Source organism: Monodelphis domestica, chromosome 1, assembly GCF_027887165.1.
Source record: "Monodelphis domestica isolate mMonDom1 chromosome 1, mMonDom1.pri, whole genome shotgun sequence".
Taxonomy (NCBI): domain Eukaryota; kingdom Metazoa; phylum Chordata; class Mammalia; order Didelphimorphia; family Didelphidae; genus Monodelphis; species Monodelphis domestica.
Window position 1 is genome coordinate 475,865,615 of NC_077227.1, and position 72,089 is coordinate 475,937,703.

Genomic DNA, 72,089 nt, shown 5'->3' on the forward strand with positions numbered 1-72,089 from the left:
TCACTGGTTCCTGTCAAGAAAACTTAATTTCTCTGAAGACTTTAAGAACTATTGAGATACTGGACTCAAATCAATGAACAGTGCTCTCTCCTTTTCTACCTCTCTCTTGCCTATGAGAAAACCTTTTTCTTCAGTAATTAGATTATTTAGAAAAAGATTTAGGGTGACCTACAATCCCAGTAACCTCTTCCCCTTTACCCCCATCAACTATTAAATCAAATAAGCAGTCAAGAAAACAAATTCAATCTTATTTATTTACATCTAGAGAGTAAGCCCATTGGAAGACTCCATCTTGTGGCCAGTTTTCAAGAAGACACTAGGGAGAGGCTTGTGAGCACCCCAAACCAGTGTATATTCATATTGAGGTTCCTCATACCTCTCCTTGTAGAGAAGACTTCCCCACCACCCTTGAGGGTCGGCACGGCCACCAAGGGTCAAGACTTCACCAAGGGGAAATCTCCATTTTGTCTCCCTCAAGTAATTCAGGGACTCCAGGAGGGAGTAATGAGGGAAGCCATTTTCATCAACCCTTTCCTCACTGTCTTCAACCTTCATTTCTCCATCTAAGGAGTGTGAGTCCCTCAAAATTTCAAGTCTAACTGGACTGCTTATTATTCCCCATTCAAAATATTGCATCTTCACCTTCACATATTTGCAAAGATGGTCCTTTGGGTATAAAATACACTCTCTCCTCACTTCTACCTTGGAGAATCCCTAGCTTCCTTCAAAGTAAAATCCAGCAGTAATCTTCTATATGGGACCTTTAAGAAACTCAACTATTAATGCTCTCCCAAACTTGGCATTGCTTTGTATCATTTTATATATGTTTTGTTCTTACTTTTCAGTGTTCAGTATCCCCAAGAGACTGCAAACTCCCTCAGAACAAGGATATCAATCTTATTTGACATAGTACTTTGTAAGATTAAAATTAATGGCAGGGCTACACAAAATTTATATCCTGCCTACATCAACACATAATGTGAGGAGAGTGGAATGCTGGAAATTATAGTTCTGAGGTTCAGATTCCAATTACACAACTTGAATAGAAGAAAAAAGAGGAGAGGGTAGGTAAAATGTGTTTTTCAGTCTCTAATCAATACTGCATATTCCTGTGAAATGTTCTCCCTAAGACAGGAGACTGAACACATTACTCCTTTGCTCAACACTCTTCATTGGCTTCCTACTGCTGCTAGGACAAAATACAAACTTCTCAGGCTTTCATTTTAGGCCTACAATATTTCACATTCTAGTTCATATCTACCTTTTCTGATTTACTTCATATTAATACCCTTCTTACACTCTAAGTTTCAGCCAACAAGTTTCTTGGACTAGACACATAGTAGGCATTGAAAATTTGTTGTTGTTTGTTTTTGGTATAGAGTTTTGATCAGAGCACCCTGACCCAACTTTGAAGGAGTTGTTGAGAAATGCATCTGTGCCTGAGGCTTTGTTTCTAATCATTCCCTAGGCATGCTCTTAAATACCTCTGTGAGGGGGTTGAGAACATCTAGTAGACTTGAGTACTTCTTTCCTATTAAAACCTCACTAAGCATGACTAATGCAATTCAATTACTATCTGTGGATGATTCAGTTGGCTCAGGTTATTACAGATTAAAGTAACCCCCTGGTAGTGAACTTACCAAAGGGAACAATGATTCTTTCACAGGAATTTGATGGAAGGAGAGAAAAGTGACATAGCATGAAGAGGGGGCCTAGGCTCATCAAAATGGGGAGAAAGGATGTGCATTCAAATCCAGTGGTGCCCTATTAACTCCAGGGTCAAATATAAAATCTTCTGTTTTATTTTTAAAGCACTTCAGAAACTGACCCCTTTCTACCTTTCCAGTCTTCTTACATTTTATTTCCCTCCATGTGCTTTGTGATCAGCTACAATGACTTATTGGCTTCTCCTCAAACAAAATACTTCATTTCCTGGCTCTGTTCACATTGTTCCCAATGCCTCAAATGATCACTCTATATTCACTTTCTTCAAGATTCAGCTCAAATCTCACTTTTTTTTTTTTCTGGTTGCCCCAACCACACTCCTCTTCCTAAAGTTTTCCCCCTGGTATTAAATATCATTTACTTTCTTTTCCTTTGTTTTCTCTGTCCTCTCTCTTTTTACCTCTTTTTCTGTCTCTTCATCTCTCTGTCTCGAGACAGAGAGATGAAGAGACAGAAAAAGAGGTAAAAAAAAAATATATATATAATGGACATTTTTGTTTGAATGTTATCTTTCCTATTAGAATGTGAACTTCTTGGTCAAGGGGCTCTTTTTTCATTTGCTTGTTTTCCTTAGGCCTTAGAGAATTAATAAACATTAATATTCTATTATGTACAAGGCAGTATTCTAAGTGCTAGGTATACAAAAATGAAAGAAAAACCAAACCAAGCCAAACAAACACCTAATTCCTGCTGTCAAGGAGTTCACAGACTAATGGGGGAGACAACATAAAAGTTAGACACAGGAAAAATTGGTGATAATCTCAGAGAAGGTGTGAACATAAGCATGAAATAAAATCAAGAAATGCTCTTAGTAGAAGTTAGAATTTTAGCTGGAAGCTAGAGAAGCCAGGAAGTGAAGATGGAAAAGGAGGAAAAGAATTCCACACATGGAAACCAGTAGATGAAAATGACTGGAGTTGGGAGATAGGACCTCTTGTTCAAGGAATAGCAAGGAGGCCAATATCACTGTATTACAGCATAGATAGAGGGAAATATCATTTAAGAAGGTAGGAAGGAACCAGATTATGAAGAATTTTAAAAGTCAAACAGAGAGTGAATGAGAAAGTGAAGAGTTGAGGTTGTACCCTGGGTGGCCTTTAGAATACTGGTTTCCTGAAGAGCACTAGGTAAGTTAGGGAGAAGGGAATGTTTGGAAAGAAAGACAATGAGTTCAGTTTTAATTTGTTCAGTTTATCATGTCTAGGGAATATCTAGTACAAGATGTACAGGAGGAAATTGTAGTTGTGAGAATGAGAGAGAAAGGTCAGAAGAGAGGTGAAGGCTAAATAAATAGATCTGAAAAATGAACTACATAGATATGATAATCAAATCCATGGGAGCTGATGAAATCATTGAAACAAAAAAGAATAGTGGATGAATAAAAAGGGACCCAGGATGATGCTCATCATTAGGTGAAGAACCAGCAAAGGAGAGTGAGAAGAAGCACTCATTTGGGGAGAAATAGAAACAAGAGAGAAGTGCCATGAAAACCTAGGCAAAAAAGAGTATCAATGAAAAGAAAAATGGACTGTATGAAAGACTGGAAATATGAAGAAGGATAAGAAAATATCAAGAAGGCATATAGAATCCAATTAACAAATGCTTGTTTTGAAGTAAAGTTTCTATACCCCAACCTTCTGAGGGAGTATCAAGTGTCTGAAATGGGGATGTAGCCTGTGACCTTAAAGCTAGGGGAACAGCAAGGCTAGTATGGAGGATAAAACCTAGTGTTACCTCTGTTGCTGCCATAACTTATTTACATGATGTAAGTATGATGGGAAGGCAGTGAATCTATTTAGCAACCTCTAATTTGCTTTCCTTCTAAGGGAATTTCCAACCTTTAGGGTAATAGGCTCTCAGTTGTAATATCTAATCTGTTGCCAAGTTCTGTCAATTCTACTTTCATAACATTTCTAATATATGCCCCCTTCTCTGTTCTAAAACTATCACCATGATGCAAGCCCTCTTCACTTCATCCCTGGACTATTACAACAGTCTGCTAGTTGATCTTCCAGACTCAAGCCATTCAGTGAATGTTTTTTAACTTAACTTAAGCAACTGAGACAGGATTTGAACTCAAATATTCCTGAGTCAAATTCAGCATTCTATATACTATGCTACATACAACAGTATCACTTTTGAGTATTGACACCAGCATTGTAAATAAAATATTAACTAAGGTACTACATATTGCACCATATCAAAAAAATCATTATTATAAAGTATAGTTTTACTAATGATATCAGGAGAGCTCATCATTAGGAAAGCCATCAGTATAATTAATCATATTATGTTAAAATTAAAAATTTCTGGAGACTATATCTTAATTTATAATTATTTATTAAATAATAAAAAGTAAGCCAGAGGGAAAAAAGCAGCAGTCAAATGTGGCCAGACACTCCTTTCAGAGATTCTTCCCCAAGTTGGGTGTGCCAGCTTCATAAGCAAACCTCAGGTATGCTGATGCTCCTCTAGCCAAACCAAGCCCAACTGTGTGTGAGTGTGGGGACTCTTCTATCCAGCCCTGAGGCAACCTTGCCTGCACTGGCACTCTCCTAGCCACCTCCTCTGTTTTCAATACTGAGACAAAAGAGACTTATTTCCTTTTCCTAATCCAATTTATGCTCTATGTAACATTCCTTTCCTGATCCCCTCTAATTTAGTGAACTCCCACCTCAGTCCAGATAAGAGTCAGGTCTTCTAGACCCCAGGAGTCACTCCAGGGTCCTCAGAATGGCCACATAGCACAGTACAGCATCTCCCAGTATGGTTGAGCAGACTCTACACCTCAGAGATATACAGTTCAGAGATTCAAAAGTAAGATAATTTCTTTTAAATAAAAATTGTCTTGGGGTGCCAAAAAAGGGACAGACTATTGTTAAATTTCTACAATTATAACTAAAACAACAAAAATGAAATTATTGAATTTTATTGTTTGTTTTATATATTTATATTATTAGATTTTAGTAGGTGAAATTAATCACTAATATTAAAAACATTAATTGCATAAGAGTAAAAGGACTATTCATTAATTTTATGGGAAACGGTGTGACTAAAACCCTGTCTTTTTTTTTAATATATATTTTATTTGATCATTTCCAAGCATTATTCGTTAAAGACATAGATCATTTTCTTTTCCTCCCCCCCACCCCCCATAGCCGACGCGTAAGTCGGCATTAGATGTTTTCTTGATTTGAACCCATTGCTTTGTTGATAGTATTGGCATTAGAGTGTTCATTTAGAGTCTCTCCTCTGTCATGTCCCCTCAACCTCTGTATTCTGGCAGTTTCTTTTCCTCGGGGTTTCCACTCCCATAGTTTATTCTTTGCTTATGAATGGTGTATTTTTTCTCCTGGATCCCTGCAAGTTGTTCAGGGACATTACACCGCCACTAATGGAGACGTCCATTTCGTTCGATTATACCACAGTGTATTAGTCTCTGTGTACAATGTTCTCCTGGTTCTGCTCCTCTCGCTCTGCATCACTTCCTGGAGGTTGTTCCAGTCTCCATGGAACTCCTCCACTTTATTAGTCCTTTTAGCACAATAGTATTTCATCACCAACATATACAACAGTTTGTTCAGTCATTCCCCAATTGATGGGCATCCCCTCACTTTCCAGTTTTTGGCCACCACAAAGAGCACAGCTATGAATATATTTGTGCAAGTCTTTTTGTCCATTATCTCTTTGGGGTACAGACCCAGCAGTGCTATGGCTGGGTCAAAGGGCAGACATTCTTTTGTCGCCCTTTGGGCATAGTTCCAAATTGCCCTCCAGAATGGTTGGATCAGTTCACAACTCCACCAGCAATGAATTAATGTCCCTACTTTGCCACATCCCCTCCAGCATTCATTACTTTCCTTTGCTGTAATGTTAGCCAATCTGCTAGGTGTGAGGTGATACCTCAGAGTTGTTTTGATTTGCATCTCTCTGATTATAAGAGATTTAGAACACTTCTTCATGTGCTTGTTAATAGTTTTGATTTCTTTATCTGAGAACTGCCTATCCATGTCCCTTGCCCATTTATCAATTGGAGAATGGCTTGATTTTTTGTACAATTGATTTAGCTCTTTATAAATATGAGTAATTAAACCTTTGTCAGAGGTTTCTATGAAGATTTTTTCCCAATTTGTTGTTTCCCTTCTGATTTTAGTTACATTGGTTTTGTTTTTACAAAAGCTTTTTAGTTTGATGTAGTCAAAATTATTTATTTTACATTTTGTGATTCTTTCTATGTCTTGCTTGGTTTTAAAGCCTTTCCCTTCCCAAAGGTCTGACATGTATACTATTCTGTGTTTACCCAATTTACTTATGGTTTCCTTCTTTATGTTTAAGTCACTCACCCATTTTGAATTTATCTTGGTGTAGGGTGTGAGGTGTTGATCTATTCCTAGTCTCTCCCACACTGTCTTCCATTTTTCCCAGCAGTTTTTGTCAAATAGTGGATTTTTGTCCCAAAAGCTGGGATCTTTCGGTTTATTGTATACTGTCTTGCTGAGGTCGCTTTCCCCCAGTCTATTCCACTGATCTTCCTTTCTGTTTCTTAGCCAGTACCAAATTGTTTTGATGACTGCTGCTTTGTAATATAGTTTTAGGTCAGGGACTGCAAGGCCCCCATCATATGTGTTTTTTTTTTCATTATTTCCCTGGATATCCTTGATCTTTTGTTCTTCCAAATGAACTTTGTTATGGTTTTTTCTAAATCAGTGAAGAAGTATTTTGGTAGTACAATGGGTATGACACTAAATAGATAAATAAGTTTGGGTAGGATGGTCATTTTTATTATATTGGCTCGTCCTATCCATGAGCCGTTAATGTTTTTCCATTTGCTCAAGTCTACTTTTAGTTGTGTGGCGAGTGTTTTGTAGTTGTGTTCATATAGTTCCTGTGTTTGTCTTGGGAGGTAGATTCCTAGGTATTTTATTTTGTCTAAGGTGATTTTGAATGGGATTTCTCTTTCTAGTTCTTGCTGCTGAGCTGTGTTGGAGATATATAGAAAAGCTGATGATTTATGTGGGTTTATTTTGTATCCTGCAGCTTTGCTAAAGTTGTTGATTATTTCGATTAGCTTTTTGGTTGAATCTCTAGGATTCTTTAAGTAGACCATCATGTCATCCGCAAAGAGTGATAACTTGGTCTCCTCCTTGCCTATTTTGATGCCTTCAATTCCTTTATCTTCTCTAATTGCTACTGCTAGTGTTTCTAGTACAATGTCAAATAGTAGAGGTGATAATGGGCATCCTTGTTTCACTCCTGATCTTATTGGGAATGCATCTAGTTTATCCCCATTGCAGATGATATTAGCTGATGGTTTTAGATATATACTGTTTATTATTTTTAGGAATGAACCTTCTATTCCTATGCTTTCTAATGTTTTTAATAGTAATGGGTGTTGTATTTTATCAAATGCTTTTTCTGCATCTATTGAGATAATCATGTGGTTCTTGCTAGTTTGCTTGTTGATGTGGTCAATTATGTGGATGGTTTTCCTAATGTTGAACCAGCCCTGCATCCCTGGTATGAATCCTACTTGATCATGGTGAATGATCCTTCTGATCACTTGCTGGAGTCTTTTTGCTAATATCCTATTTAAGATTTTCTGCATCTATATTCATTAGTGTAAACCTCAAAATTTCTTAGACTTATAAATGTTGGAAATTTCACCATTGGGAAATTTCATACTTGAAAAATTCCCTATTGATAGTGGGTCTTGACTATTGGAATGTGAACCCCATTGGCATGGGAGGTTCCTTCTCCTCCCTTCTTAAGATTACTTTAGGACAGAAACCCTTTGCTGAACAATGGAAAGGACTTTGACCTATGCTTAAGCATAGAACAGGAATTTCTTTGAGTCATGATTGATTTTAGAATTGATACAATGGAGATACTTGGAATCAATCTCCACCCTATTCAGTCCTAACAGGATTGAGTAAGGGCTGCAGCCTAGATCAAAATTTAATTATTTCAATCTCTACCCTACTCAGGTTAACAGGATTTAGAAAGGGCTGTAGCAAAGGATCAAAGATTTAATTATTTGAAAATATGACCTTCAACAGACATGTGCAAAGCCAGAGACCTCTGGGCGGTCCTGGGTTAAGCTAGAGCCTCCATTGGCACAGGGAAATTGATGGACAGGTGATTGGTAGATGTGAGGACTGAGGGGAGGGAACTTGGAGGGTTGCCTTAAGGATAGGGGGGTCTGGAGACTGGAGGTGGGGGAGGAGTTTGTCGGAGTGGTGGCGGTGTGCTCTGAGAAGCTTGCGCTGAAGGAAGCTGAAGGTGGGGGCCCCGGAGACTGTTTCTCCATTTTTTGGTCACGTGAGTAATAGGGACTGATCTCCTTTCATTGCCCCAGCTATCTAAGGGCTTGGGCCTTTTGGCCCAGCCTAAACAGAGGGGGTATTTAAGCCCTATTCCCTTCTCTCCCCTTTCTCTCTTCCTCTCTCTCTATATCTCTAATTCCTTTCTTCCTCTTGTTTGTAATTAAAACTCCATAAAAGGTTGACTGCTGACTTGAGTTTTCATTGAGGAATTATATAGCTGAATTCCTTGGCGACCTTAAATTAATATATATCAGTCCTTTAAAAGTGATTTCCTTGTCACATTAGGGAGATTGGCCTATAGTTTTCTTTCTCTGTTTTTGACCTGCCTGGTTTTGGAATCAGTACCATGTTTGTGTCGTAAAAGGAGTTTGGTAGAACTCCCTCTTTGCTTATTATGTCAAATAGTTTGTATAGTATTGGGATTAACTGTTCTCTGAATGTTTGATAGAATTCACTGGTGAATCCATCAGGCCCTGGGGATTTTTTCTTAGGAAGTTCTTTGATGGCTTGTTGGATTTCAATTTCTGATATGGGATTATTTAAGAATTCTATTTCCTCTTCTGTTAGTCTAGGCAGTTTGTATTTTTGTATATATTCATCAATTTCTCCTAAATTGGTGTATTTATTGCCATATAATTGGGCAAAGTAATTTCTAATGATTGCCTTAATTTCATCTTCATCGGAGGTGCTGTCCCCCTTTTCATCTTTAATGCTGGGAATTTGCTTTTCTTCCTTCCTTTTTTTAATTAGATTAACCAGTACTTTGTCTATTTTGTTTGTTTTTTCAAAGTACCAGCTTCTTGTCTTATTTATTAAATCAATAGTTCTATCACTTTCAATTTTATTAATTTCTCCCTTAATTTTTAGGATTTCTAGTTTGGTTTTCTGCTGGGGGGTTTTAATTTGATCGCTTTTGAGTTTTTTCATTGGCATTTCCAATTGATTGATCTCTGCTCTCCCTTGTTTGTTAATATAAGCATTCAGGGATATGAATTTACCTCTGATTACTGCTTTGGCTGCATCCCAAAAGGTTTGAAAGGATGTTTCGCCATTGTCATTTTCCTCGACGAAATTATTAATTGTTTCTATGATTTCTTCTTTAACTAAACGGTTTTGGAGTATCATATTGTTTAATTTGCAATTGGTTTTAGATTTGCTTTTCCATGTACCATTACTAATCATTATTTTTATTGCCTTGTGATCTGAGAAGGCTGCATTCATTATTTCTGCTTTTCTGCATTTGTGTGCTATGTTTCTGTGACCTACTGTATGGTCAATTTTTGTGAATGTGCCATGTGGTGCTGAGAAGAAGGTGTATTCCTTTTTATCCCTATTTATTTTTCTCCATATGTCTATTAATTCTAATTTTTCTAAGATTTCATTCACTTCTTTTACCTCTTTCTTATTTATTTTTTGATTTGATTTATCTAAATTTGATAATGGTTGGTTTAAGTCTCCCACTAGTATGGTTTTATTGTCTATTTCTTCCTTCAATTCTCCTAGTTTCTCCATTAGAAATTTGGGTGCTATATTATTTGGTGCATACATGTTGATTAATGATATTTCCTCATTGTCTAGAGTCCCTTTTAACAAAATATAATTACCTTCCCTATCCCTTTTGATTAGGTCTATTTTTGCATTGGCTTTATCAGATATCATGATTACCACTCCTGCCTTCTTTCTATCAGTTGAGGCCCAGAAGGTCTTACTCCATCCTTTAATTCTGACCTTGTGGGTGTCAACCCGCCTCATGTGTGTTTCTTGAAGACAACATATGGTAGGGTTTTGGATTCTAATCCATTCTGCTATTCGTCTACGTTTTATGGGTGAGTTCATCCCATTCACATTCAAAGTTATGATTGTCATTTGTGGACTCCCGGGCATTTTGATAGCCTTCCCTAATTCTAACCTTTTCTTCTTCGGCTCTACCTCTTAGTCCAGTGATTTACTTTGAATCAGTCCCCCTTGTCCCCTCCCTTGATGTTTCCCTTTTTAGTCCCTCCCTTTTTGTTTCCTCCCCCTCCCTCCTCTCTTTCCCTCCCTTTTTGTTCTCCCTCTCCCCCTCCCCCCCTTGGTTTTCCTTTCTCACTACCCTTGTTGGGTAAGATAGAATTCAAGATCCCAATGGATCTGGATGTTTTTCCCTCTCAGAGTTGATTTCCCTGAGATTGAGGTTTAAGTAAGAAACCCCCCCCTCTCTTCCTCTCCTTCTTATTGGAGTTTTCTTCCCCTCCCCTTCCCATGTGAATCTTTGTGTGAGAACGATTATTCTATCTGGTCTTTCTTTACCCCCTATTTATGCATTACATTTTCCCCACATGTTAGTATACATAGATTGATATAAATGTAGTCCTTATAGAAGAGAGTTTGAGTAAAAGAAGAAGGTAACATTTTTCCCCTTTCCTTAATATTTACCTTTTCAGGTATTCCTTGCTCTTTGATTTTCGGTGTCAAACTTTCCACAGAGCTCTGGTCTTTTCTTTGCAAAAAGTTGGAAGTCTTCTATTTTGTTGAATGCCCATACTTTCACTTGGAAGTATATAGTCAGTTTTGCTGGGTAGCTGATTCTTTTTGGAGACCCAGCTCTCTTGCCTTTCTGAAGATCATGTTCCATGCCTTACGATCATTCAGAGTAGAACTTGCAAGGTCTTGTGTGACCCTGATTGGCATTCCTTTATATCTAAATTGTCTTTTTCTGGCTTCCTGTAGGATTTTTTCTTTTGTTTGATAGCTTTGGAATTTGGCAATTACATTCCTGGGAGTTGTCTTTTGGGGGTTTAGTGTAGAAGGTGTTCTGTGAGCTCTGTCAGTGGCTGTATTGCCCCCTTGTTCTAGAATCTCTGGGCAATTTTCTTTGATTATATCTTGTATCACCATGTCCAGTTTGGTGTTTATTTCTGGCTTTTCTGGGAGTCCAATTATTCTTAAATTATCTCTTCTCCCTCTATTTTCCAGATCTGTCATCTTGTCGGTGAGATATTTTATGTTCTCTTCTAATTTCTTGGTATTTTGGCTTTGCTTTATTAATTCTTGCTCTTTTATACGATTGTTGTCTTCCAGCTGCCTGATTCTGGCCTTTAAAGCCTGGTTTTTCTTTTCAGTTTCATCATACCAGTTTTGTAGATGTGTGAATTTCTTTTGCATTATTTCCAACTTTTCCTCCCAGAAGGCTTCCATCTTTTTGGTCATTTCTGATTCAAATTCTTCATAGGTTTGTGGAGAGTTTCCATTTCCTTTGGAAAGTTTTGGAGCATTTTCTTGTATATCATCTTCTATCTGCTCTGTATTTTGTATTTTGGCTCCATAGAATGTGTCCAAAGTCGCCCCTTTCTTCTTATTTTTCTTGGGATTTTGGGGCTTCTGTGCTTCTGTGGAGTTTGCCATCTCTGAATGGGGAGGATTAGCTTTTCTTATCTCTGTCTGGTGTTCAGAGGCTTTAGTCCTGGGCAGATTGTCGGTTCTATGAGCTTTCCCTGGGTTAAACTGCATATGCCTCACTGGAACTGGAATGGAAGGGTCAGACCACGAGGCCACACTCTCCCCTGGCTCTCTGGGTTGGGTTGCTTTCCAGAAGTTGCCTTCAGAATAGCTGGCCGTGAGGCTGTTTTGTCCGCCTGCGGGGGAATGGGCTGCAGCTTCCTGGAGCCCTGAGGGCAAGGACTTTCACTGAGACTTGGATATCAGGATCCAGCCCGTGAGGCTGTCTTGCCTGCCCTGAGGGTTGCTGTTGTTTCGATCCTGCTCTCTGCCTGGGGAACTCCGAGGGCAGTGACTTTCACTGGGACTCGGATAGAAGGCCCTGAGGGTTACTGTTCCGAGGACCCTGCTCTCTGAGCCGGGCCGGGCTGTGGCTTCCCGGAGCCTTGGACTCTGCGCTCCTACCCCTTAGGTCCGAGTGATCTCGGGTTCTGGCTTTTGAGTGGGGTGGTACCTTTTGATCTGGGTCCAGGTCCAGGAGGAGGGTTCCCAGGGTCTGTGCTGTTGATCGTTTTGAATTTCGGCGCCTTAGGAGCTTATAGTTTGAGATTGGTTGGGAAGGGTTTTCCGGAGATCTGAACTTTAGCTTTCTCTAAGCCGCCATCTTAACTGGAAGTTCAGAGTCACTAAAACCATTTCTAATAAGGGAATCTTGAATGTTTTCCTAAAAAGATCATAGGTCTTGTGCATTGTAGAAAAATAGATTACTTCACTCTCCAAATTTTCCCCAAAAATAATTAAAATAGTTCCTCTGAGTAAACTTGAACTTTCTAAGGGCAAAAATAGTTTAGAGTCAGGAAGAAATAATCATCCAACACAATGCAGCTTGGAAAAATGCTGGGAAGGCTCTCAGTGGTGGTCTGACATTGAATAAATAGATGGCAGGATTTAAAAGTAGCTGTATGGGTGCAGCTTCTGTTTCTGAATCTTCAACCAACTGACTGTGGGAAGGAATGGTGTGGACAGCTGACTGGGAGATTGTGGGGCCTAGGTACACTGACCAGACACCCTCTCAGGCTGTGACTGCAGAGGAAGAAGAGGAGCAAAAACACCCAAGTAAGTATACCTAAAGGGTGGTGATAATCCTAGGAGAACCAGGACAGAGAGGTAAAAATAAGGCTCATGGTTTCTGAAAAGAATTCAGAGAATAAGAGCATTGAAGGTGACAGTGTGACTGGTGACCCTATAATATAGAAATTAGAAGAACCAAAAGGTCAAAGAGCCCCAGAAAACTCAGAAAATAATAAGAACTAATAACTAAATAGCAAAAACAAACAAACAAAAAAAACTAAACCCAATATTCACATAAAGTTAACAATTCAAAAATAAGCCCCTAAAAATTTAAAAAAAAAAGTAAGCAAAAGAGAAAGAACTCAACCATATAGGATTACTTGGGAAATAAAGATCAAATTCAAAAGACTGTGAAATTAAAACACTCATTTCTGAAACTTCAAAGAAAGATATAAAATAGGAACAAGTCCCCAAACAGTTCTTATGTGAACAACTTTAAAAAACAATTGAGAAAGGTCAAAGAAAATATAGAAAAAAAATAAAAACATTGCAAGAAAATCAAGAAGACATTTTTAAGTCTCCAAAGAACCATGTCTTGATGAGCAAAATTTAGGCCAAATTCTCCAATGCTGTTTGTCCTTCACAGATCACATTCTAGAAACCAACTCAGAATGTATCTGTGGTCCTTAGGTATAGAATAGGAGCTTCATGTACTTCACCTGCTCAAGAAATCAGAAAGCAAGGTTCTATCCTGGTGATGGAACTTTTCTTTCAACAAATCTTAAACTAATCAAAAGGCATATGTAACTTATATCCAGTTAGAAGATTAGTCTATGCAGCTCCTTTTTTTTCCAGGTCAAAAACTACTCCAGACTCTCAGAGATTTGTCCTTAATACTAATTCAGGGTTATTAGAAAAGGTAAATGGGGGAAGGATAAAGTCCTTTGCAATGGAGAGGTGAAGAGTCTTGTCCAAAGTTAAGTGAGGAAGAGAATTGGATCTGAAAGTCAGATACCCTAACTTCTGTCTTGTCCAGTATACTTTTCATGATACAAGACTTGAGGAATGTCTCTAAAAAAAGTTCACAAAATAAGTCACAAAAAAATAGGCATGTGGGACTGGTAGTGTTGGTGAGGTTGTCATGAAGTTGCTGATTTATAATTTGTTTCTCTAAGTAAAGAACTTTTGAAAACTTCCTTAATCTCCTTCCCATCAATAATGCTTCAATTATTAAAACTCATGAGGGATATAGAAAAGAAGAAGAAAAGAAGTTTTGTTGATTCTTTGGATGGATTTTAATTAATAGTCATTGAAAAATCGGCAAGGCATGGTGCTTCCAAAAATAACATGCTTTTCCACTTCTCCCTTCACTCCTATTGCTCTGTTGTATAACCAACTGTGGTATTGTGCAAAGGAGATATCAGTTTTCAATCTCACATTGATCTCAAGATATAAAGAGAGGCAGATTTTAGAAAAGAATCACACATATTTTTCAGCAGCTTCATAAGGTGATTGACTAAAGAAAAGACCCTGTAAAAGTCTGTCAAGATGAAGATCCTTTTCCTCACCATAGCACTAAGCCTGTTCACCATCCTACAAGCTGGGCCCTCAATAACTTCTGAAAATATGTTTAAGGTGAGACTTCATTGGGAGAACTTAGAGATAGGAGGGAAGGATATATGTTAGCAAGAGGTTGTCATTTCAAAATTAGGACCCCACTAGGTTCTTTTCAGAAAAATATGGAGTTTTAATAACCCATTCTGCAAGAGATGGCAACTCAAACTATGGGGCTCTACTAGAAAATATTGAATTAACTCTATGGGGAAAGGCAGTGCAGGGAATAGATGTCTGATCAAGGATTTTACTCTTCTTTTGCTTTTTTTTTACTTTATTCACTTTGTCCAGAGCAAAGTGGAAATTGGGGGGTATTAACAGTCCAAATAAGTTATATTAGAAAGAGAAATTGGGTCTCAAAGGATTCAAAGTCACAGTCTGCAAGGATTTAGTTTGTGGGTTTAGTGCCAAATCTTTTTTTCAAATTGGGTCATATAATATTTAGGTGAATTTCATAGGTTTGAAAACTCAAGTCTAGCTCTTCCAAATGCCTTCTTGTTTGAATATTCTACCACCAAATACACCATGGCCCCTAATCAAATCAGGAATTAACTAAGAAAGTTTGTGAAGAGGAGAGAAGTCCCTCCTTTATTCCTCCTTCGAGTTCTGAATGCAAATTATATTTTTTTCAGGATAAATACTATATAAACTCTATTGTGTCAAGCATGGAATTGTTGGAGAATATCAATGTGACCATGTCACCCTTGACCTTCTCCCAATTTAAAGATGGTAACATGGAGGTCACACTTACCAGCAAGTAAGTAGCCAGAATAAAAACAAAGTCTTCTCAAAATTTTTATTCATTGTAATCCCTTTTCAGGCCCACAATTGGAGCCAAAAATCCTACATCCTCTTCTCACTTAACCTGACCACATTTCATAGTTATAAGTTTTCAAATATCAATATTAGTTTTATTTTACCCCCATTGGAGTAAAATGCTTACTTAGCACCAATTCGTTGACTTCTTGAGTCACTGTCTAACTGCAAAGTTCCCACATGGGCTCAGCCCCCTTCTAACTTTTCCTCATTTCCCTATTGATGCTTCCATCCCATGATATTCATGACATCTTAGATTATACATTTCAGTCTACTCATACCATCTATCTATCACCATTTCCTTTGGGGTGTGGGTTTTTAAATTAATAATCAATAACTAAATATTATATTTTATACATTTTTATTAATAATAACTAAAACAAAAGTACTGCCTGACTTCAGCCCAGTCGCAGGTCCAAGAGAGCATGGGAGGACTATACATCCACTTAAATACCAATAAGGTGATCTTGCCAACGTGGAAACACAGGAGAGATTATAGGGAATTTTGGGAAATACTAAGAACTTCTGGGGAATGAATTCAAAGGTTCAATATCTCCATTTATACAGGGGTGCCCTGTGATTTTGATTCCTTAGAGATCATGGTGTTCTATCATTCCTGCCTGACAGTCAAAAGATGGATGGGAAATCACCTAGTTCTTTATCAATGGAAATAATCAGACACAGATTGATCTGTTTCTGCTTCATTTTCCTTCACTAAGAAATGATTCAGGAGCGAGGGAACCAAACCACCTTTTTAGATTTTTGATGGCATTACTTCTTACCTCCAGTAAAACTATTCATATGCATTCTGTTTTTCAGGACTTCTGGCAAGTGTGAAGAAATGAAAGTAAAATTGAAGAAAACAGATGATCCCATGAAATTTAGTGTAGGTGAGTCAAACATGCCCCATTAAAGGGACTCTGTTTGATGAGAAATCACAACCTGATACTAGATCCCAGAGATTACCAAACCTGGAACCTCTCTGTATCCCCAGAACTGAAAGGCTGAGTTTGTCTGACAATACGTAGTGACTTGGGCAGTTTTTTCCATGACGTGTACTGGATTGACCAGTGGGTTTGTCTTTCTTCAGTGATGATTGACCATATAACTTGGCCCAAGTTGGTTTAGGGTAGCAAAGTAGGCTAGGCAGCTGCTCTCATGAACTGTATTAGAAAAAAGAAAAAAGAACACATACTTAGAATCTCTATCCTGGTTTGAAGCTCTGGGTCTGAAATTTCCACCATTAGATATTTCCTTAGGTAAAGGCATTGAGTAAAGACTATTGTAAGGAATCTTATGAGAATTCAGAAAATGTAAAAAGCTAAAGTGTACATTAATATGTGGATACCAAGAACATAGGGGTGCTACTCAGGGGAATGTGCAAAGGAGTACTGCCATAACACAAATGTATGCCTGGAAACCTAACATTAGAGGCACATGCATGGAAGGAGTGAAATATTCTAAGAATAAACTTAAATTATGTCAGATTTTTTTGTGAGAGCCAAGATGGATTGATCCATTTACACAATGGGCAGACTGGGTCATGAATCATATCCTAGAGCCCATGTTTGGTGCTCATTTACTCAATCAATCAATATTTATTCAAGTCTGGTAGGGAAAGAATTATGCTATTCAATAACTAAGGGGTAAAGTTCAAGTAAGTTATCATCCCCTTCAAAGGGTGTAAACACTTAATTGACCTTCAACCTGATTGTTGATTGTTTTGTATTAGGAACTCCCAGTGAAAAAACTTTCTGAGTCAATGTAGATCAGTATTTAGTTTCCAATTTATAACATATGAGAGTCACCCAGGACCCTGAGAGGTTAAAAGTGCTACTCTAGCTAACAGCCAAGTATGATTTTGAAATGGGACATAAAGTTGGATCTACCTTACTCCAAAGTTAGGACTCCATCTATTATACCACAGTTCCTCTATTACTGTGTGTAAATCTTTGAGCTTCTGTTAATCAATTTGTAACAAAAGGGGTAAGATTAGATGTTCTTAAGGTTCCTGAAAAACCAGTCATTGGATCCTGTGGTCTTATAACAAACAATATTAAAGTATAAGTCCATAAGCAAGGTGCAAAACAAAGTACTATAGGAGGTTGATGGGTAAATTTTCCTGCTGAGGACATTATACAACACTCTTTTAGCTTCCTAGCTCTCCTTGCTGCTTACCAGGAATAGTGAATCTAAAGCTGGTCTCAGATTCTTCCCAAAGACTATTTTCCAAGGGAATTAAAGATGCTAAAAGTATATCTCCTTATAACTTCTTACAGATGAGGGCAAACGTGATGTGTATATAACTAAGACATCTGTGCCAGATCATTGGATTATCATTTGTGAGGGTGAGCTCCATGGCAAACAAATCAGAGTGGCCAAACTTGTGGGTAAGTAGCATGTGATTCTGTGAATCCCAGCAAAAGAACAATGTCATTATGTAGGACAGCTGTTAGAACCTGCTCATCTGGATTCCCCCCAGAGATGGGGGCTGAGGGAATTACTTCCTGTCTTGGAAATTTTTTCCTCTCATCCTATCCATTTTGAAGTTGATACAAATCAAAGTCCAGGAAAGAGGCCACTAGATTCCATGAATTAGAATTTGCTGGCTGCCTGTTCAATAGTTAGTTAGATCTTATTAAGAAACTTTTTTAGTTGCAGATGCTGATTCATTTTCTCCTTAATGAGTCAGCACAGGGGAAATTCTGCTTCAAATAAAGGAGTTGGAGGAGGGAGAGAGAAAACCTGTATCTGCATCTTCATGCCTGACTCTTTTCCTCCATCATATTTGTTCAGATTTTAGAGTATTTGAATTCTTTCATTTTGTACAACTGTGGAAGACATATATGGATTTTTTTTCTGTAGAAATGATGGTCCAGACAGCATTTGAAGCAAGGAATTTGTTGGCAGGAGATAAAGAGAAATAAACTTTTCAACTCCCCTAAGTTTTTCCCTATTCTTTCTACTTTCAGTCTCACTTCCTAGGTGCAAAAACCAGCAACTTTTCATAAAAAAAAAGACAGCTATTAGAGTGACAAAAATCAGAGAAGGATCTAGTTACAGACAATAATTTATCTGTTCTGATCTCTTTCTGCAGGTCCAAACACATATGCAAACCCCTTAGCAATGAAAGAGTTTAAAGAGTTCATCAAAAAGGAAGGACTTGGTGATAAAAGAATCATCTCTCCCAGTCAAGAAGGTAACCAGAAGAGAATTTTGGCTGTGCCCTGCCCTGTATCTTCATCCCCTATCTTGAACCACCTTCCCTTCCCTGTCCATTCTGATTATTTCCTCCCCTTAGAAGCTGTTTTATCCTAACTTCTTAGTAAATATCTAATTGCTTAAACCATTGTCTAGTATGGGAGCTCTGTGGAAGGAGGTGCTTTTTGCAAATAAATGTATTTAAACATGTCTTTGTTTCTGCAGAGTCTTGCACTCCTGAGTAGGCTTAAGGTAAGTGATCTTTAAAAATTTCCCAAGCATCTTCCAGAATTTTCTAGAATTCTACATCTCACCTGGACATTAAGTGGCCCCTTGGCTCAGCTTACCCATAGCAAGGTGAACTTCCCAACCATGAATGAGGGATGGATGACAATTTTTTTAAACATCTTTCAAATAGTCTTCATCCTCCCCCTGGATTTCTGTGCAATGTTTGCATATACCTTTTTCCATACATCTTATACCCCAGCAGTGGGCCCTGCTAGCCCTTGGGAATATATCACTTCTACTACCTTATTCATTTCCAAGAACCCATCATTGATTTTACCTTTGGTATTTTCTAGGAGGAGATATTATCTTCAACCTCAGAATCAAGGATATCCAGGAAATCCCTGCCATCTCCTCAGATGATTAATAGCTCCCTCTGTTTGGTTCCTCTCCTCAGCCTCCTCCTTTGCTTTCTAATATTTTCTTCCAGTTATACATAAATGTATGAAACAATCACTTATGACTCAGACTCTTTTTTTTAAGGGTTTACTGGGGGCAAAGAAATGAGAAGTGGGAGACAGTTAGATAAAGTACACTTGCCTGGAAATCCAAGTATCTTGAATTTCCAAAGGTTGAGAGACTAATTAATGGTTTCTACAAGATGTGGTCAAAAGTTCCATATGTTTCAAAACAGCTAATTAAAAGGTGAAAATTAAGATAGTACATAGTTTTTAATTAGAGTAATAACTATAGCAACTGGGTTTATGTTCCAAAACATCAAAAGTGAACACTTGAATCCCTTAGTAGTGGATCATGTGCTTAGTTCTACAATAAATTTGCAAACATTAATTTTCAAAACAGTAAGTTAACAGAGGGTGAGAAAAAGAAAATTTTGTTTTTCTTCTCTTACTGCTATTGCTAGCATTTTGATTGCAACACTAAATAATATCAGTAATAATGGACATCCTTATTTAATTCCTGATGTTATAAGGAAGGCTTCTAATTTAATCTCCTTACAAATATTGTTTACTAATGATTTTAGGTATATATTTGTTATCATTCTAAGAAAAAATACATTTATAACTACAATTTCAAATATTTTAATAGGAATTGTTCCAGTATTTTGCAAAAGCTTTTGTTTCTATTTATATAATTATAATCTTTCTCACTTTTGTTGTTATCAATTATCTTAAGAAATTTCCTTATATTAAACCATCCCTACATAACTGGTAATAATTTTTTATTCATAATATATAAACTTTGGGTCACATTGTTACAGTATCGATTTTTGCTTCTATATTCATTAATGAAATTGGCCTATAGCTTTCTTTCTCTGTTTTTGATTTTCCTGGTTTAGTTATCAGCACCATATTTGTTTCATAAAAGAAGTCTAGCAGGACTCCTTTATCAGTTGTTCTAAATAATTAATTTTAATACTGGAATTAGATTATCTTTAAACGTTTGTTGAATTCACTTGTAAATCCTGATGCTTTTTCTTAACAAATTCATATCACAAGCCATAGTCTATTCAATTTCTTTTACTAAAATAAGTCTATCTAGATATTTTATTTCCTCCTCAATTAGTCTAGGCAATTTCCTAGGCAATATACTTCCATTTCTTTTCATTGCTAAATTTATTGGTATATTATTAGGCAAAATAATTCCTAATAATTGCTTTAATTTCATCTTTGTTCTTAAAAAAAAGCCCAAACCCTTACCTTCCATCTTGAAATCAATACTGTGTATAGATTCCAAGGCAGAAGAGTGGTAAGGGCTAGGCAATGGGGGTCAAGTGACTTGCCCAGGGTCACACAGCTGGGAAGTATCTGAGGCCAGATTTGAACCTAGGACCTTCCATCACTAGGCCTGGCTCTCAATCTACTGAGTTACCCAGCGGCCCTCTCATCTTTATTCTTTTTTTTTTAAAATATATTTTATTTGATCATTTCCAAGCATTATTCGTTAAAGACATAGATCATTTTCTTTTCCTCCCCCCCACCCCCCATAGCCTACGCGTAAATCCACTGGGCATTACATGTTTTCTTGATTTGAACCCATTGCTTTGTTGATAATATTTGCATTAGAGTGTTCATTTAGAGTCTCTCCTCTGTCATGTCCCCTCAACCTCTGTATTCAGGCAGTTGCTTTTCCTCAGTGTTTCCACTCCCATAGTTTGTCCTTTGCTTATGAATAGTGTTTTTTTCTCCTGGATCCCTGCAAATTGTTCAGGGACATTAAACCACCATTAATGGAGACGTCCATTTCGTTCGATTATACCACAGTGTATTAGTCTCTGTGTACAATGTTCTCCTGGTTCTGCTCCTCTCGCTCTGCATCACTTCCTGGAGGTTGTTCAAGTCTCCATGGAACTCCTCCACTTTATTATTCCTTTTAGCAAAATAGTACTCCATCACCAACATATACCACAGTTTGCTCAGCCATTCCCCAATTGATGGGCATTCCCTCGTTTTCCAGTTTTTGGCCACCACAAAGAGCGCAGCTATGAATATTTTTCTGCAAGTCTTTTTCCTTATTGTCTCTTTGGGGTACAGACCCAGCAGTGCTATGGCTGGGTCAAAGGGTAGATATTCTTTTGTCGCCCTTTGGGCATAGTTCCAAATTGCCCTCCAGAATGGTTGGATCAGTTCACAACTCCACCAGCAATGAATTAATGTCCCTACTTTGCCACATCCCCTCCAGCATTCATTACTTTCCTTTGCTGTTATGTTAGCCAATCTGCTAGGTGTGAGGTGATACCTCAGAGTTGTTTTAATTTGCATCTCTCTGATTATAAGAGATTTACAACACTTCTTCATGTGCTTGTTAATAGTTTTGATTTCTTTATCTGAGAACTGCCTATCCATTTCCCTTGCCCATTTATCAATTGGAGAATGGCTTGATTTTTTGTACAATTGATTTAGCTCTTTATAAATATGAGTAATTAAACCTTAGTCAGAGGTTTCTATGAAGATTTTTTCCCAATTTGTTGTTTCCTTTCTGATTTTAGTTACATTGGTTTTGTTTGTACAAAAGCTTTTTAGTTTGATGTAGTCAAAATTATTTATTTTACATTTTGTGATTCTTTCTATGTCTTGCTTGGTTTTAAAGTCTTTCCCCTCCCAAAGGTCTGACATGTATACTATTCTGTGTTTACCCAATTTTATTATGGTTTCCTTCTTAATGTTTAAGTCACTCACCCATTTTGAATTTATCTTGGTGTAGGGTGTGAGGTGTTGATCTATTCCTAGTCTCTCCCACACTGTCTTCCATTTTTCCCAGCAGTTTTTGTCAAATAGTGGATTTTTGTCCCAAAAGCTGGGATCTTTGGGTTTATCGTATACTGTCTTGCTGAGGTCGCTTTCCCCCAGTCTATTCCACTGATCTTCCTTTCTGTTTCTTAGCCAGTACCAAATTGTTTTGATGACTGCTGCTTTGTAATATAGTTTAAGGTCAGGGACTGCAAGGCCCCCATCATATGTGTTTTTTTTTTCATTATTTCCCTGGATATCCTTGATCTTTTGTTCTTCCAAATGAACTTTGTTATGGTTTTTTCTAAATCAGTGAAGAAGTATTTTGGGAGTTCCATGGGTATGGCACTAAATAGATAAATAAGTTTGGGTAGGATGGTCATTTTTATTATATTAGCTCGTCCTATCCATGAGCAGTTAATGTTTTTCCATTTGCTCAAGTCTAGTTTTAGTTGTGTGGCGAGTGTTTTGTAGTTGTGTTCATATAGTTCCTGTGTTTGTCTTGGGAGGTAGATTCCTAGGTATTTTATTTTGTCTAAGGTGATTTTGAATGGGATTTCTCTTTCTAGTTCTTGCTGCTGAGCTGTGTTGGAGATATATAGAAAAGCTGATGATTTATGTGGGTTTATTTTGTATCCTGCAACTTTGCTAAAGTTGTTGATTATTTCGATTAGCTTTTTGGTTGAATCTCTAGGATTCTTTAAGTAGACCATCATGTCATCCGCAAAGAGTGATAACTTGGTCTCCTCCTTGCCTATTTTGATGCCTTCAATTCCTTTATCTTCTCTAATTGCTACTGCTAGTGTTTCTAGTACAATGTCAAATAGTAGAGGTGATAATGGGCATCCTTGTTTCACTCCTGATCTTATTGGGAATGCATCTAGTTTATCCCCATTGCAGATGATATTAGCTGATGGTTTTAGATATATACTGTTTATTATTTTTAGGAATGAACCTTCTATTCCTATGCTTTCTAGTGTTTTTAATAGGAATGGGTGTTGTATTTTATCAAATGCTTTTTCTGCATCTATTGAGATAATCATGTGGTTCTTGCTAGTTTGCTTGTTGATGTGGTCAATTATGTGGATGGTTTTCCTAATGTTGAACCATTGAATTCATCCCTGGTATGAATCCTACTTGATCATGGTGAATGATCCTTCTGATCACTTGCTGGAGTCTTTTTGCTAGTATTCTATTTAAGATTTTTGCATCTATATTCATTAGGGAGATTGGCCTATAGTTTTCTTTCTCTGTTTTTGACCTGCCTGGTTTTGGAATCAGTACCATGTTTGTGTCGTAAAAGGAGTTTGGTAGAACTTCCTCTTTTCTTATTATGTCAAATAGTTTGTATAGTATTGGGATTAACTGTTCTCTGAATGTTTGATAGAATTCACAGGTGAATCCATCAGGCCCTGGGGATTTTTTCTTAGGAAGTTCTTTGATGGCTTTTTGGATTTCAATTTCTGATATGGGATTATTTAAGAATTCTATTTCCTCTTCTGTTAGTCTAGGCAGTTTGTATTTTTGTATATATTCATCCATTTCTCCTAAATTGGTGTATTTATTGCCATATAATTGGGCAAAGTAATTTCTAATGATTGCCTTAATTTCATCTTCATTGGAGGTGCTGTCCCCCTTTTCATCTTTAATGCTGTTAATTTGCTTTTCTTCCTTCCTTTTTTTAATTAGATTGACCAGTACTTTGTCTATTTTGTTTGTTTTTTCAAAGTACCAGCTTCTTGTCTTATTTATTAAATCAATAGTTATATCACTTTCAATTTTATTAATTTCTACCTTAATTTTTAGGATTTCTAGTTTGGTTTTCTGCTGGGGGGTTTTAATTTGATCGCTTTCGAGTTTTTTCATTTGCATTTCCAATTGATTGATCTCTGCTCTCCCTTGTTTGTTAATATAAGCATTCAGGGATATGAATTTACCTCTGATTACCGCTTTGGCTGCATCCCAAAAGGTTTGGAAGGATGTCTCGCCATTGTCATTTTCCTCGATGAAATTATTAATTGTTTCTATGATTTCTTCTTTAACTAAACGGTTTTGGAGTATCATATTGTTTAATTTGCAATTGGTTTTAGATTTGGTTTTCCATGTACCATTACTAATCATTATTTTTATTGCCTTGTGATCTGAGAAGGCTGCATTCATTATTTCTGCTTTTCTGCATTTGTGTGCTATGTTTCTGTGACCTACTGTATGGTCAATTTTTGTGAATGTGCCATGTGGTGCTGAGAAGGTGTATTCCTTTTTATCCCTATTTATTTTTCTCCATATGTCTATTAATTCTAATTTTTCTAAGATTTCATTCACTTCTTTTACCTCTTTCTTATTTATTTTTTGATTTGATTTATCTAAATTTGATAATGGTTGGTTTAAGTCTCCCACTAGTATGGTTTTATTGTCTATTTCTTCCTTCAATTCTCCTAGTTTCTCCATTAGAAATTTGGGTGCTATATTATTTGATGCATACATTTTGATTAATGATATTTCCTCATTGTCTAGAGCCCCTTTTAACAAAATATAATTACCTTCCCTATCCCTTTTGATCAGGTCTATTTTTGCATTGGCTTTATCAGATATCATGATTACCACTCCTGCCTTCTTTCTGTCAGTTGAGGCCCAGAAGGTCTTACTCCATCCTTTAATTCTGACCTTGTGGGTATCAACCCACCTCATGTGTGTTTCTTGAAGACAACATATGGTAGGGTTTTGGATTCTAATCCATTCTGCTATTTGTCTACGTTTTATGGGTGAGTTCATCCCATTCACGTTCAAAGTTATGATTGTCATTTGTGGACTCCCTGGCATTTTGATAGCCTTCCCTAATTCTAACCTTTTTCTTCTTCGGCTCTACCTTTTAGTCCAGTGATTTATTTTTAATCAGTCCCCCTTGTCCCCTCCCTTGATGTTTCCCTTTTTAGTCCCTCCCTTTTTGTTTCCTCCCCCTCCCCCCTCTCTTTCCCTCTCCCCCTCCCCAACTTGGTTTTCCCTTCTCCCTACCCTTGTTGGGTAAGATAGAATTCAAGATCCCAATGGATCTGGATGTTTTTCCCTCTCAGAGTTGATTTCCCTGAGATTGAGGTTTAAGTAAGAAAACCCCCCCTCTCTCTTCCTCTCCTTCTTATAGGAGTTTTCTTCCCCTCCCCCTCACATGTGAATCTTTGTGTGAGAAAGATTATTCTATTTGGTCTTTCTTTACCCCTTATTCATACATTACATTTCCCCCACATGTTAGTATACATAGATTGATATAAATGTAGTCCTTATAGAAGAGAGTTTGAGTAAAAGAAGAAGATAACATTTTTCCCCTTTCCTTAATATTTACCTTTTCAGGTATTCCTTGCTCTTTGATTTTCGGTGTCAAACTTTCCACAGAGCTCTGGTCTTTTCTTTGCAAAAAGTTGGAAGTCTTCTATTTTGTTGAATGCCCATACTTTCCCTTGGAAGTATATAGTCAGTTTTGCTGGGTAGTTGATTCTTGGTTGGAGACCCAGTTCTCTTGCCTTTCTGAAGATCATGTTCCATGCCTTACAATCATTCAGAGTAGAACTTGCAAGGTCTTGTGTGACCCTGATTGGCATTCCTTTATATCTAAATTGTCTTTTTCTGGCTTCCTGTAGGATTTTTTCTTTTGTTTGATAGCTTTGGAATTTGGCAATTACATTCCTGGGAGTTGTCTTTTGGGGGTTTAGTGTAGAAGGTGTTCTGTGAGCTCTGTCAGTGGCTGTATTGCCCCCTTGTTCTAGAATCTCTGGGCAATTTTCTTTGATTATATCTTGTATCACCATATCGAGTTTGGTGTTTATTTCTGGCTTTTCTGGGAGTCCAATTATTCTTAAATTATCTCTTCTCCCTCTATTTTCCAGATCTATCACCTTGTCGGTGAGATATTTTATGATCTCTTCTAATTTCTTGGTGTTTTGGCTTTGCTTTAAAGCCTGGTTTTCTTTTATAGTTTGGTCAAACTGGTTTTGTAGATGCGTGAATTTCTTTTGCATTATTTCCCACTTTTCCTCCCAGAAGGCTTCCATCTTTTTGGTCATTTTTGATTCAAATTCTTCATGGGTTTGTGGAGAGTTTCCATTTCCTTTGGAAGATTTTGGAGCATTTTCTTGTATATCATCTTCTATCTGCTCTGTATTTTGTATTTTGGCTCCATAGAATGTGTCCAAAGTCGCCCCTTTCTTCTTATTTTTTCTTGGGATTTTGGGGCTTCTGTGCTTCTGTGGAGTTTGCCATCTCTGAATGGGGAGGATTAGCTTTTCTTATCTCTGTCTGGTGTTCAGAGGCTTTAGTCCTGGGCAGATTGTCGGTTCTATGAGCTTTCCCTGAGTTAAACTGAATATGCCTCACTGGAACTGGAGTGGAAGGGTTGGACCAGGACGCCACACTCTCCCTGGGCTCTCTGGGTCGGGTTGCTTTCCGGAAGTTGCCTTCAGAATACCTGGCCGTGAGGCTGTTTCATTGGCTTGCGGGGGGGGGGGGGGGGGGGGGGGCTTTGGCTTCCCAGAGCTCCAGAGGGCAGGGACTTTCACTGAGACTTGGATATCAGGATCCAGCCCATGAGGCTGTCTTGCCCACCCTGAGGGTTGCTGTTGTTTCAGAGGACCCTGCTCTCTGAGCTGGGCGGGGCTGCGGCTTCCCGGAGCCTTGGACTCTGCGCTCCTACCCCTTAGGTCTGAGTGATCTCGGGTTCTGGCTTTTGAGGGGGGCCGTACCTTTTGATCCGGGTCCAGGTCTAGGAGGAGGGTTCCCAGGGTCTGTGCTGTTGATTGTTTTGAATTTCGGCGCCTTAGGAGCTTATAGTTTGAGATCGGTCGGGAAGGGTTTTCCGGAGATCTGAACTTTAGCTTTCTCTAAGCCGCCATCTTGACCGGAACTCTCTCTCATCTTTATTCTTGATAAATTCACTATTCTTACTTTTGTTGCTAATGACTTGGTTTTCTTCTCTCTTTTAAATCATATTAAGCAACAGTTTTTCATAAAAACAACTCAGTGTTATTTATTAATTCAATGGTTTTCCTAAGTTCAATTTTGTTAATCTCATCTCTAATTCTTAGGATTTCCAATTGTGTATTTAATTCATTATTTTAATGTGTTCTTTTTCTAGTTGTTTTTTTTTTACTATATACTCAATTCATTAATCTCTTCCTTATTTTATTGGTTTAAGACTTTAGAGATACACATGTTCCTCTAATCACTGCTTTTTTTCTGTATCGCATAGGTTTTGGTATGTTCTCTCATTATAATTTTTAAATTAGTATTTTTAAAAATATTTTTCCTTGATTACATATTTCTTGTTCTCTCCCTCACCTCTTCCTATTCCCTTCCTGAAGCTGACAAGCAATTCCACTAGGTTATACATGTATTGTCACTCAAAACCTATTTCCAAATTATTCATTTTTGTAATACTCTTTGTTAAATTTAAATGTGGTTGGGACTTTGAATAATATTTTTATTAGGTGGTCGCCAGGGATTTAATTTCTAAATTCCAAAATTAATTACTAAAGTAAAAGGAATTTATGGTAGTTTATTTACAATATTTACAATAGAAGGAAGATATTAAGGATAGATACAGAGAGAAAACTCTGGCTTCTTCTGATACCATTTAGAATCTCTAAGCCCCAGCCAGGGGAAGAGAATTTCAAGAAGATGGGCCTTATCTGAAGACTTCATGCCTCCAGAAAGGCGTGGTCACTAAGTCTCTTAGAATTTCTAAGTCCCAGGCAGGGGAAAAGAAAAGCAAGTCTACTAAGTCAGCCTTTCACTCACCAACTGTGACAGTCTAAAAGAAGTCTGGGTGTCTGCCTGCTAGTTGCTTCTCTGAGGCAGTGCTCAAATCTACAAATGACTGTCTGAATGTCTGAATCTGAATAAATGATCCTTTGCTCCAAGTTCAGGTGACTAACTGTCCTCTTTAGTCTTTTTTCCTCTATTTAAAGACCTTTTTCTCTTATGTCACCTCCTCTAAATTTTCACATCTACCAATCACAGCAGACGCTTTTCTCCAAGACTGCCCATTCTTTAGTTCTCACCTTCTCTGGTTAGATTATATCTTTTTGGGTTGCTTAAAACCTCTTTTTTTAAGTACACCTTTTGTAGTTACTTAACACCTTTTTGTGGTTAATTCACCTTTTGTAATTACTTAATGCCTTTTTGTAGTTAAAATCTAAAAATAGATTGTAGATTAAAATTCTAGTTTCACTATAAAATAAGAGCTAGGTACCTTCATTATTACAATCAGGAGATTACAATTTTTATCTTCACAATAAAGACAGTTAAGTATCTTCACTAAATCCAATCTTCACAATCCCCTCTGATGAGCATTGGGAGACTAGTCTCCCCATCGATCATTTTACATAATCATCTTGTAGTCCTAAAGCACTTCTAATTACAAATGTATACAATACTTTATTTTCTAAGAGGAAATTACAATAGTTAGAGATAAATAGAAAAGAGAAAAGCAAAACCAATGTTTTGTTAGGCACATTGACAAAAAGCCAAAATTAGGGGGCAGTTCCCTCTGGCATAAAAGTGTACATTTTACAGTAAATGTTCAATCCTCTTTTGTTCAATCGATTGCACCCAAAAGTTCATTCTGGATATTCTTGATGCAGTGTAGGTTTCTGTAAGCATCTTTTTTCAAAGAGTTCATTCTTCTGGGATCAAGGAGTTAGCAAACTTCTTTTCTTGAAATTCTTCTTAAACAAAATTTTAAATTTTTGATTTTTTTATAAAAAAGAATAAAAATACAATACAATCCCCCCCTGAAGAGGGTGTTTATAAATCAGATCAACTCAAAATGTTTGAGTTATGGGTGTATGAGTCAATTGTCAAAAGAAAAAATCAAAAACATAAAAGAAAAATAAATAAATGGAAGAAAAAATTAAACTTTGAGAGAGAAAAAAATTCAAAATTCAGAATCAAAATATCAAAAATTATGTATATAAAATTTCTGAATAAAAAAATAAATTTATAACAGGCCATTGCTATTAGAGTCCAATTAAAATAATTTTATTTTATCCCTCAAGTTTGTAGGACAGAATACAGTAATATTTCACTTACTCATTTGCAGCCAAGACTACAGGAAGTTGTCATACTATAAGAGATAAAAAAGAAACTAGAATTTTGTGTAAAAATGGAAGTGTCATTTTCTGGCCTCATATTTCATCATTTCTCAGGGATAGGGGAGCCAGACTAGCCAATTTTTAGGTACTTTTATAGAAAGTATTTTACAAGGAGTGTAGTTCAAGTCCTGCTTCTTAAAATATATCAAGCACTGCAACCTCAAGTTTCACACTATGTTCAAGTCCTTTTATATTGGTATAGAAGTTTATCAATCCCACATGGATTGGTTTCTTTTGACCTGTGTGCTAAAATCTTTTCACAGAGATTGCTTATTTTTATTCCACGTTCCCTAGGCCCTGACCTGTTCTGTTTTAATTCCCAGGACTGATTGCTAACCTGACACTATTTAATCCTCCCAAATTACTTTGTAATATGAAACAGGTCTTCTGAGTAGCTTCAGGGTGAACACTTTATGGCAGAGTTCAACCCTAGTAGGGTCAGGCCAGAATTGGCTTCTGGCCTTCCCCACATAGACAGTTTGCACAAACTAGCTGGTCAAAGGTCTTCTGAGTATACAGGTACTTTCAGTATGCAGGAGCACTTATAATTTTACAGTAAGGAAGGGTTTCTCCAGTCAGAAACAACAGATGTATAGATATTCAGTTCCAGGGTTTAGGAACCAAATCTCCTCAGCTTCAGAGAGAGAGGAAGTTTTAGCTCCAGACAGCCCAAGAGACAGGCAGTCTAAGAGCCCCTAGTAACTGCTGGTATTCACTTTTTAATCTGTTCTCTGTATTCCAGAACTCTTGTCCCTTCATTTCTAGCATGTTCTTGGGTCCAGCAAACCTCTCTCTTTGCAAAATCTCTATCACATGCAGCAAACCCATTCTCTTCATCCCTTACTACACTTTCTAAAGTCTCTTCAGAGGCAATCATCTTTCCCCTTTGTCCTAGAGCCAAAATAAAAAAAAAATCAGTTCTCCCAGGAATCTTGTCTCCCTTCAACTGTACTCACTCATATGTGTTCTCTCCTCTTCCTCCTCAGTCATGGCCTGCGAGGGTGTCTAATCAGTGCACATTGTGACAGAAGGTTTGCACATAAAAAAGTGCCAGACTGAAGAGTTTGTGGATATGCTTACCTCAATGGGGGAGGGGTCCCAGGAGGTCTGGGATATTGAGAAGACAGAAGATTCTGCCTGAGATTTCAGTTGGATAGCTCTCTCAACCTTGAGAAACCCAGGAGGAGAGGTCTGGCCAAGCCTTTCTCCTGGAGATATCCATCTTTTTCCTCTCCTAGTGACTGGACATTGTCTCTTCCCCCCTTCCCCCTCGCCCAAATCCCAAACTAAAGGAAGTTTGAAGAAGACATTTTGAGCCTTTGACAAAACTTTACCTCACAGCTCCTGGTACCCTGGGTCTGAACTGTGGCCAAGGGGTATAAAAATTAAATTAGTCTCTAGTAATAGAAATATTATATTTTTGAGGTTTATTAAGGATTATTAGAAGTCAAGGAATAAAGAAAATACAAACAAGAAAACCACATGCCTAGGGCTGATTAGACCATTCAAAACCCTCCCACTTAGCTTACTCACTACATCCTTGCAAATAGAAGAGTGCGAAGTAGGCATTGCTGCCAGTTAAATACCAATTGTGATCTCGCCAACATGGAGACTCAGGTGAGATTATAGGGAATTCTGGGAAATACCAAGGACTTCTGGGGATTGAAGTCTAGGGTTTAAAATCTCCATTTTACATTCCCCATCTGAGGCCAGAGGAAGACTAGTCTCTCCACTGGGTCTTGAAAACATACCAACTTTGAAATTACAATAATTTGGGGATAAGAGGAAAAGAGAACAAAACCAATAATTGTTAGACACATTGAGAAAAAGCCAGTTAGAGCGCAGTCCCCTTTGGCACCAAAGTATACATACAAACCCCACACAGTTCAGTTCACCACATCCCACAGTTCATTCTGGATCTTCTTGTGGGGTCTGTGGAGGCATCTTCATGGTGTCTTCTCTAAACAGTTTAGTTTCTGGATTCAGAGAGATAACATGTTTCCTAACCTAAAATTACTCTCTCAAGGAATTTAAACTTTGCAATTTAAAATAATAATAATAATATTTTTAATCCCCCCCCCCCCGGAAGAGAGTGATTGAAAAACACAGGGATCATTTAGGGATGCATGGATGAGTTATGAGGTATATGAATCAATTGGCAATAGAAATTTAAAAAACATCAGAAAAATCCAAATAAAAAAAGATAATGTCTGGGTGAAATATAAACTATCAAATTCTCATGTGTAAAAATTATAAGTAAAGGAAAAATAAATCTATAACAGGTCCTTGAATCAGGGCCCAATTAAAATTATTAAGCAATGATGCATTTACCCAGTCAGTAGCCAGAACTACAGAAAGTTGCCACATTATGAAAAACAGAATGGGGACTAGACAATAGGAGCCAGGTAGGTGCCAAATTTTGGTACTTGTCTGTAAGTATTTTCTTGAAGAGTGTGGATACAAGGAAGGCCTACGTCTTAATGTATGTTAACTGTTGCAACCTCGAGTCTCACATTAGATTCAAGTCCTTTGTATTGGCTTAGAATTTTCATCAACCCCATTGGAAATGGTTTCTTCTTTTTTGACCTGTGTGACCTGTGCACTCTTTTGGCACAATTCAGGTTTAGCTTTATGCTTCCTTGGCCTTATGCAATGGCTCTTTTGTATATCTTGTCCTGGAATCAGACAGAATCATTAAGCAAAGTCCCATAATTTTTTTAAACAATTGGTGGCATCATTTTTACAGTCTCAAGCTTTTGGAGCATGCATTGACATTATAGAAAATATATTTTAAACTTATATTACTGTAAATCAAAAAAGTTAAAGAAAATCTTAATACTGGTGATATGTGCTTCAAATATAAAAAAGGAGAGAGAAAATAAAAAAAACTGAAAAAGTATATTGCACATGCAAGCAAAATATAATAATAAAAGATTAAATAATAATAATAAAATAGTTTTTAATGTTAAAACAGTTTTTAAATTAAAAAATATAGTTTATAATCATTGATACACTGTGTCAGCGAAATGTAGAATACAAGGTTTCTCACCAAAATGAGATCCATTTCCTCTTCATTCCTGCCCATAATCCACTGTGAGTACAAGCAAATGAATTTCACAAGGTAAAAGTTTTTTTTATAAAGAACAGTAGTACAAATATGTAGGTATCAATATCCCCAAAATTCTCAATAGCCCAATTAATTATGATAGCAAACAAAAACCACTACCATTTTTTACATGAGTCTGCTATATGACATTTAAAGAAAATGGATACTTGTCACAAGTTTTTCAGGTGTAGCAATGTTTCAACCTCAGCAAACATATTTTTAAACAAAGTAAAACTTATTTGGGTCTAGAACATCATCAAGAAATCTACATATCATTAAAAAAATGTGGCAGAGGAGTCTAGGAAAAACCCAAACCTCTATACTGTTGATGTTGGGTAAAGTGAGCTGAAGAGTTATAAATGAGAGCTATGCTCCTCTTTTGGTAGTCAGGGGTACCATGCCCTGGGATTAACTTCCCAGTCCTTTTGATATGAGACTGTGATGTCCAATCCATTCACATTTTTATAAATGTGGTAGGTGGGGATTATAACTGTATTTCACTTCAGCTACTAAAATGGATCTTATCAGAGTTGTTGAAAAAAAATATAAAAATCATGTCTAAAAGACTCCTTAAAATCAATTTGAGATATTTAGCTGATTAAAATTTCCAAAGGTTGTTATACAACAACCTTTTTTTAACTAGTTTTTATAAAGTCCATTCATCCTCTATGTGACAATTTATAAAGTCAAAAATAGAAAAAAAAAGTTGTTTTTATATGGGCTTATTCAATAATATTTGCTCATTGTAGTTATAGGGGGAAAACAACAAAATATAACAGTAGTTAAAACCCAGTACATTAAAATGATTCAGTGTAACAGAATAGTATTGAATGCATTAATATATGAACCTAAAACCAACAAAATTAAATCTTAAACAAAACAATCAGCAAAATACAATAAAATACAGAGGTTTTAATAAGACATTGGAGTCTGAAATGCCTTAAAATATAACTGACAATCTCTTTAAAGTTCATTTTTTTAATCCATTTAGATGCCTATTGTCAAAAGGCAGAAGACTGGTAAGGGGTAGGTAATGGGGTCCATGTTACTTGCCCAGGGTCACACAGCCAGGAAGTGTCTGAGGCCAGATTAGAACCCAGGAACTCACATCTCTAGGTCTGGCAGTCAATCCACTGAGGCACTGAGCTGCTCCCCCATAGTGAGGGTGAGTTTTAAGAATCTCAAATTGGGCTAAAGAATTGCAGGGAGATGAATTTCTCCCCTGAATCTCAGGTGAGATAAACAGAATCAATACACTCAAAAGAAATTCCTTGAAGTACACCATGCTTGTAATCAACTTCCTGTTTGGAAAAGTCTCTTCCTCCCCCTTTTTGTCCCCCCCCCCATGGTTCCCTGCCACTGTGGAGGCTAATTGTAGCCTAAGGAAAAATCACCTCCATTTTTACCAGCTGGTTTGTGAGTCCTGAAGAAAATGGGGCAGCAACCAGCAGCCTGGGTCCTGGGGCTGGACTGGGGCAATCTGCCTCAGAGGCTGGAGATCAGCTGGGGCTGGGCTGGGTTGGGACTGGGAGAGCAATCTGGGTCTAGCAGGTCCAGAGTGGATGAATGCAGGCAGGAGCTGATAGCAGGCAAGCAGGCAAGCAGGCAAGCAGGCAAGAGGATTGAGCTGAGTCAAGAGGCTTTGCTGAAAAGCCTCGGAGAAACATTATCTAGACTATCTCATTAAAAAAAAATTGAGAAGTTCTCATCCAAATCTTATGGTTGCCAAAACTGTAATAATTAAATTGGTCTCTAGTAATAGAAATATTATACTTTATAAGGTTTATTAAGGATTATTAGAAATCAAGGAATAAAGAAAATACAAACAAGAAAACCACATGCCTAGGTCCAATTAGACCATTCAAAACACCCGCACTTAGCTTACTCACTACATCCTTGCAAATAGAAGAGGGTGATGTAGGCATTGCTGCCCATTAAATACCAATTATGATCTCTCCAACATGGAGTCTCAGGTAAAATTATAGGGAATTCTGGGAAATACCAAGGACTTCTGGGGATTGAAGTCTAGGGTTCAAATCTCCATTTTACAGGGGCCAAACCCAGGGTCAGTTAACCTGACTATCTCTCAGGGGGCTCAGGCTGCCAAAGCCCAAGTTTCCCCAAACTCGAGGAGGGAGGGAAAAGGGTAGTTAGAGAGATTTCCTTTCTCCATTTTCCTTTCCCATTCTTTCCCCTGCCAGCCATTTTCTTTGCATTACCCTAATTGAATTAATTTATATTAAAGTGGTTATCCTTTCCCAAATTTGAAGCAAATGTAAGTGGAACAGTTTAAAGGGGGAGAGACATCTTCCTGAGAAGAAATAATTTAGGCTCTAGTAGTGGAGAGAGACAAGAGCCAATCTGTGAGAGTAGTCATATGTGGGAAGTGAAGGCTGATGGGGAAAGATTCTTCAAATCCCCTCTTCTCTCTCTGAGCCAACCTTAAAACAGCAGCTGTCTCTCCTGGATCCTGTTTCTTTTACCACCCACAAACTGTCTCCATTACAACATAGATATGACAATCTTCTTCAAGTCAACTGCCAACTTCACCACAGTCAGTTAGTTGAAGGTTCTGAAGCTGAGGCTGTGGCCTACACAACTATTTCTAGACCCTACCATCTTTTATTTGGTTATCCCATTCTGTGAAATGAGATAACAAGCATGAATACCCCACTTACAAAAACTAGATTCAGAGGGCTAGAATAAAAGGAGGCAGTATTTTTATTTCTCTTTTCATGAAAAAGGACATTGCCAAAGAATTAAGCAAACACCTCCTATACTTATTGGAATCTCTGATTGAAAATCATTTTCTCCCACTTCCTCCTTTTCCTTTCACAGCCCCAGTTGGGGATGCTATGGCTTATAATCTTGTACCCAGAGGTTTCTACCTTAGAACAGAAAAATCAAAGGAAAAGTTATCTTCTATATTCCTTTAAGAGATAAAGGAGGAATTGAACTGCCAAATATCCTGGAATTGGGACACTCTGTTCCTTGTTATCATTCACTTTTCAAAGGGCTCATATCTGGGACTTTTAAATGAAACAGTCACCAAAAAGCAACAAAACTAGCATCTACATCCCCTTCTTTGGTGAGGAAAAAATTGGGTGTTAAATTATACTTTAAGAAATGGGATTCGGTCACTTCTGGGTAATCATGGCTGCAATCTAGACGCCACACGCTTCCTCTCCCCAGCACCGAACGAAATAGACTACATCAAAGGAGCATAAAAATCACCTTTGAAGGAACAAAAGGACTCCTCAGTACTCCCCAGTACCCCAAAGAGGCGAAGGTACATGGGATTTGAACATTTCCACACTATAATAAGAAGGAGGAAAAGCTTGCACAGAAATGTAAACTGAGCCACCCTTCCCCCCCCCACACCTCCCCCACCAAACCAGAGTGAGCTACTGGGGCACTCACTGGGACAGCGAGTGAGTGGGGAACATCTCTGTCGGGGGGGGGCACTCCAGGGTCCTTGGGATCTGGGGACTGCCAGGAAAAAACACAGGAGAATCCTGTGCCGAGCAAAGGGGGCCCAGGGAGCTGTAATCAGGGAGGTTGTGCTGAGCATCTGGGAGGAGCTAAACACCAGGGGCAGACCACATGCTGATTATCAGGGTGGAGCTGAACACCTGGGCACTTTGGCTGTGATCAGGGGCCCAGTACACTAAGAAACCTCAGAGCCTGGGAAGAACTAGTCTGAGGCAACCTAAATCCACAGAAAACCCGCCCATATCACCCAGACCCCAGACCAAAAAGGAAAGGGGAATAAAACCACCAAAGGGATGGCTCACATGGCCCAAAATCAAGCCTCAAGGAAGAAAGGGAAAAAGGTGACTATTGAAAACTTTTATGATGGAAGTTCCCAAGGAAAAGAGGAGAATGAGGATGAAATCCAAAAACAAATTAGAACATGCCTCCCAAAATGGAAATTATCAACAAGCTCTGGAAGATCTCAAACTGGAACTTACCCAAAAGATGGAAACCTGGAAAGAAAAATGGGAGAAAGAGATCAGCAGTCTGACAGATAAGACTGCTCAATTGGAAAAAGGGCATGAAGCATCCAATAGAAGGGCAGACAAAGCTGAAAAGCATAACCAGTCCCTAACGACCAGAATTAAGCAACTCAAAGAAAGTGAGATCATAAAACAGCAAGAATCAATAAAGCAAAGCCAAAAAATTAATGAATTAGAAGAAAACATAAAATATCTCACTGAAAAGGTCACAGACTTGGAAAACAGAGGAAGAAGAGACAACCTCCGAATTATCAGTCTCCAAGAAAAACCAGATATAAACAATAAACTCAATATTATTCTGCAGGAGATTATAAAAGAAAATTGTCCACACGTTCTGGAGCAAAGAGGCAAAATGGAAATAGAAAGGGTTCATAGAACACACTCTATACTAAATCCCCAAAAGACAACCCCTAGGAATGTAATAGCCAAATTCAAGAGCTTCCAAGAAAAGGAGAAAATCCTACAAGAAGACAAGAAGAGGAGCTTCAGATATAGGGGGCTCCCATAAGGATCACAAGTGACTTAGTGGATAATACACTAAGAGACTGCAAAGAATGGAACACGATATTTAGAAAGGCAAGAGAGCTGGGTTTCCAACCAAGAATCAACTACCCACCAAAACTGACTATATACTTCCAGGGGACAGTATGGGCATTCAAAAAATAGAAGATTTCCAAGCATTTGCTAAGAAAAGACCAGAACATAGTGGAAATTTTGATATCCAAGCACAGAAAGCAAGAGAAACATGAAAAGGTAAATATGAAGAAAGGGAAAAGGAGATAAATCTTATCTTTTTCTTTAAGTCAAACTCTCTTCTATAAGGACTACATTTACATCAAATTATATATATTAATATGTGGGAAAAATGTTTTGTGTAACTCTCAAAAATTGTATGCATCATAAGAGTAGTTAGAAGAAACATGCATAGGGAAAGATTGGGGCATTAAGAAGATTTGGGGAAAGCGGGAGCAAAGAAAGGAAAAGGGAGGGGGAGAACCATCAATCACACTAAGATTTGCTTCAAGAAATAGGGGGGACTTAATAGAATAATCTTTCCCATATAAAGATACACATGGGAAGGGGAGGGGAAGAACTCTCATATGAGGTGCAGAGGAAGAGAACGTGAAGTGGAATTACTTAAACCTTACTGTCAGTGAAATCAAATCTGAGAGGGAAGAACATCTAGATCCAGTGGGATCCTGAATTCTATCTTATCCAACAGGGCAAGAAAGAAAGGAAAATTAAGGAGGAGGAGGGGGGAGGAAGTATAAAAATGGAGGGAAGGAGAAGGGGGAGGGGGAGGGAGCATAAAAAGGGAGGGGCTAGAAAGGGAAGCATATCAAGGAAGGGGACTAGGGGGATTGACTAAGATAAATCACTGGTGCAAAAGGAGATAGCTAAAGAAGAAAGGTCAGAACTAGGGGAAGATATCAAAATGCCAGCGAATCCACAAATGACGATCATAACTTTGAATGTGAATGGGATGAACTCACCCATAAAACGTAGACAAATAGCATATTGGATTAGAACCCAAAACCCTACCATTTGTTGTCTTCAAGAAGCACATATGAGGCAGGTTGACACTCACAAGGTTAGAATTAAAGGTTGGAGTAAAACCTTTTGACCCTCAAGTTATAGAAAGAAGGCAGGAGTTGCAATCATGATATCTGACAAAGCCAAAGCACAAATAGACCTGATCAAAAGGGAAAGGGAAGGTAAATATATTCTGTTAAAAGGGAGTATAGACAATGAGGAAATATCACTAATCAACATGTATGCACCAAATGGTATAGCATCCAAATTTTTAATAGAGAAACTAGGAGAATTGAAGGAGGAAATAGACAGTAAAACCATATTAGTGGGAGACTTGAACCAACCACTATCAAATTTAGATAAATCAAACCAAAAAATAAACAAGAAAGAGGTAAAAGATGTGAATGAAATCTTAGAAAAATTAGAGTTAATAGATATTTGGAGAAAAATAAATAGGGACAAAAAGGAATATACCTTCTTTTCAGCACCACATGGCACATTCACAAAAATAGATCATACACTAGGTCACAGAAACATGGCACTCAAATGCAGAAAAGCAGAAATATTAACTGCAGCCTTTTCAGATCACAAGGCAATAAAAATATTGATCGGTAAAAGTACATAGAGAGCCAAATCAAAAATTAATTGGAAATTAAATAATATGATACTCCAAAATCAGTTAGTTAGAGAAAAAATCATAGAAACAATTAATAATTTTGTTGAGGAAAATGACAAAGGTGAGACATCCTTTCAAACCTTATGGGATGAAGCCAAGGCAGTACTTAGAGGAAAATTCATATCCCTGAGTGCATATATTAACAAATTAGAGAGGACAGAGATCAAGGAATTGGAAATGCAAATCAAAAACTTGAGAACAAACAAATTAAAAACTCCCAGAAGGAAACCAAACTAGAGATCCTAAAAATTAAGGTAGAAATTAATAAAATCGAAAGTGACAGAACTATTGAGCTAATAAACAAGACTAGAAGCTGGTACTTTGAAAAAACAGACAAAATAGACAAAGTACTGGTCAATCTAATTAAAAAAATGAAAGAAGAAAGGCAAATTAACAGAATCAAGGATGAAAAGGGGATCACACCTCCAATGAAGAGGAAATTAAGGCAATCATTAAAAACTACTTTGCCCAACTATATGGCAATAAATATAACAACCTAGGTGATATGGATGAATATTTACACAAATATAAATTGCCTAGACTAACAGAAGAAGAAATAGATTCCTTAAATAATCCCATATCAGAAAAAGAAATCCAACAGGCCATCAAAGAACTTCCTAAGAAAAAATCCTCAGGGCCTGATGGATTCACCAGTGAATTCTATCAAACATTCAAAGAACAGCTAACTCCAATACTATACAAACTACTTGACATAATAAGCAAAGAGGGAGTTCTACCAAACTACTTTTATGACACAAACATGGTACTAATTCCAAAGCCAGGCAGGCCAAAAACAGAGAAAGAAAATTATAGACCAATCTCCCTAATGAATATAGATGCAAAAATCTGAAATAGGATACTAGCAAAAAGACTCCAGCAAGTGATCAGAAGGGTCATCCACCATGATCAAGTAGGATTTATACCAGGGATGCAGGGCTGGTTCAACATTAGGAAAACTATCCACATAATTGACCACATCAACAAGCAAACCAACAAGAGCCACATGATTATCTCAATAGATGCAGAAAAAGCCTTTGACAAAATATAACACCCATTCCTACTAAAAACACTAGAAAGCATAGGAATAGAATGGTCATTCCTAAAAATAATAAACAGTTTCTATCTAAAACCATCAAATAATATCATCTACAATGGGGATAAACTAAATCAATTCCCATTAAGATCAGGAGTGAAACAAGGATGACCATTATCACCTCTATTATTTGACATTGTATTAGAAACACTAGCAGTAGCAATTAGAGAAGAAAAAGAAATTGACGGCATTAAAATAGGCAAGGAGGAGACCAAATTATCGCTCTTTGCAGATGACATGATGGTCTACTTAAAGAATCCTAGAGATTCAACCAAAAAGCTAATCAAAATAATCAACAACTTTAGCAAAGTTGCAGGATACAAAATAAACCAACACAAGTCATCAGCATTTCTATATAATTCCAACAACAATAATGCTCAGCAGCAAGAACTAGAAAGTGAAATCCAATTCAAAATTACCTTAGACAAAATAAAATACTTAGGAATCTATCTCCCGAGACAAACACAGGAACTATATGAACACAACTACAAAACACTTTCCACACAACTAAAACTAGACTTGAACAATTGGAAGAACATTAACTGCTCATGGGTAGGACGAGCCAATATAATAAAAATGACCATCCTACCCAAACTCATCTATCTATTTAGTGCCATACCCATGGAACTTCCAAAAAATTTTTTTACTGATTTAGAAAAAACCGTCATTTGGAAGAACAGAAGATCAAGGATATCTAGGGAAATAATGAAAAAAAAATACAAAGGAAGGGGGCCTTGCAGTCCCAGATCTCAGACTATATTATAAAGCAGCGGTCACCAAAACAATCTGTTACTGGCTAAGAGACAGAAAGGAGGATCAGTGGTATAGACTTGGGGCAAGCAACCTCAGAAAGACAGTATATGACAAACCCAAAGATCCCAGATTTTGGGACAAAAATCCACTATTTCATAAAAACTGCTGGGAAAATTGGAGGACAGTGTGGGAAAGATTAGGTTTAGATCAACACCTCACACCCTACACCAAGATAAATTCAAAATGGGTGAATGACTTGAACATAAAGAAGGAAAGTATAAGAAAATTAGGCGAACACAGAATAGCATACATGTCAGACCTTTGGGAAGGGAAAGACTTCAAAACCAAGCAAGACTTAGAAAGAATTACAAAATGCAAAATAAATAATCTGGAATACATCAAATTAAAAAGTTTTTGTACAAACAAAACCAATGTAACCAAAATCAGAAGGGTAGCAATAAATTGGGAAACAATCTTCAAAAAAACCCTTGACAAAGGTTTAATTACTCAAATTTACAAAGAACTAAATCAATTGTACAAAAAATCAAGCCATTCTCCAATTGATAAATGGGTAAGGGACATGAACAGGCAGTTCTCAGCCAAAGAAATCAAAACTATTAATAAGCATATGAAAAAGTGCTCTACATCTCTTATAATCAGAGAGATGCAAATCAAAACAACTCTGAGGTATCACCTCACACTTAGCAGATTGGCTAACATGACAGCTATGGAAAGTAATGAATGCTGGAGGGGATGTGGCAAAGTTGGGACACTAATTCATTGCTGTTGGAGTTGTGAATTGATCCAGCCATTCTGGAGGGCAATTTGGAACTATGCCCAAAGGGCGATAAAAGACTCTCTGCCCTTTGATCCAGCTATAGCACTGCTGGGTTTGTACCCCCAAAGAGATAATAAGGAAAAAGACTTGTACAAGAATATTCATAGCTGCACTCTTTGTGGTGGCCAAAAATTGGAAAACGAGGGGATGCCCATCAATTGGGGAATGGTTGAACAAATTGTGGTATATGTTGGTGATGGAATACTATTGTGCTAAAAGGAATAATAAAGTAGAGGAATTCCAGGGAGACTGGAACAACCTCCAGGAAGTGATGCAGAGTGAAAGGAGCAGAATCAGGAAAACATTGTACACAGAGACTGATACATTATGGTACAATAATCGAAGGTGAAGGACTTCTCCATTAGTGGCAATGCAATGTCCCTGAACAATCTGCAGGGATCTAAAAAATACTATCCACAAGCAGAGGATAAACTGTGGGAGTAAAGACACCAATGAAAAGTAACTGCTTGACTACAGGGGTTGAGGGGATATGACTGAGGAGAGACTCTAAATGAACACTCTAATGCAAATACCAACAACAGGGAAATGGGTTCGAGTCAAGAACACATGTGATAACCAGTGGAATTGTGTGTTGGCTATGGGAGAGGGAAACGTGGTGGGGTGGGGGGAGGGGAGGAAAAGAAAATGATCTTTGTTTCTATTGAATAATGTTTGGAAATGACCAAATAAAATAACGTTTAAAATTAAAAAAAAAAAAGAAATGGGATTCAAGCCAACACTTGTGTGGAGAGATCCCTTTGAGAATAATTTAGAATCAACTAGAAACCTCGAGACATTATGAGGAACTACCTGAGGAGTGAAAATAAGGAAGGGCAAAAGAAAACACACCCTCTACAAGCTAATTTTGAAAATCAATAGGAGGATTGTTGAGAATGGTATGATTTTTTAAAAAATAAGGGATTAGAAAGGATTGCACTGAAATAAAAAGGAAGAGAAAGGCATAATGGGATAATTTATATCACCTAAAGAAGCATAAAAATACTGTCACAGTGGAGAAAAGGATAAGGGTGATGGGCACTACTTAAACCTTACCCTAATTGGAACTGGCTTAGAGAGGGAACAACAAGATTTATTTGGGTATAAAATCCTACATTAGCCTGTAGAGAAGGAGATGAATAAGAAGGGAGGGATGGAGAAGGGAGTAATATAAATGAGAAGGAACTTAAGGGATGATTAAAAGGAAAACACTTGTGTGGAGGGACAGAGTAAAAGGAGAAGGTACAGGATCAAAAGAGGGTAATAAGATGGAAGGGAATACACAGATGGTAATCATTACTGTGAATGTAAATAGTATAAACTCACCCATAAGATGGAAATGGATAAGAAGAGAGGATTAAAAAACAGAACCTTTTATATGTTGTTTACATGAAATACAATTGAGTCAGGTAGACAGACACAAAGTAAAGTTAAGAAGATGGAACAGAATTTATTGGGCTTCAATGGAGGTAAAAAAGGAGTAACAATCATGATCTCAGATAAAGCTAAAGCAAAACTAGAACAAATTAAAAATGATAAGGAGCTGTGAAGTGTGGATCAAACTTTCTTTGTCTATCAATCACCAACTTTTAATTTAATCAACCAAAAACTGAACACACCCCTACTTAACACTTTGTTAGCCATCAAGTAAGATAATTCACAAGTCACTTACTTAGAGAGCTCCATCCTGTTAACTCAATTAGTCAGAAACTTGTGAATCCTTTAATAAGAATTGATACCTTCAGTGGATGAGAGGTGTGAATCTCATAGACACTGCCCCCCAGGGCAGTGCTAGGCAATTTGGAAGCTGTGATTGGCCCCTGTGAAGAGGGGAAGGGACAAAAAGGACGATAAAGGTCCTGATTTTCTTTGGCTAGAAGTCATCTTTGGTAGTTGTCTTCTGTTTGTAGGATCTTGGACTATGACTGCAGCTTTGAGCTACTACTTCGACTTGGGAACTTGGCTCTTGGACTGGATCTTGAGTGAGTAAATAGCCTTTCTTTCCTGGCTTCTGGAGATATTAGTTCTGAAGATGCCTTCCCCTCTTAGAGGAGACAGTGTAGGTGGAACACCAGGTCCTTCTCTTGAGGGTTAAGCTCTGCCAGGCTAAGCACTGGAGCAATATTTAATGTGATAGGTTAGACATCTTCTCTACCATCTTTTTGCATTTCTCTACTTTTATTCTTTCCACATCTCTCCAAATAAAGCTGCTAAAAGTCATTTTGGCTTGAACTATAATATTTTTAAATTGGTGACCACAATATTAATTTAGAATTCTCACATATTTAGTCAAATCATAAATTTAATTCCTCAAGGAAGGAAATTGCATCTTGATAAAAGGTACTATATATAATGAAGAATTATGAATACTCAATACATATGCACCAAGTGGTAAAGCCTCCAAATTTTAAAAAGAAAAACTAAATGAGCCTAAGAAGGAAATAGACAGCAAAACTATACTAGTGGTGAACCTCAACCTCCCCCTACCAGAAACAGAAAAATCTAACCAAAAAATAAATAATAAAGAAGTCCTTAGTGAATGAAATTTTAGAAAAGTTAGATTTATTAGATAAGGGAAGAAAATTGAATCAGGATAAAAAGGAATACACATTCTCTTCAGCAGCACGTGGTACATACCCAGAACTCGACAATATACTAGGGCATAAAACTTTACCAACAAATGCAGAAAAGTAGAAATAATAAATGCAAACTTTCCAGATCTTAGTGCAACAAAATTATAATCTATAAAGGTTCACAGAAAGACAAATTAAAAATTAATTGGAAACTAATAATCAAATTATAAAAAAGAGCATGTCAAAGATTAAATTATAGAAACAATCATTGATATCATTAAAGAGAATGACAATTAGGAGACAATATACCAAACTTAATGGGATACAGCTAAAGCAATACTTAGGAGGAAAAGTGTTCTAAATCTCTTATAATCAGAGAGATGCAAATCAAAATAACTCTGAGATATCACCTCATACCTAGCAGATTGGCTAACATGACAGCAAAGGAAAGTAATGAATGCTAGAGGGGATGTGGCAAAGTTGGGACATTAATTCATTGCTAGTGGAGTTGTGAATTGATCCAACCATTCTGGATGGCAATTTGGAACTATGCCCAAACGGCACTAAGTGACTACTTGACCTTTAATCCAGCCATACCACTGCTGGGTGTATAACCCAAAGAGATCATAAGGAAAAAAGACTTGCAGAAAAATAATTATATCCTAGCTCTTTGTGGTGGCAAAAAAAATTGGAAAATTAGGGGATGCCCTCAGATTGGGGAATGGCTTAACAAATTGTGGTATATGTTGGTGATGGAATACTATTGTGTTCAAAGAAATAATGAACTCGATCAATTCCATGTGAACTGGAACGACCTCCAGGAATTGATGCAGAGTGAAAAAAGCAGAACCAGAAGAAAATTATACACAGAGGCTGATACACTGTGGTATAATCAAATGTAATGGACTTCTCTTTTAGCAGCAATGCAATAATCCAGGACAATTATGAGGGAATTATGAAAAAGAACACATTCAGAAGAATTGCAGGTGTAGAAACACAGAAGAAAAACAACTGCTCAATCACATGTGTCAATGGGGATGTGATTGGGGATATAGACTCTAAGTGATCACCCTAGTGTAAATATCAATAATATGGAAATAGATGTTGATCAATGACACATGTAAAACCCAGTGGAATTCTGAGTTGGTTTGGGGAGTGGGTGGGGGGTGAGGAGGGAAAGAACATGAATCTTGTAACCATGGAAAAATATTCTGAATTATTTAATTAAACAAAATTTTCCAAATTAAAAATAATAATAAAATAGAACATTGGTTAATTTTATTTTTAAAAGTAAAGAAGAAAATCAAATTATCAGTGTCAAGAATGAAAATAATTCATTCGCCACCAATGTAGAGGAAATTAAAGCAGTCTTAAGGAGCTATTTTGCCCAATTATTTGACAATAAATCTGACATTCTAGGTAAAATGGATGAATATTTACAAAAACATAAATTGCCCAGATTAACAAAAGAGGAATATTAAAGGGAGGTATTATGGGAAATGTCGATGTAGGGCATGAACCTTTCTCATCCTTCTAATATTCTCCCACAAACAACCAAATATAACTCCACAGAAGCAAAGCTAAAAGGAGCAAAAATAAACAGGAGCCTGGAGTTAAGTTGAATAGCCTGGGAAAGCTAGGAAGGAAGGTTTCTGACTTCCCTGGCCACTGCTATAGACTCCAGGGGCAGGTACAAAGCAAACATAGTGGAATCAACAAGGTAATCCCTGAGGACAGGATTGGCAACCACGCCTTGTTTGCTGAGCCCTAAAGCCTGTATCCACAGGGACACTACTGAAATCCTCAGGCAGAGGGCACCTATGCCTGTTGTAGTCTTGACCCCAGAGACCCCCACTTGTCCACAGTTTTGTATTGTAGTACTACTGGCAGAACTGCTATGAGTTCTAGTTAGATCACCTGAAATCAATCACAGACTGTGGCTTGAGCAGGAGACCCAGTATTACATCAGACCCTGGACTATAACAACACACAAAAATCCTAAAACTTGAAGTAACATACCCCAGCACAATAGGAATCCTGGGAATAAAGAAGCCAATAATTAAATTGATTGACCTAGCCACTAAAATTTTAAAAATAAATAAATAAAAATGAGAAAACAAAAGAGAAAGAATCCAAATTGATAGCTAATATGGGAACAGAGAAGACCTCTCCTCTAACTCACAGGATAGTGAAGTAAAAACCCCCTACTCCAAAAACAGCAAAGAAATACAATAGATTCCCCAAAGGAGTTTTTGTAAGAACTTTAAAAAGACCTCAAGTTCCAAATGAGAGTTTTTGAGGAAAAATTAGAAAAAAAAAGAACAATGCAAAAAAGTAATTAAAAGGGATCCAGAACATCCCAGAAAAAAATAATCTATTAAGGACTAGAATTGAATCAGGGGGATGTAACAATTTCCTAAGACAACAAGAAATAAAGCAAAATCAAGGGAATTAAATATTATAAGAGTATATGAAACATCTCATCATAAAATCAAATGACCTGGAAAATACATCCAAGAGAGACAGAGCAGAATACTTGCACTCCAATAAAATTATAATAAAAAAAAAGAGATTAGAATATTAGGCACCATACTCCAAGAAATCATCAAGGAAAACTGCCCAGAAATATTAGAATCAAAAGATAAAATAGAAATTGAAAGAATGTATCAATCACCACCTCAAAGAGATCCAAAGATTAAAATTCACAAGAGCATCATTGCTAAGTTCCATACCTCTCAAGGAGAAAAATACTATAAGCAACAAACAGGTAAGGGAAAACAATTAATTTAAATACTGTGGAACTACCTCCAATATAACACAAGTCTTAGCAGTCATAACATTAAAAGAAGGCAGGACATGGAACACAGCATTTGGTAAAGCATAAGAACTGGGTATAATCAAGAATAACATTTCCAGCAAAGATGAACATAATTATAAAAGGTAAAAATCAGATCTTCAATGAACTGAAGGAATTTCGACTATTCCTGAAGAAAATCCCAGAACTCCATAGAAAATTTGATCTATAAAAAATATGCAATGGTAATTAAAGACTAATCATAAGTAACCCCAAAGGTCAAATTGTGCAATTTGCAATGGGAAAATGCCATCTATTGCCCCTGTGATTGGCATCATTGCTTGGGTATTTTGAAGAGGTTTGTATAGATGGTAGTCTTGAGGTCAAGGTGAATATAATATAATTAGCCAAAATGGTAAGAGAGTAAACCAGGAGGAGGTAGAGTGAAATGGCTATCTTATCTGGAGGAAGAATGAGTGAAGGAACTGAGATGCATAAAGGGAGAGGGGTGGAAGGCTGGTTGTACCAGAACCCTACTCTCATCTGACCTGGTTAAAAAAAGAACAACATACACAAATAGAAGGGTAACAATTTTCTTAATGTCCAGAGAAACAGGAGGCAAGGGGGACAGGATAAAAAAGGGAACAGGGAGAGTAGTATGTATCAAGAGGTAGGATGTGAAGGTGGAAGAATTGGCAGAGATTCTTTGAACAAGATAGAGGAGGGATTTTTGCAATCAAACTCATATCAAGAAGTAAAAGGGCGTGGATAAGGAAGGGATTTTTAGAAAAGTATATAGAATAAGAATTAAAAGATAAGGAGGAAGGGAGAAGGAAAGACTTTTGTAAAGGTGGACCAATTTGGAAGTTGGAGGGCAAGGAGAGAGGATAAGGGAGGATTTTGATAAAGGGATATTATTTGAAAAGATATTGGTCAAAGGAAATTGGACATTTGAGGAGGAATATGGAAGAAAGGAAGAGAGAGACAAACACTGAGGAGAAACAGAATAGCTGGAAATGCAAAGGCAATATCTATAACAACGAATAATGGAATGAATTCACATATGTGAAAAAAATGGATAGTACAAAGGATAAAAAAAACCAAGACCTGATAATGTCATTTTTATAAAAACACTGAAAATGAGATACATACATATAATGATGGTGAGTGTTTGGAGCAGAATATACTCTGCCTCAACTGATCCAGAAAAGGCAGAGGTAATAGTTATGATCTCTGTCAGAGTTGGGGCTAAAATTAATGTAATTGGAAGGGATGAATAAAGTAATTTTATTATAGGTTGGGGAGGATAATGGATACTATGGATAATGAAGCACTATGAATATTTGACCTATGTTATAAAGGCTTAGTTTTGCAAAAAGCAAGAAGCAAAGAGATTCCACAGGACAATGACAGAGCCAACATTGCAGAGCTCTCAGGAGATGAGGAACTGAACACAGAGGCAGTAGTTGATAATTGGTGGACTCTGGAGGAGTGAGAGGCTGCTTTTTCTCTAGCGGTCAGGATAACCCAGAGGGTAGCTATCTGGTATTTCTGGAGTGGACCCGGTGAGCCAGTGGTTCCTTCTTTCTTTGCCTGTCCTGATATTCTGCCTGTTTCTACTGCTGCTGCTACAGAGAAGTGGATTTCTGCTATTGCTGGTGATATCTTATTGGAACTGCTGTTTGAATCACAGAAAGGACTCCTGTATTGTGAGATTTCTTTGGTCCCTTTGACCTTGCCCTTCCCAATCCTTCCTTAACTTTAATTAATTAGTTAGTTTAGAATAATTATAGAAAATTTAGGATTTTAATATCTTTTGTGGTTTAGAAGTAAGTTGTATCCTGATTCCCTTCCCTTCCCTCCTCCCTTTAGTTAAATAAACCTTTTATTATATATGTATATATATATATATATAGTTAGTTAGTTTGAACCCTTCTTTTAACCCACAATATAACACTTATGTGCAGCAAATGTTATAGTATCCATATTTTAAAGGAAAATTAAACAAGATACTTATGGAAATAGATAACAAAATAATAATAGCAGGAGACATTAATTTTCTCCTCTCAGAACTAATATATATGTGTGTGTGTGTGTGTGTGTGTGTGTGTGTATGAAAGAATTTAAGGAGATGAATAGAATCTCAGATAATTTAATATGATAACTCTCTAGGGAGCATACACATACCTGCATGAGGTTAGTAGTATATCTAAGCCTGAGAATATACAGAATCCAAACACAATTTCTGGTGGGACAACAAGTCTTTGGAGAGCATACATTTTCTGCAAAAGTCATACTTTAACACTCATCATACTATTGAGGTAATCCTGCATTCCTGAGGGGTTGTGGTATTGGTACAAAAATTCCACTAGGTATGTACAAGCTAGAAAAACTTAGTTTTGAAAAAATTATGGTCCTGACAACAGATTTTTGTCTATTGCCCTAGAACCAATCAAGCTAAATATGATCCTTGTGATGTAGATTAACTAAGAAGCATATGGTTGAAAGTGATCAAATTAAATGCTGATAGGAACATGGAGAAACAGGTTTAATATGACATTGCTAGAGCAGCTATGAATTTTTTGTTAATCAAAATGAGAACACACACAGAGAGCTGTAAAGTTATCCATGCTCATTGACCTAGGGATTCCATTACTAAGATTAGACCCTAAGAGCTTTTTTTGAAAGGGTAAAAAGCTGCACATGTATGAATATCTTCATGGCTTCATGGAAGCGTTGTTTGTAATGACAAAGTAACTAGAAATAACATAGATGAAATGAATGGAGAAAGTGACTGAATACATTATGATATTTGAGTGTAATGGATTGTATTATATTACTAGAAATGACAAATATTGAAAAGATAAGAAAAATAAGGGAAATATATGAAGAGTTGAAAAGAGAAATAAGAATAATGTATTCTCTGATTACATTAAAAAACAATGGCCACAAAATCAAGAGAAAAAAATATCCAAGTATAACAAATCCAAAGGGTACTCAAAAGCAGAGAATATTTATATTAGCATACTTGTATAATTTACATTTTTTTTAGAAATTGTAAACAATGTGGAATTTGGGAATTTGCTCATAATTTTTATGTATTTATTTAGTTAAATGTTTTTATTGGTTTTAGGGTGGTTTTTAAGTATATAATAAAAAAGAAAAATTTTTAAAAAGAAAATTAATGTTTGCAAAATTATTGCAAAACTTAGCCCATTTCCCACTGTCAGTGCTCTAAGGGAGTCAGTCACACGTTCACTTTTGGTGTTCTAGAACATAAAGCCAGTCACATAGTTACTATTTTACTTGTAACTTTGGACTGTCCTAATTTTTACTTTTCAACCAGCTATTTTGAAATCTATGGAACTTTTGGCCACATTCTATAGAAACCATAAGGTTCTCAACCTTTGGAAATGCAAGGTTCCTGTACTTCCAAACAAGTTTACTGGCTTGAATTGTCACCTACTTCTTATTCCTTTGATCCCAATAAAACGTCAAAAGAAAGAGACTGAGACAGAGATAATTGCTTCATACATTTATGTAGCACTGGAAGAAAATATTAGAAAGTACAGAAAAGGTTGAGAAGCGGAATCATATATAAGGTCTTGTTGATCATATGAAGAGATGACATCCCAGTCATTGATTCTGAGTTTGAAAGTAATTGTCTTCTCCTAGAAAAGATCAAAGAGAAAGTCAATGATAGGTCTTTGGAATTGCATAAGGAAACAGAAGTGACAGATTCCCATGAGGTAGCAGGGCCCACTCCCAGGATACAAAAGGTAAAGAAAAGAGACTCTCAGCACTAGCACAGAAATCCAAGGAGAGGCTATACCTTTTCTGAAATATGCTTAAAAAATTTGGGGGAGGGGGAGAGAAAGGGAAGGCCATCCATTTGTGTAACATGGTTTGGAAGCACTCCTTCCTATGGATAAAATGATTCTTCCTTGGCTGAACCATGTAGATTTTTAAAGCTACTATAGCTAAGATATAGCATTCTAGATTATTCTAGAAGATATTCTAGAAATCTTCAAAGATTACTTACCTTAAGCATGTTCTGGTGTGCAGGGCTCTGCAGAAACAAAGACACATGTGAATACCAAAATTTGTTGCCAAAAGTTTTTCCTACCACAGAGCTCCCAAGTTAGACAATGGTTTAAACAATAAATATGGTCTGCTAAGAAGTTTGTATAAAATAACTTCAAAGAGGAGGAATCAATTAGAATAGACAGGAAATAGAAGGGGTTCAAGATAGGAGATGAAAACCCAAGGCAGGGCACAGACAAAATTCCCTTCTGTTTACCTTCATGTCTAGGAATTACCATTCTTCCATGCCCAAGTCTTTCCTTTTCAATTAATGTCTGAAACTCAGTCATAACTTCAGGCTTGATGTCTGTGTTTGGACCTGCAGAAAAAGATCAGAATGGACAAATTATTATTCCTGACTAGATCCTTTTCTGATCCTTGCCTTTACAATGGTTGCCCTCTATAGTGCAAAGTTCCTGGTTTTTGTACCCAGTAGATTAAATTGATAATATGAAGACAGAACAGAAAAGAAATTAGAGGAGTTGAAAGGGTTAGCTCTCTTTATCTTCTGCAAACAAATCCCATGCCTCAGTGCTCTCCAAATCATTATCTCTACAGAAAAAGTCCATATAAACCTGTCACACATACACTATGCAAAATAGTCCTAGTACCCTGTAAAATTTCCACAAATATAGTGGAGGAAGAGAGTAAGGCATAAAGAAACATATGCATATTTGCCTTCTCCCTCCTTCAACTGCTTTGTTCAAAGCAGAATTTCCCCTGTGCTGATTCATTAAGAACAATCAGAGTCAGTACCTGCAACTAGAAAAGTGATTTCTTAATAAGACCTAAATTGCCATCAAATAGGCAGGCAACAAAATCTGAGGTAAATCATAAAATCCACTGGCCTCTTTCCTAGACTTTGATTTTTATCACATTCAAAATGTTATATAGCTACTACTTTACATATAACTTTGGACCATCCTAATTTTTCAACCAGCTATTTTGGAATATATGGAACTTTTCATCACATTATATAGAAACCATAAGGTTTCTCAGCCTTTGGAAATACATAGTCCCTGGACTTCCAGACAAGTGTACCTAATCAAATTGCCATCCATTTCTTATTCCTTTGATCCCAATAAAACGTAAAAAAAAAATAAAAAACGGAGCCAGAAATATTTGCCTCATACATTTATGTAGCACTGGAAGAAAATATTAGAAAGTATAGAAAAAGATTGAGGAAAGGAGCCAGATAGAGGAACCTCCCCAAACAGGGAGGAATCCCCCCACATTCCCTCTCTGGGGGAATCCAGGTGAGTAGCTTCCAAAAGCCATCCCACATATTGACATTGTTCTCTTGCTGGGATTCACAGAATCACATGTTACTTACCCATAAGTTTGGCCACTCTGGTTGGCTTGCCATGAAACTTGCCCTCACAAATGATCATCCAATAATTTTCCTCAGACATCTTGTTTATATGCACATGGACTTTGCCCTGATCTGTGAGATCTGTGAGAAATTGTAGGAACATAAACCTTAACATTCTTAATCCTCTTAGAGAAAGCTTTTGGGAAGAGTCTGAGACAAGCTTTAGATTCACTATTCCTGGTAAGCAGCCAGAAGAGCCAGGAAGCTTCAAGAGAACTGTTTGATCTCCTCAGCAGGAAAATTTCCCCTTCATTCTCATATAGTACTTTGTTTTGCAACTAGCTATGAATTTATTCTATATATATATATAATATATATATATATATAATATTATTTATTATAAGATCACAGGATACAATTACTTTGAATTGTCTGGGACCCTAGGAACATCTAGTCTAACCCCTTATGTTGCAAATGTGAAAACAAAAGCTCAAAGAGGTTCATTAATTTTTACACTCAGAGAGGAAGTTTGGCATAATAGATGGAGTCCTAACAATCATGTAAGGTGGATCTGAATTCATGTCCAACCTCAAAATTGTATTTGCTGTCACTCAGAGCAACTCTCTTAACCTTTCAAGGCCCTGGGAAACTCTCTGAGACATATAACTTGGAAAGCAGATAGTGATTTGCATTGATATGGAGAGTTTACTCAGTGGAAGCTCCCAATATTATCATGGTCATAGGTCAGGTCCAAGGTCACATAAATGTTTGTGTCTTCAGTAGGGGTCATATCTTCCTTTAAGCCTTACTCATTGAACAGAATGATTCTCTCTATGCTGGAGCTGACTGAATGAACAAGATTAGTGCCAAGGCTCTAGGACAGTGATGACAAACCTTTTAGAAATCAAGTTCCCAAACTACAACCTTCATTCCGCATGTGAGCCCCCCACCTTACCCCAGACAGGGGAGGGAGGAATCACAGATGGATGGGCAATGTGAGAAATGTCCTAGGGCATGCATGGAGAGGGAAAGGGAACAGACCCCTCTGGTACACACTGGCACACATGCTATAGGTTCACCAACATGTCTCTAAGAGATGATTCATGACCCTCTCTACCTACTATATAAATGGGTCAATCCATCACCATCCTCAATAGAACTTTGAGGCAATTTAAATTTATTCTTAGCATTTCTACCATCCTCCATGTGACTTTAATTTTAGGGTCCCAGGCAATATGTGTGCTGTGATAACCCAACTTTGCACATCCCCCTGAGCAGCACTCCCTACATTCTTCTTATCAGCATGTTAAGATATATTTTTGTTTTCCCAATGCAAATCATAAGAGTCTATTTTATCACCCTGAGCCAACTTGGGCCCAGTGATATAGTTAGTCAAGTCTTCAGGAAGACAATTCTACTAGTCAATCTACTCTGTGTCGTGAAAAAAATACTGCCAAGCACACTCAGCTTTGGACTCTAGGGGTATAGAGAGGTTCCAGTTCAAATCATCTCTGAGACCTGGTCTAAGGCTGTGATTCCTTAGAGTCTCTTTAATGAGGCATATTTGACTGACCTGCAGTGAATTTGTTGGGATCATCTGTTTTCTTCAATTCTATTTTCTCCTCTTTGCATTTTCCATCCTTTCTGGAAAATAGAATGCATAGGAAAAGTTTTACTGGAGATAAGAATTAATAACACCAAAAATCTTAAAAGGTGGCTTGATTCCCTTGGTCCTGACCCAATTCTCCACTAAGGTCAGCATCCCAGTCTTAGCCCTGATTATTTTCACTCATAAATAGTTAAAAAGCATTGACAAAGAAATGAGAAAAGTTAGAGGAGGCCTAAGCCCATATGGGAGCTAGAAATTAGACAGTGACTCAGAAGGTCAACCAATGGGTGCTTAGTACTGGGTAAAAATAAATCTAATCTTCATATATGAAAACTTATAACTACTAAATGTGCTCAGGTTAGATAAGAAGAGAATATAAAAAAAACTATTAGCTCTGGTTATGGGCCAGATATAAGGACTATAAATGAATAAATAAACTGATAAGACTCATTGATACAGGCTACTTACTTGGTGGTAAATGTGACATCTATATTACCATCTGTATGTTTGGAGAACACAACAGGTGAGATGCTTCTTTTATATTCATTCTTAGGTAAGTCATTGTTTGACACAAGTTTGAGTATCCAGAACATTCCCTAGAGAGAATAATAATTTATAAGCGGGACTTGAGGAAAGAGAAATGAGGGAGGGAGGTCTCTTGCCTGCACAAACATTCTCAGCTATGTCCTTCTGTATTTAACAACTTCTTTGATCATAATCCCAAACCTGCAGCAGAGGCCATGATGGACTTGGTGGTAGTATATTAAGATGAGAAGTTATTAGAAAGAGATCAATAGCTTCAGATGAAATAGCCTTGAGATCCTAAACCCATAAAGGTGCCCCAAAAGTTACACAATCCAATTAAAACAGAGATTTGTTATTGAACCCACAAACTAAATCCCTACAGAAAGTTACTTTGAATTCTTGAGACCTAATTCCACTTTGGAATATAACTTGTTGGGTATATTCATAAGCAAAGATAAAATAGACTGGATAATATCCTCCATTTCCACTTCACTCTGGACAGAATGAAGGCAAAAGCAAGAGGAAAGTAAAATACTTCATCTGATATCTAATCCATGCACTGATTCCCCCCCCCCCAAAATAGATTCAATATTTTCTAGTTGAGTCTATAGCTTCAACGTTTCTATCCCTTGTAGAATGGGATCTTACAACACCAGGTCCCACTGCAAAGAACCAATTGGGATCCTAATTTTGAAACAGCAGCATATTGTTAGCATATAATCCTCGATCCAATCTATAGATACTCCCAATGAAGTCTCACCTCAAGTTTTTCTTCAGAAGATGTCGACTCCTCGGCTTGGAGGATGGCAAACAGGCTTAATGCTATGGTTAGGAAAAGAATCTTCATTGTAACAAACTTTTACAGGGCCTTCCCTTCAGTCAATCACCCAATGAAGCTGGTTAAAAATGCCTGTGCTCATCTCCCAAAATCTGCCTCTCTATATATCTTGAGATCAGTGTGACACTGAAAACTGATCTCTTTTGCACAATGTCCCAATTAGTCACACCATGGGCAATGGGGGTTAAGGGATAAGTGAAATAGCATATTATTATTTTTGGAAGCACCATACCTTGCTGATTTTTCAATGACTATTCATTAAAATCCATCCAAAGAATCAACAACTTTTTTTTTTTACTGTCTGCATCATCCATGAGATTTTAACTATTGATGTTTATTGATATGGAGATTATCATAAAAAAAGGATATTTTCAAAGATTTTTAATGTAACAAAGAAAAAATCAGTGACTTCATTCCAACCCTATCCAACTTGTAAGACTAAGAAAGTCTTATTTTAAAATTGGCATTCCATTTGTATTTTAAAGCAAGTTAGTCCAGAAGAATGATCCCTGTTAGCTCTCTCCTTTCTTTCTATCTACATATATATTGTCCAACATATATATACATTGTTACCTTTTTTTGAAATAGCTACCAGATTGGAAGATAGATCAGCAGATTTGTGTACACACAGATAAAGTTACATATCAGGTGGTTTCAATATTCATTGAATAGTTTAGTCCAAAGAATAGTCAGTAAAGACTCAGTGTTATTGTGGAGGTGAATGCTTATCACTTTGTCACAGCTTAGAATGAAGCTAATATGTGGAATAAATCATGATACCAAATGATCCAAACAGGCTAGAATGATAGCACTATGTAAGGAGATAAAACATAATTGAGGACACATGTAAAGCTCCACATTGGGATTTGTAGCTTCACAAGACAAGATAAGAAATGTTCTACAACAGTTCACATGAAAAAATATTCAGTGATTCTAAGAGTTTCTAGTTTGACACAAGTCAATATTGTGACATGTCTTAAGAAAATGGCACAATTCTATGTCTTCTTTGTAAGAGACATCATTTCAAGAAAAAGAGCTGAGAGATTTATGTTCTGCCATACTCTGTGTTCAGATCTCATCTGGAGTAGGAGGTTCAATTCTGGGTGCTTCATAACAATGATAGGAAGAAGAAGATTGCTGGAATGGTGAAGAGACCCCAAACCATGACATACAAGGATCAGTTAAAAGAAATCACCATGTTTAGCCCACAGAAAAGACTAATGAGGAATTGAGAGCTGTCTTCTTGTAGCTGAAAGGATTTTGTGTACAAGAAGGATTAGACAATTTGTGCTTATAATTATGCCAAATTTTGTCAAAAGATATCCCTCCAGATTTCTATGTGAACTGGAAAGATGTCCAGGAATTGATGCAGAGCAAAATGAGCAGACTCAGGGGAATATTATATCCAGGGACTGATACACTGTGGCACAATTGAACATAATGGACTTTCCTACTAGCAGTATGCAATTATCCAGGACAATCCAGAAGAATTTATGAGAAAGAATGCTATCCCCATCTGGAGAAAGAACTATGGGAGCAGAAACACAGAAGAAAAGCATGTGCTCAATTACATGGTTCAATGGTGTATAATTAGAATCTGCTCCCCAGAACTCTAAATCTCAGCATCCTACTTTCCTTCTCATGTTACCTCCTTATGTTTTAGAGATAAAGTTTGTGTGTTTTCCCCTCTCTCTTTTCCCATGAATGTGGTGGGGAAAACTTTTCTTTACTCAGGCATTTACTTTTGTCTTTTTATTTCTTCTACTTCAAGTGATTCTTAATAAATCTTATAAAATATAATACTTGAAGTTATTGGATATTAATTTAAATCTTACACTGAGGATATGATTCGGATTTTGATGTTAAATGATCACTAATCACAAATATGAATAACACATAAATAGGTTTTGAACAATGATTGATGTATATATAACCCAGTGGAATTGCTTATTCAGCTCTGGGAGGTGAGATAGAAGAAGGGTGGTAAAATCATGAATCATGTAACCATGGAAAAATATTCTAAATATTTTTTTAATTTAACAAAAAGAAAGATGTCCCTCCAGGTCCCAAACCAAGGAAAACACCTTGTCTGTCGATCTCTTGAGCATATAAAGGACAGAATTTAGGATAATTGAGTAATAGTATGTCGGGGAAGAAGATTCTGACTGGACTTGAGGGAAAACTTTCTAACAATTAATACTTTCCAATAATACAGTTGGGATGCCTGAGGAGACAGTGGATGCTCTCTCATTCAGGGACTTAATGAAAAGATTGAATCAAACTAGTTAGAAGTCTTGTCTTGGAAAGTTCTCTTCAAGTATGAATTGGATTAAGTGTTCTTTAAGTCCCTTGCAACTCTCATGTTCTATTATTTTTTAATAGACCATTACCCAAAGGGTGAATTCCAAGTCATTTAAGCTAACATCCTATTATCTGTACCCATTTTTAAATCTTTGTTTCTTGCTGTCCCCTCCCCTCTATATACTTGACTCTTCTCTATCTGACCTCTTTCTTGCAGCTTGTCAGACTGATATGACTCTGACTGTTCCCTGAACACAACTGGTATATAGCTCCCCTCTAATTTTGCTCATATTATTCTTTTCTTCTCTTTTCTTCACACTCATATCCACTTTATTATTTAAGACTCATCTCTAATCTTATTTTGGTAGACTGCCCTCTTAGAATCTAAATTCCATGAGAATTTACTTGAGAATAATACATAAAAATATTGTTTCATTCTTTATGTCCCCAACATTTAACATAGTACGTGGAACATAATAGGTACTTAGTAAATGCTTTCCTTAAATAATTGATGCCCTACGCTGAATCACAATGATCTCAGATTTCTCAGATCTCAGTAACCACCTGCTACCTGTGCCACTCATCTAGCATTTATAATAGACACGGCATTTTGCCTTAAATTGGGGTCTTATGGAAGGTATGGACCATGTCTGTTCTTTTTTAATTTTGTCCCAGTAGCTCCCATAGTCTAGAGTTCAGAAAGGCTTTTCAATAAATGCTTACTGAATCATACCAAGTGAAACCAAAGTCATCTGAATGCACCTCTAGATGCCTCAGGGTTTGCCAGAGAAAGGTCAGGTAATGCTGTGTTTGGGAGAGGCTCCTGAAAATGTCATATTATATATGTTTTCCTTCCTAAAATTTTTTCTCCTTTAGTTCTCCTGAGTGCAATAGTCCTTCAGAACAAAGTAGCTCTTTGTAGGAAAGCTTTCTAACTTTTTAAAGGTGAATGTTAAATCAACAAAAACTAGTGACCTTATCTTGTATTTAGGGGCTTTTATGCTTGTCACTATTGAACTTAAAATGTTTAAAATTGTTTTTTTCATGTAATGGGCATAAAATAAAATATTGTTGACAACATTTTCACTTAGAAAAAAATTAATGATATTGTTGCTAATTTGTGTATAAATCCAAGGCCCTATAGGGGAAAATCCAGAACTACTGTCATGGGTATAAATTTGTTTCCCCCACATCAGGGTTACACATAAATCCTTCAAAGTTATAGCAAAATGATGGAAACCCTTCAAAACTGCCAATGTGAATGCCGGTGGGAATGAGAGAGGCTTCTCAGAGAGAAAAAGAGGATTTGGATACCAAGACTAGGTAAAGCTATGCCTTTTCTTTTATTATTTCCCATTTTACAGTGAGAAAACTAAGGTCTGAAAAGGGAAAGTAATTTACTTGTATAACTCTTGTCTCAAAACCCATTTATTGGACTCTCTCTTTATCGATGGAGGGAAATTCCCTGCCCTACCTGAGTGAAGTTATTGAGATCAGAAAATCTTCAGTTCTCCACCAGTCTTTTCAAGACTTCAATCATCAAGCTTTAAATCATTTCAGGAACTTCTGGTCTCCCGCTTTGAGAGAGAAAATGGAAAAGGCCAGCCCCATATAAAGTTGTTGAATGAAAACTCTGGGAAGATCTGAGTAGACCTGTCAGTTTCCATCATGTTTCTACCCTGAGTTTGCCCCTCTAAAAATTAGAGGGAGTTTTCCCTTGGGTAAGATCAAGGGCTTTCACATAGTTGAGCTAAATTATCTCCATTCCTCCAAGCTCCCAATAAGAGAATTCCTTCATTTTGAATTGTCCATTATAAATTCTTCTTTGTAGAACTTCTCTGAATTCTATTTTGCTATGACATGGATAAATGAGTCTTTGCTACTTACTCTGTGTTCATTGTGGAACTTGCATTTCATGAGAAAAGGATCAAACTTTGGAATTGGAGCATGGGATCTTCCTTCTCCCCCAAATGACAAAGTGATCAAAGGTGAGATGGAACCTGATCATATCCCCCAGACCCAATGTATTTCTAGCCTTGTACTCCTTATTTCTGAGATTATAACCATCTTTGACCCCAAACTCCTACCTCCCTTCTTGGAAGAAATGAAAGTCTTCCTTAGAGAAGGGTAGGGGGAGAAGAGGTTAGAGATGTCTATTCTGTTTCCCTTCAGTCATACAATGATGAGCCCTGGCCAAAAACCATTTCTTCTCTTATTTACTTTGCTTTCTTTTCTGTCTTGTAATGAAAATGCCCTGTCAGGAGATTGAGATCTTAGTCTTGTCTCTGCTCTAACTCACTGGGTGATTCCAAGGGTAATAAGAATGGGCTCCACACATGTCCTTTTGACCAGGGTTTGTAATACAATGAACAGAGCCCTGGGTCTGGAACCATGATGATCTGAGTTCAAATCTAGCCTCAGATACTTACTAGTCACTCAGTCTCTATCTGACTCATTTTCTTCAACTATAAAATGGGGATAACAATAGCACTCACCTCTCAGAGGTGTTATAAGAATCAAATGAGATAATATTTGTAAAGCATTTAGTATAGCACCTGGCATATAGAAAGTGATTACTAAATGCATATCCCCTCCCTTTTGTCTCTAAGAGACAAGAGTCTCTAACTCTTACCCTCTCTCTTAACTTCCCCTTAATTACTAGCCTGATTCAAATTCTTCCTGACTCTGTATGAATCTATCTTTACATACTAAAAACCTTCAACAGAATTGGGCCTGCATAGCCCCCAACAGGTGAGCTCTCCAGAGACACCCCATATCTAAACTCAATAGTGTAGTCTACATTTTGGCAAACTGTGTCTGCCTACAGCCACTAAAGATAAAAAATGCAAAGAAGGGAGCTAAGACCCTACCACATTCCTGCTTCTCTCCATGTAACTAAAGGCACACTTGCCTCCCTAAATCAGGCCAGGACAAAGCCAGACAACTTTGTCTCCAGGTTTCTTATTAAAGAATTATCTCATACTTGCAGAGAAAATATTGTTTTAGGCGTTAGGGACATCATCCTACCATGAGACTTGCTATTCAACAAGAACTTTAAAATAAGTAAATGGAAATCCTTTACCATCTAAACCATGGTCAATTGCATTAATGATGGACTGAAAGATGTGTTTGTTCAATTCCAGGACACTTGGATGAAGCTACCAATGTGAACTTTAATTGAAGCACTTAGAGGCAATTTGGCAGACTCTGTGTTTTTAAATAAAGTGTAATATAAGAAGGTTTGGACTGGGAGTCAGGAAATTTGGTTCCTATGTCACTTTTATCACTAACTTTACCTTGGCAAGTCACTTTCCTTTTCCTCTGGATCCCTGCACTTCTCTCAACATTGCCCAGTCTCCCTCACACTTACTAGCATGACGATAAATAAATTTTTATCAGTTTGGGGGGAGAAAGGCAACAGGGATATGTACAGGATATGTTTTTTTGAATTTAAACTACATTATTAACATTTTCTTCCTCACTTTCTTAAGTCTAGACAGTTAAAAAAATAGTAAATCAAGTCCTAATCTGTAATGTTTGCCAGCCACTGAGTTGAAAATTTAAGGAACCAGTTCAAGCTTACTGCAGCATATTCACCCTTGCTCTATCTGCATTTTGTTTCCTACTTCTTCCTGATGACCCAGGGAATGGACCCTTACCTTCATCAATGGGCTCTCATCAAACCACATTCCAGGACATTTCTTTATAGGAAGGCTGTCTGTGATACTTCAAGGTGGCTATTCCTCATGCAAGTTTCTGAACTTTTGCCCAACCTTATCTCTAAATACCAAAGTAACATCTTACCCATATATTTTTTAACTTTTCTCCCCTCTCCCATGTCCTGGGTAGAAATATTATTTGTAAAGATGTTCACAAAGAATTTAACATGAAAGGTAGAATCATTATAAGTGGATGCAGTGGAAAGTGTCTGGTATCAGAGAATATACATTCAAATCCTACTTGTGATGTCTACAACTTGTGTCTACTACCTTGGACAAGACACAACTTCCCTTCACTTCAATTCCTTATCTATAAAATTAGATACTAAGACCTTTAAAGTCTGTCAGCTGTAAAATATCACTATGATGAGAATCTATGCAAAAGGGTAGAAGAAATATGTATCACCTTTACAACTGAATCAATCCATGGGGTCAGTGAAAGACTTCGTGATAGCAGTTATCTCTGCCTTATTTCTTTTACTCATATTATTTTTCAGAGCATTTTTCATAGGATTATTGGTCATCTGTCAAACTTTTGAAAACTACTCACACCCTTTTACCACCTGTCTCTAGGAAAATGGCTCTTGGTCATCTATATCCAATAATATTGTAAGGTTCAAATGAAATAATAATTCTACTATGTAAACCTTAAAGGGTTTTATAAATGTTCATTATGTGATTGAGAGAAATGGGCCAAGACTGAAGAAAATGAATTGCAAAGAAGAGCTCAAAAGAGCAGATAGAATCCTCCAGACCCAGACCCAGACCCATGGGGGAGGAGAGAGGATTCTATGGAAGATTGAGAAGGAAGAGCAGTTAGGCTAAGCTGACTTCTGGACACTCTTCTTCTTCAGTGTTCTGGTCTCTACACTACTTGACTTCACTTCTCTCTGGCCAACCTCTCTGAAAGAGGAAGGCTGAAGAGGTCCTTCTGAATTCAAAGAGTCTTGCCCAGTAAAGATCTCAGATGAATATAAACTGTTTTCCCTTAGGGGAATCAACTTTATTTCTTTTGAAAGGACTTTGAACTGAAGCCTTCTATCAGAAATAAGGGATTATAATTTAGGGAATCCCCTTTCCCTCTATCCTATATTTCCTTATCCCCCTTTCCCAAAAGAAAATAAATTAGACCTTTTACTACAAGAAACTGTTTTTAACTTTGTAGTAGGAGGGAGAGTTAAAAATATTCAAAAGGAATATTGGGGAGGAACTGATTCATCATCTGTTAAGCAGAGACTTCATTAGGCTGCCTAGCAGGGAGATCAAGAAGGAAGGTGTTCTTTGGAATTCAGTCCCCTTACCTCAATCTCAGTATTCCCCTCCACTACAATTATTATTAGCCTCCAATTTGGTGATAATTTCATTCCTTTAAATCTTCTCTTGCACTTCTATTGATTTAAAAGTGTTCATAGCACAGTAGAGAGGTATGCTATGAAATGTTTTAACAAGGTGAGTGGAATTTAAGCTGCATTATTAACATTCTAAAGTCTAGACAATCAATAAAATGATAAATTAAGACTTATTTTGTAGTCTTTACTGACTCCTGAGGTATAAATACTCACATTGAAAATTTAGCAATTGGCTCTGCAAGGCTATTAGAGTTGGCTTCAGCACATCCCAGTATGTACTTAAACTTATTGCCTTTTATGTATAAACTATAATGGAGAGATTTGTTGGTGATAAAGACAAACAGGATGCAGGAAAGACAGCTGATGGTTTATGGTTGACTCAGAGAGAAGAGGGGGTTTTGATTAGTTTCCTCCTTCAGCCTTCCCTCCTCAGCTATGGCTGCTCTCACAGATGATCTCTTGTCCTCCTCCACTACTAAAACCTAAAAGATTTCTTCTCAGGAAGATTTCTACTCCCCCCCCCCCAAGTTGTCTCACTCACACTTGAGTCACTTGGGAAAGGATAACACCTTTAATATAAATTAAATCAACTAGGGTAACACAAATAAAATGGCTGGCAGGAAAAGAATGGGAAAGGAAATGGGAAGGGTCTCCCTTCTCTAACTACCCCTTTCCCTCCCTCCTCAAGTTTGGGGGAACTCAGACTGAGCCCCCTAAGAGAAAGGTTGACTGAACCTGGGTTTGGCCCTCTGGCCACAGTTCAGACCCAGGGCACCAGGAGCTGTGAGGTAAAGTTTAGACAAAGACTCAAAATGTCTTATTCAAATGTTCCTTTAGTTTAAAAATTGGGGAGGGGGGGAGAATGTCCAGTCACCAGGAGAGGAAAAAGATGGATATCTCCAAGAGAAAGGCTTGGTCAGACCTCTCCTCCTAGGCTTCTCAAGGTTGAGAGAGCTATCCAACTGAAATCCCAGCCAGAATCTTCTATCTTCTCAACATCCCAGACCTCCTGGGAACCCTTCCCCATTGAAGTGAGCAGATCCACAAACTCTTCAGCCTGGCACTTTTCCTATGTGCAAACCCTCTGTCACAAATCCTCCATTTTCCTGTTGTTAGCGTGGTGCCAACATATGACCACTCAACTTACTTACCTTATTACCTTATTCTAATCTATCTATGATACTTATTGTTCCCACCTAACCTCCCCCCTCCCAAAATAATAAATCTTATCCAAATATGCCTATGTGCTAACCTAAGGTCCTATCTTATGCTAAAGGCTGAGTCATGGAAAGGAGGATTAGAATTATGTCAACAAAGTTTTTACAATATAACAGTTTCTAAATACAAAGTCATTCCTATTGCAATCAATATAAAATTTAGCTCTTAAGTAAAATTGAACTATCCTATGCCTTATATAATGCTAATTTCAATGTAATAATTCATAACATTCATAGGTATATATACTAACATATCTATTGAAATGTGGTTTATTCTGTCCCTATGTTACCTCTCTATTTACAACATTCCCTTTTCCACCCTAAACTAATCTGTCCCTATCTGTTAATGGCTAGTATGTTAACTCTTTCCTTTCTATCTATATTAGTTGATTAGATAATTAATATATTACATATGTACATGTCTGGATTTTCTATACATTTACATATGTTATATGTTTTATATATGTATTATAAACATATATGTGTATATGTATGTGTATATATATATATATATATATATATATATATATATATATATATATATATATATATACACACACATCCTCTGGTGTGGAGTCATCCAGACATGATGATCATTTTCTTCCCATCTGTATGAGTCCTAACAGAGATGTATTTACAGATATACAATTTATGGGCTGTCCTTATTTATGGCATAGCCCCTAATGTCAGTGTGAAATTTGTTCGTGTTCTAGATATGTCGTGGTGAATTCATACTTACTTCTCTTAGGATATCCACTTCTCATGTTACCTGAAGATCTATACTTCATTCTTCCTGTGTTGATTCTAAAGTACATATGGATTCAATTCCCTATATGTGAAATTAATGTGATTGGCAATTAATCTTATATGACCCATTTTCCTGAATTTCATTCCCCATAATGTCTTTGATTCAATGTTCTTTCCAGTTGTTAGTGTGTCTTACATCCTTTGGTGTTGCTTGAAGTTATCTGTACTGGATAGATACTAGACTGTCGTTTCCCCTTAAAAAATGATCTCAGGTATCCTGAACTACAGGATCATGCATGTGTAAGATTAATGTGAACATGTGTATGAGTGAATATTTTGCTGCATGTGAGTGAAACTTTATACAGGATGTTTGTGCCATCCTCATGTGTGCAAGTGAGTTACATATTGTTTTCCTATGTGGTCTATTTCAGATATTATTGAGGTTTTTTTCATAAGTCTGAAATGGAGAGTTTTTTGATGTATGTTTACTATCTGTGTTGTGCATTATTCTGTTTTGGTTTCACTGTCATTCGGGCTGTCTCTGTTCAGTATCTCTATTTCTTCCTGTGCATTTTTATTAGATTCATGGGCTCTCTGTTTATCAAGGGCTGTTCTTGGGGCATCTGTGTTTGCATGGATTCTGGGGCTTCCATTAAGTTTTCTTCTGGCATGTTATCATGGGCATAGTGATGTTTAACATGAGATGTATGAAACCATGAATCTTTTCCTATTACTTTGACCGATGTAGGTGTAGTGAGAGCTATATTATATGGGCCAATCCACCTGGGCTCTGTAGGTTTGTCTTTGGTAAAATTTGTCACATATATTTTGTCTTCTGGTGTGAATCTTAAAATTTCTCGGACTTGTGAATCTTAAAAATTCTCAGACTCTACCTTAGAACATTTTTGGTTAAGACTGCTATCCCCTTATTTTTCAATGAAGGGACTTTGGTCAGGAAGGTGGGAACTCTAACATTACTCCACCCATACTTAGGTATATTTTAGGGGAAGATAAAGTTGTAAACTCCTTACTGAAAAATGAAAAGTACTTAACCCATACTTAAAGTAAAGCTAAAACCCTTAAGCTGGGTCTATTTTTAGATCTAATACAAAAAGGTGCTAAGTACCTATGAAGGTCAAATTAATCACTAAAAGTTCAAGCAAGCTTAGCAAGAGGTGTGAAGTTTTAGTCTACCCAGAGAAAGTGATAACAAGGTGTGAATTAAGAATGGTCAGTCCTGTGAAAACATCTACTGTGATTGGTAGATGTGAAAACTTATGGGAGGTGACATAGGAGAAAATTCTTTTTAAAAGGAGGCCAGAAGGCCTCTGAATTGTAATTCAGCATTGGAAACTGAAGTGGAGCTCAGGAGCTGAACTGGAGGGTCTCTCTGAACACTAGAGTTTTGCTTGGAAGGATCTTGTGGTGAGTGGATTAAAGACTGACTGGTCTCTCTCTTAAGGCTCAGGCCTAGGCCATATTGGCCTAGACCCTTCATACTATACTTCTCTTATTCTCTCTCCCTTTTCTTAATTCCTTAATTTGTATTAATTAAAATCTCCATAAAACCCAGCTGACTTCAGTATTTCATATTTGGGAATTTTTCCCATGGCAACCACTTTATTTTTGATTTAACTCAAGACACTGTCTTGAAACCATATTTTCGTGGTCACAGTTTAAGGCAACCACTCTTTTAACTGTAATACTGGCCTGATGTTATGTAATGAGAAATCTAGTGGGACCCTTTGCACTAGTAGTTCTAGTCTTCTCAGTTCTTCCAGCCTATCCTGTATCCGTGTGTAACTGGCATTCCCCTCCCAGCATGGAAACATAAGATGGTTTAGCAGTCCTTCCTATCCATTCTGGCTGTCTGTACAATATCTCATATGGGGAAATATGTAAGTCTCCTCTGGGTTTTGTCCTCAGATAGAGCAGTGCAAGTAGAAGAACCCCTGTCCATTTAAGATGAGTTTGGGCACAGAGTTTAGCTATCGTAGTTTTTAACTTCTTATTCATTCTTACCACCTGTCCTGAACTTTCTGGTCTGTATGCATTATGGAAATTATCCTTTATTCCCAGAGACTTATACCCTTGTTGTAAAATTCTACCTGTAATGTAACTTCCCCTGTCTGAGTCTATGGCTTCTGGAATACTGAATCTAGGAACTATTTCTTTCATCAATGTTCTCACTACCATGCCAGGGTTGTTTTTCTTTGATGGATATGCTTCTGTCCATCTAGTGAGTTTGTCCACTGTGACTAAAACATATTTATACCCCAAGTCCCCAGGTATGTTAATAAAATCAATCTGCAGTCACTGAAAGGTGTATAAGCTAGGGGTCTCCCTCCCAATGCCTTGCATTTGAAATGACCTTGGTTAAACTTTCTACTGATGTCACATGTCTGACACACTCTTATAACATTTGTTGATATCCCTGGAGCTTCCCCAAACTGGTGGACCTCATCCAGCATGGACTAAACTCCATAATGACCTCTGGAGTGAATCATATTATATAAATGTTGGGACAGCCTTTTGGGCAAGATGGGCTTTCCTCCTTTGTGCTAACCAGATTCCTTTGATCTGTTCCCTAGATGTTCTAGCCATGACTGAATATCATCTCAGCAGTATGTTTGTTGGACATTGTGCTTATCCACTGGAGAGAAATTCAGAACATGGATAGGATCAAATTTTGTGGTGAATCTTGCTGTTACATTTGCCCTATAGTTTCCTAGGTATACCTCATCCTTGCCAGAGGAGTGAGCCTTGCAATGGATCACCACCACTTCCTTTGGCAAGTTCACTGCTTCTAAGAGTTGGTGTATGAGATTCTCATTTCCTATCCTCTTTCCATATATTGTGACAAATCCCCTTTTTTTCCAGGTTTGTCCATGGCAAATAAAATTCCAAAGGCATAAGCTGAATCTTTCACCTTTTGCCTTTGGACTGCATAAGTGCTTCTGTGAGGGCTCTGAGCTTGGCTCCTTGAGCACTGACATGACTTGGTAATAATGCATGCCATCTATGTAAAATTCTGACACTGTGTGTCTCAATATGCTCTGCTCCAGCAAGCTGTTGATAATAGGTGTTCTGCCTTCCACAGCTTCTTTGCTGAGCTTATACTGAGGGATCTTGGAATGTCTGTAGGAATGTCATAAAGTGATGTTATAGCCTGCTTCTGATCAGTGGTCTCATCAAGCTGTCCCCAAAATAAAAGAGGATAATGTTTCAGGTATTGTTTTGGTAATTGGAGGTATATGTTCTCTTATTACTCACATTGTAAAGTTGTCACAATTTTACAAAAAAAGTCATGTCCCAAAAGATTCTCCAGACACCCTGGTATTAGAAAGAATGTATGGTCAATGGACAGTGTACCTAACGTTACCATCTTAGATTTCAATTGCGGGACTCATTCTATCACCTGCCACTGAAACCATGCCCTCTATTGTTGTGTCTCCTGGGAATGACATTAATACGGATCTGACTGCCTCTGTATCAATAAGAGTCTTGTAACTTTGATCTATACATATGGTTCCTGTATCTCTGCCTCATATTGCAAACTAGCTTTTGGGTTGTTTGCATGTACAGGTTACCTTCTTGCCTCATGGTGTGTTGTGAATTTGTGTAATTATTTTATATTTGAGGTTTTTGATGTGTTCAAGTGTAACCATTCCATCCCCTGTCATTCTTCCCCTCTTCATTTAATTCAATGTTATATGATTGCTATTCAGGACCTAGGGCAGCTCCCTGGTGATTGCTGCAGGCAGTTCAGACCCAGGGTCTGTGAGTGAAATTATTTCTATTTGAGATCTGGTTGGAAGATGTTTTTCTATCAATAACTCTTATGTTCCTGTTCCCTTAAATTGTTATTCAACCTCTAATTCAGGGAATACAGTTATTGGAAGTTTGGTATTGATCTGTGCTAAACCCATCTCCAGGACTGGTATCTTTGAGTGTTATAAGATTTTTAATATGATCTCATGGGTAAATGTCTTTGGCTTTTGGGTTTAAGTTAGTTTCCCCCTCATTTCTCTTTCTTTCCCTTCTTTGATGTTCAAATGTATCAGTTTTAAGGTCCTCAGAAACAATGTCTCTTTTGGCTCCTTGTCAGAATGGTCTGGAGAATCAAGTTGCTATTTTTAAGATTTTCTAGCCCTGTTTGGTTTCCTAATTCCTAGACCCATTCTGCAAGCTAAAAAGTTCTCCAAAAAGTCTCTGGGTGATTATATCTCAGGAGACTTTGAGATCTTATAGATGTACTGAAACTGCTGCCCTGTTCTTTGAATTAAGTAATGTTAGGGAACCAAGAATGCTTAACTTAAATTGGATAGCAATGGCTCTAAGGACTGGAGAGATTTCTCTATCTGGGCCTTCCCAAAAGCCTCATGAAGCATACCAGCATTCCTGAGTCAAGAAACACTTACTACCTGAGTAGAGTCAAGTAACCTTTGAGATTATAGCTGAGACTTATTCCCTCCATAGGATAGGACTATCCACCCATAATGCCAAGATACCCTGCTGCAAGCTTTAAAAATGTCTACTGGAGCAATTTGTTCTTTTAGAAACTATTTTAACTATTTCCTTTTACCTTGGCCAGGTCCTTGTCTCATCTTCTTGGTTCCTCTCACTCTCTAGCAGGTCTATTGATTTTAGGGCTGTCTGCTGTCCTTTTCTTAGTCAGCCCAAAGACTCTGGATGGTCTTTGCCCCTTTCTAGATTGTGCACTTTAAGAGGGTAAGGACTCTGAACAATTACCCCTTTGTATTTTCTTCATCACAGTGTTCCACTCTCCACAGACTTCTGTATTTCAAAAATCTGTGATCATGTCATTATGGGTACTTCTTTCAGTGATGCCAGTCAATCTTTCCAAGACTCAGTTAATGATATTTATGAGATATTGTGGTCAACATATTCGTCACAAATCACTGGGGATGTCACTATAAATTTTCTAGGCTTACCTTTGTACCCTAGACACATGTTCTGGTGTTGATCTTGTACTTGATATGAACCATTAGAGTATGTTCTCTATTGGCATAACCTTTCAGAATCCAAGATCACTTCCACATCACAAAAAAGGAAGAGTTTAGTGAAAGCTCTTTACCTGGTAGAAGCCTAATAAATGTTTATTGAGGTTCATTTTGATTCTATGATTTTCTGATTCTGTAAAGCCAGACACCTATGTACTTCATTAATTGAGTAGTTGACTGATTCTGAACTAAAATTGGTCCTAGCATTGAACAGTAAGAGCAAGGGTCTGCTATCATTTTGTATGTTGTATTGTTTTAGCCAGCTCAGAAAGCAGCCATGCATGACCTTGACTTCCAAGTCAAGTTTGTAAACTGAGTAGCTGGAAGGCAAAATGAGAAAAGCCTCTATTTGACATATAAACACAAGTGAGATCAGTTTAGGAAGGAAGGCTTGCTAAAGGATTATCATCTTTGTTGTTTCTAGAATTTAAAATAAGCTGCCACGCATTCAGCAAATATTAATCATACAGTACTTGTACTTCCTGTGCTTTTCAATCATGGAATTGGTTAGAGGGAAAAGCAGCCCAAAAACTTCAATGTTAACCAGAAATCACACATGTTATAAAAAGTAGCCAATGTGCACAAGCAGGTCTGTGCACTGAAGGAGGTGGTATGTCATGATCACAGACCCCTAGAATCACAGATTGATTGTCAGAGATCACTCAATCCAAACTCTTCATTTGTCAGACAAAGAAACTGAGACCCAAAGGATAGAAGAAAACTTCCTAAAATGATTTAGCTAGTGGAGACCCATCTCCTGCCCTAAAGACTTCCCTCATCTACTTCTCTGTTCTAATCATTCCTTACTCTGGGTTTTTCCACCATATTAGTTCTTTTTATAAAAAATGCAAATCACCTATCAGGAATAACAAAGTAAGAACAGTTTCACCAAAAAAAAAAAAAACAACAACTAGCCTTAGATTTCTGATTCTGGCAGGAGGAAGAGAGAGAAGGGGAATGGGGGAAAGGGAGAGAAGGAAAGAAAGAAAAGAGGATGGGGGATGCCAAAATGGGACTAAAGGAACCCAAAAGGGAGGACCTGGTATTCATTTGTCTCTCTTTGTAGGGAAGGGTACAGGGTTGAAAGAGCCTCAAAAATAGGACATGAGATTTTTAACTCAAATTTCTGAAAGACTTCTTAAAGTTTCAGAGAGGTTTAAGAAAATATAAGAGAGAACTTCCCACTATTCAATTGTAGTCATATAATGTTTTGAATTCTTTCTCCCATGGCAATAGTGAGCTGAAGCCAGTCCTTACCATATGGAAAGACCCAATTTTTACATTTTTATTATGACCTTTTGGAAAATATCAAGATACAAGTTAGGTTTTGATTTATTGTTTTATTAATTGTCTAGACCTTAAAAGGTGATCTGGGTGATACAGTCACCCAGACTGGGATCAAGGTGATACAGTCGATAGAGAGCCAGGTCTAGAGTCCAGAGGACCTGGGTTCAAGTCTGACCTCAGACCCTCCCTAGCTATGTGACCCTAAGCAAGTCACTTAATCCTGTTTGCCTCACTCTTGTTCTTCTATCTTGGGGTTGTTACTAAGACAGAAAATAAGGGTTAAGAAAAATTATCTTTAAAAATGTCACTAATGCAGATGAAACTGAAATGTGTGTTGTGTTTACTTTTTTTTCCAGAGACCCAACTGTTAAATTTTTACCAGCACACCCCTACCAATGGATTAATACTTTACATAAAAAGCATAATAATTAAAGCATTCATTTTTTTCTTCAAATAGAGGACAAAGCCAGATTCTCTAGCACCTAGTTCAGATCTGTTTCAACTCCAATATAATTTCATGACCATTTGCAATATACTATTTACTTACAATGGTGACTTACTTACAATACAATACATGATATACAATCATGAACAAAATGAAGTGGATATTTCCTTTATGGAGATAAGAAACTTTAAAAGACTGTGATGTTGTAGGAAAAGCAATGGTCTTAGAGTCTGAAGATCTAAATTTGAATCCCTGCCCCAATATCCTGAACAAGTTATTTAATCTATGCCTCAGTTTTCTCATCTGTAAAATGGAGATAATATAATACTAATATGACCTAGTTCGTAGGATCATGGTTAAGAAAGTACTTTCATAAAAAAATAAAGAGCTTTATAAATAAATGTGTTTAGTTATGAATATAAGGTATTCATATTAAGTTAATGATATAATTATTAATATTAAAAGGTAGGTAATAGACTAGCATAGTGGATAGAGAGCCAGTCTCAGAAACAGAAAGCCTTGAATTATAGCCCTTCCTGTGACACACTAGTGAGGTGACACGGGCAAGTCATCAAATTTCTTAATGCCTCCAGGCAACTATTTACAATTATAAAAATATTTACAATTACAACTATGAATTAGCAAGGTGTTGCCAATCTCTCAATAGAAAGTTTCCAATGGAGGAATTCCTTATATGAATGAAATCATAGATCCAGATGTAATTCCCCTCCTCTCCCTGCCCCAAAGTAGACATAACAGATGTTTCCCCTTCTTTCTGGGCCCTGTACTGAATAACTCATGAACTAAAGTCTAGATACTCTGAGGGGCTGAAACATGAATAAAAAGGACTTAAGGTGAAAGACTCCACTAACAAATCAAATGCCTACTTTTCATCTTATTTTGTGCCTTTAAAAGTTCTTTAGGGGTTGAAAGAAAATGGAGAGGGAAGAAAAAAAGAGGACCTTTGTCTTTCCAGAGTATCTATACTTCTACTTGATTAGATCCTACTAATAAAAAATATGTACTTCTCTGGGAGTCTTCTTTTCTGTCTCCTTCTTTCTCTTCTCTTCTCTTCTTTCCTTTCCTCTTTCCTCCACCTCCATAACACTGACCACAGACTAAACCCCTAACCCCAATCATCCATCTGACAAATGTCCTATCTTGGTCATCAGAAGAACTAGGTGAGAAAATGTGGCTGCTGTAGTACACCCCTCATTGTTGATCCTCAATTACACAATTCTTTATTATACAGTTAGAAAGGGGAACTCTTGCTAAGTAATATGTCCATACAGAAAAGATCACCATTCTATGCCATTCCAGACACATTTCCAACTACAGGAAACTACAAGTGAAAGTCTACATTCCTTGATTATACCCAAATTATTTTATAATATATAACATATATGTAATATAATAATGCTTGAAATAAATGAGATTTGGCTGGAGTTTAAAAGTAAAATAATTCCATTTTAATG

The 72,089-nt window shown here is 37.2% G+C and overlaps 2 protein-coding genes and 1 long non-coding RNA gene across 3 annotated transcripts in view; 1 reads left to right on the top strand and 2 right to left on the bottom strand.

Annotated features, from left to right (window-relative positions):
• The first annotated feature begins 14,795 nt into the window (after window positions 1-14,795).
• LOC103098204 (late lactation protein B-like) lies at window positions 14,796-18,897 on the top strand. Its single transcript, XM_007475365.3, has 6 exons — window positions 14,796-14,907; window positions 15,786-15,856; window positions 17,246-17,356; window positions 18,064-18,165; window positions 18,393-18,419; window positions 18,749-18,897. Exons 1-5 carry the CDS (start codon window positions 14,816-14,818, stop codon window positions 18,410-18,412), a joined length of 396 nt encoding a protein of 131 aa, XP_007475427.2. The 5' UTR covers window positions 14,796-14,815; the 3' UTR covers window positions 18,413-18,419; window positions 18,749-18,897.
• Window positions 18,898-49,694: 30,797 nt separating this feature from the next.
• On the bottom strand, window positions 49,695-54,534 carry LOC103098375 (late lactation protein B-like). Its single transcript, XM_056817188.1, has 7 exons — window positions 54,448-54,534; window positions 53,631-53,758; window positions 53,127-53,197; window positions 51,575-51,694; window positions 50,478-50,560; window positions 50,201-50,227; window positions 49,695-49,829 (listed from the first exon to the last, which is right to left on the bottom strand). Exons 1-7 carry the CDS (start codon window positions 54,532-54,534, stop codon window positions 49,695-49,697), a joined length of 651 nt encoding a protein of 216 aa, XP_056673166.1.
• Window positions 54,535-72,081: 17,547 nt separating this feature from the next.
• LOC103098548 (uncharacterized) overlaps window positions 72,082-72,089 on the bottom strand; it is a 2,200-nt gene continuing 2,192 nt past the window's right edge. The window contains exon 4 of the long non-coding RNA XR_008911172.1: window positions 72,082-72,089. This exon is cut by the window's right edge and continues 370 nt beyond it. This is a non-coding gene — a long non-coding RNA (uncharacterized LOC103098548).

Bases quoted from the DNA above. Each gene is read 5' to 3' on its own strand.
- LOC103098204 (XM_007475365.3), top strand. From the start codon at position 14,816: ATGGAATTGTTGGAGAATATCAATGTGACCATGTCACCCTTGACCTTC. The intron at 14,908-15,785 runs GTAAGTAGCCAG...TCTGTTTTTCAG, and splicing joins GAGGTCACACTTACCAGCAA to GACTTCTGGCAAGTGTGAAG. The intron at 15,857-17,245 runs GTGAGTCAAACA...AACTTCTTACAG, and splicing joins TCCCATGAAATTTAGTGTAG to ATGAGGGCAAACGTGATGTG.
- LOC103098375 (XM_056817188.1), bottom strand. From the start codon at position 54,534: ATGAAGATTCTTTTCCTAACCATAGCATTAAGCCTGTTTGCCATCCTC. The intron at 53,198-53,630 runs GTAAGTAGCCTG...TCTATTTTCCAG, and splicing joins GATGTCACATTTACCACCAA to AAAGGATGGAAAATGCAAAG. The intron at 50,561-51,574 runs GTAAGTAACATG...CTTTTTCTGCAG, and splicing joins CAGAGTGGCCAAACTTATGG to GTCCAAACACAGACATCAAG.